The 57,674-nt window shown below is 46.9% G+C and overlaps 3 protein-coding genes across 4 annotated transcripts; all 3 read left to right on the top strand.

The window, feature by feature from the left end:
- The first annotated feature begins 20,129 nt into the window (after window positions 1-20,129).
- LOC135818786 (uncharacterized) lies at window positions 20,130-22,618 on the top strand. The gene has a single exon (XM_065332034.1). The coding sequence runs from the start codon at window positions 20,431-20,433 to the stop codon at window positions 21,397-21,399; it is 969 nt and encodes a 322-aa protein (XP_065188106.1). The 5' UTR covers window positions 20,130-20,430; the 3' UTR covers window positions 21,400-22,618.
- Window positions 22,619-38,276: 15,658 nt separating this feature from the next.
- On the top strand, window positions 38,277-40,712 carry LOC135819055 (uncharacterized). Its single transcript, XM_065332203.1, has 2 exons — window positions 38,277-39,700; window positions 40,694-40,712. The coding sequence occupies exons 1-2, from the start codon at window positions 38,277-38,279 to the stop codon at window positions 40,710-40,712; spliced, it is 1,443 nt and encodes a 480-aa protein (XP_065188275.1).
- Window positions 40,713-42,395: 1,683 nt separating this feature from the next.
- On the top strand, window positions 42,396-46,282 carry LOC135819124 (uncharacterized). Of its 2 annotated transcripts, none has more exons than XM_065332276.1 (2): window positions 42,396-43,977; window positions 44,749-45,268. In XM_065332276.1, coding segments are annotated over exons 1-2 (1,089 nt in total). In that variant the 5' UTR covers window positions 42,396-42,890; the 3' UTR covers window positions 44,751-45,268. The 2 variants fall into 2 exon arrangements, with proteins under 2 accessions (XP_065188348.1, XP_065188347.1); XM_065332275.1 differs by lacking the exon at window positions 44,749-45,268 and adding an exon at window positions 45,287-46,282 and having other exon boundaries at window positions 42,400-43,977.
- Window positions 46,283-57,674: the final 11,392 nt, after the last annotated feature.

The raw sequence follows: 57,674 nt of genomic DNA, 5'->3' as shown, positions 1-57,674 counted from the left end.
CCCGAGTCGAGTGCTTACTTTGAGAGGGAATTTGTAAAGGATAGCATGTCTCAGCGGAGAATACCAAAGTATGTGTGCAAGTGGATCTCTCCGATTTCGCTCAAAATTTGCAGGTAGGTTCCCTTTGGGTCGGCGATCGATTGTGCAAAACCCTTGAAAAAGTTTCTGAAGGGAATCTTGAAATTTGAATACCCCTCAAAAATGGCTGAAATATCACATTAGTTATGGGTCTAGACACGAGTCACGGCACAGCGTATACGAACAAGCTACGAACAAAACTCCATCAAGCCAACATTGCCTCACCTTAGAAGAGGTCCTCGAGCAGTACCGCTTAGCCAAGCCAGGATCCCAGAAGACGAGGTCCATCACCCCTTGACGCCACAAATGATCGTCTTGAAAATAGCCAATTTTCAAGCGCTGGCAAAACAGCCAGCTACGTCCTCAATTGGCCAGAACTATACACCGGCAGATAGTAGAACACCTCTTCTATCGCTGAGGATATGTACCCCATCTTTCGTTTGGGGTTTTCTTGAAATAAACGTTTTTGAATTTTTCCACTCGACCATGCTGAAATACGGCCAAAGTCATACCTGCGCAGGAAAGATCGCCCCTCCGCGACGTCTCCTCAGCACTTTCTACTCCCACACTACAGTCAACCTCGCTAATAACGACTGCGGATATTTTTTTATTTTTTATTTATTCAACATCTTATGGCTTCCGATGGCAGCCAAAACGGGAAGATGTGGGTGATGGCCAACCATGGTAAAAGAAGGAGAAGATTATATACATGAAAAGGAAACAGCCGAAAAGCTATATTGATTAGTTTTTACTTGCAAGTATTATTATTATGGTGCACTCAGTCATCAGCAGGCCCTCAGATTCACTTTAAATTCTTTCAATGATGCAGAAGTCTTCACTGATTCGGGAAGTTGTAGCCATGCACAGTAGCCCTGGAAGAATGGCGATCTTGTGAATTGCGTTGACTTGGCCTTGGGAAGAGACACTTTGTTTCTGGTTGAGCGGCCCGAGACAAACCAGTTATAAGGCTTTATATGTTCAGGAACACAACCCAAGAGAATTCGATGAACCAATATACAGAGGCAAGTTAGTCGGCGTTGCTCTAACGGAGTAGTCTGAGCTAATAAGTACAACTCATTGGAGGGAACGGAAGGTTTCTTCGAGAACAAAATTTTTAGAACTTTCTTATGATGAACTTCAATGGAATCGGATAAGACCTTAGCTAGGCCACACCAGGCTGTGGCAGCATATTCAAACAATGGAAGGAGATAAATTTTATATATAGCGGAACGGCACGGAATAGAGAGATGTTTACAATGACTTTTAATATAGCCAAGAGCACGGCTGACTTTATTACAAATGTAATCTACATGAGCCGACCAGGACATGGATGAATCGAACATTACCCCTAGGTGTTTGTGCTCCTTTACCGTCTGAATTTCTGTGGGTGAATTGGGAAAGGTGAACTTAAACATTGAGGCAGAATCTGTTAGAAACAGTACTCTGGTTTTTGAAACGTTTGCCTGAAGCCTCCAACTGGACATCCAGGTGACAATCATATTTATCGCGTCTTGCAACTCTGACTCAAGCTGTTTGACAGTTTTACTGTGGCGCAAAGCAGCTGTGTCGTCAGCAAACAATGACATTCCAGAAACATGACTTGGTAGATCATTAACATACAAAACAAAAAGCAATGGTCCAAGAATTGAGCCCTGAGGCACCCCCGACAGCACGGGTAGCTTTGGAGAGTCTGCTCCCGACACGGACACAAACTGGCTTCTCCCAGAAAGATAGCTCTCTATCCACTTCAACGGTGTGTCAGAGATATTAAATATGACTTGAAGCTTCCTCAAGAGACCTCTATGCCACACTGTGTCGAACGCCTTTGCAAGATCGAAGAAGCAAATGCCCGTGTACAACTTTTCTGCTCTTGCTCCGATAATGTCCTGTACAAGGCGAGTCAGCTGCAGTGAAGTCGAGTCTCCACGACGAAAGCCAGACTGAGCAGGGTGAATGGCAGGGGCAACATGGCTATACAACTGATCATAAAATATTCGTTCACATAATTTTGAAATGCATGATAAGAGAGAGATTGGCCTGTAATTTCCAGGAGTAGCTTTACTACCTTTGCCCTTAAATATCGGCGTTATTTTGGCCACTTTCCATGCCGATGGAAACTTCCCTTTTCTGAAAGACAAATTAAATAAAAGACATAAAGGATATGATAATGATGGTGCTAGAGCCTTAACAACTTCACTGGAAATGCCGTCCATACCAGGCGATTTGTTAAGCTTAAGCTTCGCAATAGCTTTGCGCACTCCAGCTGTGGTTATTATCGGAGCACGAAACGCATTCGGGAGGCAAGGGTGTTGGTCTAAGGACGGCAATGGTATGCGCGGGTCGTCAACAACCGCCACTGATGCAAATTGCTCGTTCAAAGCTGCAGCTTTAGCTGCAGGGTCTGCTGCCAACTTTCCATTTGATGCGAGGTCAGGTATTCCAGGGCTATTTCCCGAAGATCTCTGCATGCGAATGAATTGATGCAATGAAGGGTGATTACTGGTATCGCAAATCAGGACCTGCAGCTTTCGGATATACTCCCGGTGACATTTCCGGGACAGCGACCTCACAATATTTCGTTGCTTTTTAAACAGATATTTGTTGACAGGACTTGGGTACTTCCTACTCCGACTGTGAAGTTCCGCCTTGTGACGGATAGCACCTTTCAATTCCGCATTAATCCAGGGCGGAAGTTGTTTCGACAGGCGTGATCTCCCTGTATCCCTGATGGAGCAACGGTCGTAGTGCTGCACACTAATGTGCTGCGTAAAGATGCGGTCTAGAACAGTCTGAATATTTGCAAGTGATTCGTCCACATCTGACGTAACAACCGTATGCCAGGCAACTGCCGCTAGATCATCATTAATACCCGCCCATGTGGTAGGTGTCACTCTCTTAAAATTGTACTTACGGGCAGAAGATGACTGCACAAAATCCCTGGATGAAGCACAAGAGGGAAGCGGGTCCATGGGGATATCAAACTGGCATGAAACGAGGAGGTGATCCGATGCACCCAGAGCACAGGCTGTGTCTATGGACGACACTAGTTGGCTACGATTGCTGAAGATGAGGTCCAAGCATGCCTGGTTGCCTGAAGGTGCGGTGTGCGTGTTTGTGGCGACCAGTTGTTGAAGACCAAAGCAGCCAAACTCTCGTTGTATTGCAGCACCAGCAGGGCATGTATGGTCTGTTGAGCACCAGAGGCTGTTTTTTCCATTCAAATCTCCAGCAATGATGACGTGAGAGGACGATACAGGAATCATCCTGAGAGAATCACCAATCATGTCGCAGTAGCGAGTTATGTCCAAGCTCCTGGTTGAAGGCGGTCGATACGTACAGCAAACGACAATTGGTTCAGTACGGCTTGACCTGGGCGTGAGCTGGACCCATACAGCCTCACACATAGGACGGAGTAGATCCGGGCGATATCGTATGGATCTAAAACGGTGTTCCAGAACAAGGATTGCAACACCACCGTATGCCCGGGAGGTAGTGCCAGACTTGTTTTCACAAGGCGGTCTGTCTCGCCGATAGGTTAGGTATCCCGGAATACAGAAAGGTATAGTAGGCTCTAGCCAAGTTTCAGTTAAGCAAATCACATCAGGGTGGTGTTGTTCGACGATTACGGACAATTCAGCATGTTTATTGACAATTGAACGATATCATATTGAACGATATAACGACAATTCGCGAATAACGACAGCATTTCCATGCCCAGAGCAAATTCCCTCCCAACTGAAATACATAGAATGAGACTTCGGGTATAACGACACTTCGCGAATAAGAACACTTTTTGATGCCCCGCCGAATGTTGTTATAAGCGAAGTTGACTGTACTCCCATGGCCGCAGAACAAACTGTATTGTTGACTCTGACAAGGAAAAGCAGCGATGATCACTTGTCATTCCAAACGACAAGCTTCTCCTTGCGCCACCAATACTTTTTGTGCGATTCAAAGGAAACAAGAGTCACAACCGTCTAACAACTTCTGCTTCAAAATGGAGGGGAATTACTTCTAAAATCACATCCAGGCCATTTGTAACTGGTTGAACTGTTTGAGTGATCTATCATCTACCGTTTGGTTAGAAAAATGAACGCATAAACCAAGAGCAGAGGTTCAGAGAAGGCACGGGGGTACATCAGAAACGAACACAGCGTTAGAATTGAAACATTCTGCATTTTCCGTAATCTTCACTACCCTTGGTAACATATAAATTATTTTAGTGAATATATTCATTCCAGGAACACTACACCATAAATACTTTCTACCTTATTGATATATGATGTAAATAGTTCAGCGGAGTTCAAGTGGTGGAAAAATCCCCATCCCCCTCCTGTCCGTGCGATTGTCTTTTGGGCGATATTGTGCACATGGAAGAGAGGCCCCCAACCAACCACCATTGGCATTTCCTCTTAACAGTAGAGAGTGTGGGTGCGGATCGTAAACCTTCCGGCCTTTTGTTGTTCTGCAGTTAAGCTTGCAAAAAGAATCTCACCCACAAAATAATGCTCTGGGAACGAACGTTTTGTAAGGTATTTTTGCTTTCCAAACTCTTCCAGACTATGATATAAAGCCAGTAGCGTTCCGGTAATCTGTGCCTTCAGCTTGGCTTCAAGAATGATTCTATTCGCTGACAAGCTCAGGATGTTGAAACGATATCTGGCTGAGGTGAGAATACAGTGAATGCACCACTTTACTCAAAACAAATCACCTAAAGCGAGGTGTGCATGACAGAAACAAACTGATGCAGTATGGCTTTCGTTGTGGACAATTCCAATGCATAGATGCGATATGATTAGAATGACAACCTTTAGAGATTGTGAAGTATGCTCTTTACAACAACAATACCAATATTCCCAGTAAATGACGTTCGGTCGCTCAGAACTCCTTTACCAACAGTTTTCTCTCCATCAGTGTCATTGTCACGCCCGATGGGGGACTCTTGCTCTCCAGTCAGAAAACCTGCATGTCTTGTGGCTCTAATTTCACCTACAGACTAGTAACCCACAGGGTACATGAAAAGAGCACATTAAGTGAAGAAGGTCTCATCTCTGTTTTCTACCAACAGCCTAATCGCTGTCTACGTAGGATTACGTCATAATCATACAGGACATTCAAAAATGGAAAGAAGTCTCACCGCGCTAGAATGGAGCTAGAATTGCGGTAATATATTTTGGATAGGACGGAACATGAGGCCTCATAGGTTTGCAAGAGCGGCACGTGATGCCATCCTCGGATTATTTCTGCGCTTCTCTTAAGTGCAGTATTCATGTCTAACGTTCTAAGGGAGGGCTTGTTTCACGTTCTAAGGGAGGGCTTGTTTCACGTTCTAAGGGAGGGCTTGTTTCACGTTCTAAGGGAGGGCTTGTTTCACGTTCTAAGGGAGGGCTTGTTTCACGTTCTAAGGGAGGGCTTGTTTCACGTTCTAAGGGAGGGCTTGTTTCACGTTCTAAGGGAGGGCTTGTTTCACGTGCATTAAACTTAACCTATGTAGGGTTCCAATACTCTGGTTGAATAATGAATAGGTAGGAGATTTACCACCATCCTGAGCATTAGAAAAAAGGATTTTTCTTGATCGTTTCCACTCGACAGTACTTTGGTTACTTCTAGTTTTCATTTTCTTGCATATCACTTCAGATCAAATCATTCTGAACTCAGACAACCGTGTTCGAAGGGCAGCACAGTTTTTACTAATGTGAGAGAAGCGGATATTGAATTCTGTTCAGCATATTATTGTCCGTCTTGGGATCAACAGACAGTACCGTTTGGACACCCGTCTCGAGACGAAAAGACACTGAGGCTTCGGCACCCGCCTCAGGAGGAACAGGCAATGCCGCTTCCACATCCTTCTCAGGATCGACAGGACGTCCAATACCAGTCCATGGCTAAGGGTCAGAATTATGCTTCACATCAACCTACGCAACAGCCTCAACAGACATTGCAGCCTCAACTGACGTTCCAGAACTCGAGGTTCCATCACAATGAAACATTTCAGGCTTTATCTACGAACCAGGATAGGCTGACATTGCGGCTACAACATGCACCTCAGAATCAACAAACACCGCGGCTGCGACACCAGTCTCAGGAACAACTGGCACTGGCGCTTGAATATCCTTCTCAGCATCGACAGGAAGCCCAAGTCTCACCGATGTTTCAGAGTTTGTATTCTGAGTCATATTAGCCTACTCTACAGCCACAACAGACATTGCAGCGTGAACTGACGTTCCAGGACGCAAGGTCACATCATAAACAAACATTTCAGGGTTTACCTACGAACCAGGATCAACCGACATTACAGCTAAAACATCCGTCTTCGGATGAACGGACAGTGTCGCATAGACACCCATCTCCTGAGGAACAGACACTGCGGCTTCGACACCGGCCTCTGGAACAGGAGGCAATGCCGCTGTCTCAGGACCAACACCCAGTGTCACTTCAAGATCTGTCCCATGGTATACAAACAACGCCGCTTTGCTACCCGTTTCAGGATCAACAGGCATTGCAGTCTACACAGAGAGTCCAGCCCCTTGGCCAGACCGTGCAGCCTACCCAGACATTACAGCCTACCCCGAGCATTCATCCTGCCCTGACTGCACATCATCATCAAAATCATGAGTGTAAGTGGCGTTTGAACAATGGTGAGGGTTTAGTGTGTGCGGTGCACTGTCGGACTGCAGGAGACCAGTCACCTAGCAGATCACATCGAAAAGGAACACGTAGGATTCGGAAGACACTATCGTTATCCTTGCCCCTGGCAGGGATGTGAGTATACGGTAAGCGAGAGGTATCGCCTACTACTGCACATTGCCTATATCACATAAGACCCATCCAATGCACGTGTCCTGGCTGTGGTAACTCATATACTCGGCAATTTGATTTGGACAAACATAAACGTGACAAAGGACACACTGTTTAAAGTTCATATCCCTGATCTATCACCGGATGCAAGAAAGGATCAACAGTGCAACTAATTCATCGAATCCACACCTACACATGTACACCCACTTCGAATATGAACTAACCTCATTCAAGTGTATGACGTCTGGCTGCTCAGTACTCTTTTTTCCAAACTGGATTAAATCTTACACCACCCAATAATGATTTCAGGTCATGGCTGAGAAGGAACAGCATTTATAGAAGAGGCCGGAGACCTAAAATTTACATCTGGCTCAGTTCAAACACCTGCATGCAGGTCACCGAGATGAATGTCAAAATAATTGAAGTCACTTCACATTCCATACCTTGCCAGTTTCCACTCAGTCACAGTGGATGTAGATTTTCAGTTTGTAAAGGCCAGAATAATACACACCCCTGCAATTTACACCATAGGTGAAAACTAACTCGTGACTTGCTCACCATAATTATAATGTTCAAAGAGTCTCCTTGAATAGAAAAGAGTTTGCCTGTTGGCCTTTAGTTCTTAGAGACCGTCACTGCAAATTACCTTCTCCCTGAGTATTTCAATTTGTACAGCAGTCTTTGGCCATTGTCCTCCTCTCCTCCCCCGCACCTGTCTTTGGTCATTGCCCTGCTCTCCTCCCCTGCACCTGTCTCTCCTCTTATACATGTAAACCTTAAAGTCTTGTCTTTTATTTTAAGCGGGAAATTGGTTGTTGCATGAATATATTTCCTGGCTGGAATAAACTGTAAAGATTTAAAACTATTAGAAACCCATCTTACGCAGTTATATAATGTACGTCTCTCATCATAGTCATGTGATTATGTATGGTATTTGTTTTCTGTCTGATTGGTTGAAATTTATTGTTGTTATTGTTTTTGTAGGTGATGATTGCTTAGTCTGAATTCGTTTTTGTCTGTTGTTTGTACAGTAGACCCCATTTTAAAACCATAATAAAAGTGAGAGGTTGTGATTGACCTGAGGGAAATGAAGGGTGGGGAGAGGGGGGGGGGGCGAGGGGGGGGGGCAGGGGTTGGAATGCTTGAAAACAAGTCCATCAATAACGGTACTTGATAAATGCATATATTCAATACCCTCCATGTTTCTTTCATACACTCACAGAATGCCGATTATGTACTATGCATGAATGTTTTGTTTCCTTATCTATGTACGTGTATGTATGTACGTGTATACGCCTTTTGTGTGTATGTATATATATATTACCTTCAGCCTCGTGAATATGGGCGAATATTCACTAGTATACAAACCGAGGCGAATAACTAGTGACTATTCGCCCATATTCACGAGGCTGAAGGTAATAATAGATTTATACCTCTCAATATTCACCCTCTCGTCCCTGAAACCCAACAAACGAGTACTGTTGGTCATACATGTACATGTACGCAGAAGTCGTTGTTGCTTCAGTGTCGTAAACCGACTGGCGTGTTCTTTGCTTGAATTGGAGGGCGGCGTGTTCAGAATCTTGTTCAATCGATCGTGTACACATACTGGTGCATGTGGCATGAGAGGTGACGGCCTTGGAGAACGCGCTCGTGCCATTCACCATGAAGAACACGCTCGTGCAGCGTTGTGGCGGGAGCCAATCATTAGAGAGGTTTCATTTCGCGCGAAGATTTGGCCAATCCCAGAGAGGTTTCGTTTCACGGGAAGATTTGACCAATCCGCGATCATCGCGCTAATTCGCCCGTCGGTTTATAAACAGCGAGCCAAGCGGTTCTACCCTCACTTCTTTTCTTTTCAGGCAGCGCTTTGGAGCTGCTGTGTGCCCTACAGTCCATTTCAAAACTATAGATGCGTAGGGTTTTTGAAATATTTCAAATTTGGCTGGAACCTTTCGAGAATAGTTTTCGGAATATTGCTCAGGACCGCTCCACAATTACTTTCATATAGTTAGTTTCTAAACGATTGGATAACAGACGCCCAATTTGGAAAAAAATATGCACAAAGTGATCGCAGATTTTATAATTATGGTATAGATGCTGGCATAACGGTTTTTGCCTAGGTACGCGTTTATAGTTTTGAAATGGACTGTAGGAAAAGTCTTCGCTAACGTCTAACGTCCGAACAGGGCTGTTCTGAGTACAAACGAAATTCCTGGCTTGCCGGTTGATCCGCAATCATCGGGCCATTGACATGTTGAGCGTCAAAAACCTTGTTTGCTCGCTGAAATGCTCCGTCTGTGAAGATGCTCACTGTTGGCTGATGACTTGGCAGCACTCGGTCACATGCGGATCCAGCGGCAATGGCAAGCAAGGAATTTCGTTTCTACTCAGAAAAGTCCTGTTTACGGAAGTTAGCGCAGAAATTTTCTAGGGCACTCGGCAGCTCCGGTGCGCTGACTGAAGAGGAATCAAGCGCAGCAACGAGTACTGCTCTCTTTACACTTACAGTATGTATCGAATATAAGGTAAGTGGTGAATATGAGGTAAGTGGTGAATATGAGGTAAGTGGTGATTATGGGGTTATGTATTTTACCGGTTGTAAGTCGACCCCGGTTATAGGTCGACCCCCGTATCCTGAGGTCTCAATTCTACGTTTTAAAGTTTTCACCCAAAGAAGCACTACTAACCACTCCCTGCTACTTACACATCAACAAATCATGTAAACATTCCTTATTGGAGGGTATAACGTCCCAATCCTTGAAAAAGACCAATAAACTGGCAAAATGTGTACACATGGTGCACTCGTGCATGCAGTACAGGTCATTTTTTTGTAAGATACTGATAGTTCCCGGTTATAAGTCGAATCCCGGTTGTAAGTCCCACACTTTCTCCTTCTATTTTTAGTTGCAAAAGGTCGACTTACAACCGGAAAAATACGGTAAGTGGTGATTATGAGGTAAGTGGTGAATATGAGGTAAGTGGTGAATATAAGGTAAGTGGTGAATATGAGGTAAGTGGTGAATATGAGGTAAGTGGTGAATATAAGGTAAGTGGTGAATATGAGGTAAGTGGTGAATATGAGGTAAGTGGTAATATGAGGTAAGGGGTGAATATGAGGTAAGTGGTGATTATAAGATAAGTGGTGAATATAAGATAAATGTGGAAGAGAAAAAGACATATGGATACGAGTTAAGAGTAACTCTCCATCACTGTATCATGATACTATATACGGAGATGTGTTGAAGCAAGGTGTCAGGACGTCGAATGTTTCAGCACTCTGTCAGTTTTGTGCCTAGTTATTGCACTTTCTGACTGTATATAGTATCATGTTACAGTGATGGAGAGTTACTCTTAACTCGTATCCATATGTCTTTTTCTCTTCCAAATATAAGATAAGTGGTGAATATAAGATAAGTGTTGAATATAAGATAAGTGGTGAATATAAGCGGTGAATATTCAGCAATATTCACCACTTATGTAGATGGCCAATTGTATGTGGGTGAATATGGAATGAGGTATAAGTATGTATCTCCCACAACCACTGTGGTCGTAGGGGTGTCATGCGTGGCATAAGGCAGCAACATCAAAAGAACGGAAAACAAAAGGAAAAAAAGCCGGTTAGCCGTCCTTATCTAGACGGCAAAACGATCGTCGTGTGAATCTGGCGCTTGTTACTGCTGCCTATTGTCCGTATAAATTGTCATACCCTAGGTACAGTACTATTTAACTTATACGTTTTGTTTGTCATGGTTCATGTTCGCTTAGCTTCCTCTTCGTTTGATCTTTGCATCTTTTGTGCCACGCAAGTTGTGTGTTACATGTATGTTGCTAAGCATCTTTGAATCGTGGTTTGACCGCATTGTCTAATGCTATTGTCAGTCTCGTTATCGGCATACATGAACATTCGCCAACGTCCTTCACAGCTGAGACTTTCAGGTCGTACTTGTCTGGGTTGCGCTCACCTTCCCCTCGTACTTCGAAGTATGTTTATATAGAACTTAGAACATTCCAAGTTGGCAGGCTGTTGTAGTGCGCAACCCAAACGCGCTAGAGCGTATAGCCAGTCAGTTGCAGAACGTCAGTACTACCGGTCAATTTTGTGCAATGTTATCGCATGAGCTGATTGTCAAGTAACTGGTGGTGATAGTGGACATTATAGAGTAACTTTTTCTTCACTATAGAAGAGAAAACAGAATTGTGTGTCGCTCCCTACGTGGGACCTTGTGCTATTCCTGCCGACTTGAATTCTCACTTGACTGACTCACGACTGCCATCCAGAGCACGCGAGAAGTTCATTAAACCTAACCTTCCGCAAACCTGCGAGAAAGCTCAACTCCTGCTCAATACATAGTGTTCTGGGTAATTCACATCTCATCTCTTGAGCATGAGTAGGCTGAGGAAGGATGTGCCTGAAGAAAACCACTTATAATTATAGTGATCGCCTGACACAAATATCACCAAGGATAAAAAACGTACAGAGACGCTCCGTGGCCAGCGCGACAAATTCCTCGTGAACACCAGGTAGGAACGTGAGTTAGTGTTGCTCATGGAGGTGCTGAACAAACGCTGAGGACCGTTGGCCATTCACAACGTTGTTGCCTTCAAACTATCTAATTTGCAAGCCCGCGCTAGCGACAACAATTTGAAGAAGATGTTGGTGCGACAAAGGCGATACTTTAAGGAATTGTGTGTTGCTCCCTACGTGGCAGTTTGCGCTCTTTCTACCGACTTGAATTCTCGATTGTGGGACTCACGACCGCCGTTTAGATTACAGAAACAGAAAACGCATCCCTCTAACAACGTCTACTTCATAACTGAGTTGTATAACTTCTACGATCTGAACCAGGCCGGATTGGACAGGTTTACCACTTGTAGGATGTTGAATGTTCCGGTGAAACTCGGAGTAAGAGTGGTATTTAGTCACCTTCTCGGAGGTCTGTCTTCTTCCTACATGAAATTGTCACAGATTTTCTTTACTGCAGCAATTTATAAACACTTTATTCGACTTTAATTGAACTCGTTTACTTGTTACAATTACAGAACAACGGGTTTTACGATGTGAATTTCATCCACCGTCCGTGGAGGGCTCAATGTGCCGAAAGCAAGGGAGTACACAGACATGAGAATGAACAGTATCTCTGAGTTTCAGTAACTGAATGAATCATCAGACGAACAACAATCAAGGTGCTAACACCAGCAAGAGGTAGCAGGGAGGCGATGGCAGCCGAATACTGGTAACTTCCAAAGCTGGATCGAGGTTTCGCTTATCTCGGTATCAATATTTCGTAACGTAACAAACCTTGCAGGAAAGGGGGAAATTATCAAGTACAGCCTGCTTCTGTTGCCCGATGTCAAGGGAGGTCGTCAATAGAGCAAGTCAGCCAAAGTTTGGATTGCTAGAATTGGCGCTGGAAACTCGTTTTTCTATCACATTCTTCACTTACGTGGAGCTCACACTACGCATTGTGCGGTCAATGTGTTCGGTTATATGGAGATTTATCCCCGAGCCGACCTTTTCAAAATACCTTTTGCTTTGTTGTAGCTGCTCGAAGGACTTTGGACATTTATGTGACATTATTTTGACTGTTGACCCTCCATGAGGGATAGTCGTTATTGTAGACCAGGAATTGATGTTCGCTCAAAAATCCAGTATATCAATTTTATCGGCTGACATTACGGCTGAACAGAACTGTAACGCTCTTTTCAAAGCGATGCCAAGCTCATGCCACAATAGAGAAGTGTAACATTTGCACAACGGTTCTCCACCCTATTTTTAAGGGATGTCGTCATCCGAGGATTGGTCAGAATCGCCAGTCTGTAACACTGGGGCATCCGTGTCGCAAAAAGTCCAGATTGTCCAGCGTCTACAGACGCCGCAGCCATCCACAATCATCCAACCTAGCCAGATAGTTCAGCGTGCTCAGATCAATCAGCCTACCGAGACCGCACAGTTTATGCCTGCAATACAGCCTCCCCAGATCGTCCAGCCTGGCCAGATTGGTCTACATGCCCAGATCGTCCAGCCTGAGCAGATCGTCCAGCCTGAGCAGATCGTCCAGCCTGAGCAGATCGTCCAGCCTGAGCAGATCGTCCAGCCTGAGCAGATCGTCAAGCCTGAGCAGATCGTCCAGCCTGAGCAGATCGTCCAGCCTGAGCAGATCGTCCAGCCTGAGCAGATCGTCCAGCCTGAGCAGATCGTCCAGCCTGAGCAGATCGTCCAGCCTGGCCAGACCGCATTTCCAGCAAATCCAGCCCGGTCAGAGTACCCAGATCAGTCAGCCTGTTCCGGTGGGTCTCTTTCCCACTTCGGTGCCATATTTCCAGCTACCACAACCTGTTCAGACACTACAGCCTGCCCACACTGCACCTCATGTGCAGATCGTCCAGCCTTCCCAGACAGTCCAGCCTGCCCAGACCGTTCAGCCTGCTCCAATGCTCCAGCTTCCCCCTCGGGTCAGGTGTTTACAACCAGTGCAGCCTGACCACACCTCCCAGACTGCACAGCCTACCCAGACTCCACAGCCTACCCAGACTGCACAGCCTACCCAGACTGCAAAGCCTACCCAGACTGCACAGCCTACCCAGACTGCACAGCCTACCCAGACTGCACAGCCTACCCAGACGGCACAGCCTACCCATACTGCACAGCCTACCCAGACTGCACAGCCTACCCAGACTGCACAGCCTACCCAGACTGCACAGCCTACCCAGACTGCAAAGCTTACCCTGACTGCACAGCCTACCCAGACGGCACACCTTACCCAGACTGCAAAGCCTACCCTGACTGTACAGCCGACACGGACTGCGCTACCTACCCCGACCGTCCAGCCTACCCAGACCGTTCATCCGTACCCGACTGCACATCCCCATCAAAATCATAAGTGTAAGTGGCGTTTGAGCAATGGTGAGGGTTTAGTGTGTGGCATGCGCTGCCGGACTGCAGGAGACCTAAGAGATCACGTCAAAAGGGAACACGTAGGAACATCTGTAAGCAGCAACTATACGTGCTACTGGGACGGGTGTGATAGAAGGCAATACGTGACTAGATATGAGCTTTTACGGCACATTGGTTATCACACACTCCACTTCCAATGCAATTATCCTGGCTGTGGCAAAACATATAGTCGTCAATCCGATTTAGACTTCCATACAAGGAACAAAAGACACGCTTTCTAAAGTCCATATCCCTGATCTATCACCGGATGCGAGAAAGGCTCAACAATTCAACTAATTCATCGAATGCTCGCCTACACATGTACACTCACTTCAAATACGAACTAACCTCATTCAAGTGTATGACGTCTGGCTGCTCAGTACTCTTTTTTTCCAAACTGGATTAACTCTTACACCACAAATAACGATTTAAGGTCATGGCTGAGAAGGCCAATACTAGTATGCAGGTTGCTGATCAGTACTATGGCAAGAAGTAAATTAATAGAAGAGGCCGGAGACCTGATGTTTCCATCTGGCTCAGTTCAAACTCCTGCACGCAGGTCACCGAGATGAATGTCAAAATAATTGAAGTCACATCACATTCCATACCTTGCCAGTTTCCACTCAATCACAGTGGATGTAGATTTTCAGTTTGTAAAGGCCAGAAAAATACACACCCCTGCAATTTATACCATAAGTGAAAACTAACTCGTGACTTGCTCACCATAATTATAGTGTTCAAAGAGTCTCCTTGAATAGAAAAGAGTTTGCCTGTTGGCCTTTGGTTCTTGGAGAGCGTCACTGCAAATTACCTTCTCCCTGAGAATTTCAATTTGTCCAGCAGTCTTTGGTCATTGTCCTCCTCTCCTCCCCTGCACCTGTCTTTGGTCATTGTCCTCCTCTCCTCCCCTGCACCTGTTTCTCCTGTTATACATGCAAACCTTAAAGTAATACCGTCTTGTCTTGTATTTTAAGCGAGAAATTGGTTGCTGCATGAATATATTTCCTGGCTGGAATAAACTGTAAAGATTTAAAACTATTAGAAACCCATCTCACGCAGTTATATAAATAATGTACGTCTCTCATCATAGTCATGTGATTATGTATGGTATTTGTTTTCTGTCTGATTGGTTGAAATTTATTGTTGTTATTGTTTTTGGAGGTGATGATTGCTTAGTCTGAATTCGTTTTTGTCTGTTGTTTGTACAGTAGACCGCATTCTGAAACCACAATAAAAGTGAGAGGTTGTGATTGACCTGAGGGAAATGAAGGGTGGGGAGAGGGGGGGGGGGGGGGTAGCGGGGTGGGGGGGGGGGCAGGGTTGTTGGAATACTTGAAAACAAGTCCATCAATAACGGTACTTCCTCCGTATACAAAAACTTCGTGACTTTTTTTTGAAAGCTGCGCACAGCTCTGAAATAGGGCTTGAAAGTGATGACGTCAAAAACGGCCTGGGAGTAGTAAATTGACATCAGATTTCTATTTTGGATCCACTAAGGTGTGACTTTGCTATTGCCTCAGTATGTGGGTGCATAGCAACCCACTCATGCCGTATGCAGGTGCAACTTTTACTTCGCCACCAGTTGTCACCCCGCCCCCACTAGCCAAATCAGTCAGTTTCACTGGCAACATCACCTTGCTGTGAGTGAGACCGCTTGAAATGTGCTTGGATCCATACAAAAACTGGATCCAGGTGGATCCAGTTTTCGAATTTTTCAAATTGTTGCTATGCCATTGCTATGGAGTGACGTAGCACTTTCAAGCCCTATTGTTCCGTTTGACTCGGAATAACACTCGTGGCATTGTCTAACCTGTTTACAAGCTATATACAAAGAAAATGCAACTCAGACGAATGAGATTGAGTTTTTTCAGAGTCTTCGTCGCTCATGTCATTGTCACCTGACGACGCTGACTCCGCATCGCCAACAGACTCTGCTTCCGCTCGCATTTCGTTCAGATTCTTGTCACCTGCAGTGATGATCCGACGCTGGACTTTGGCTACGTCCTCTTCATCTCTAGAGCTGTGTACGAATCGGTGTCAACTATATTCAGTTGTTCCAACCCGCGACCTCCATTGTGCCGTGAAACGAGTCGTACAAGCACATCCACACGCTTCGCATTTTCTCGCCAGGATAATCCTCCCAAGCATTCTACAATGGCTTCGAGGAGGTCCCTGCGATTCCCCTTGGCGACAAAGGAGGCGTCTGACTGGAGAGAGGCGAAGAAAGCCAGGCCATCGACATTCTCATCCTAAGTCTGCGCTGGTTGCACGACGACTGAAATGTTTCATCTTGCCGTGCGAGCGAAACAAATCTATGTTCTCACGCTGCGTAGATATGGGGCCGCGCACCGCAAGTACGAGCCTCGCCAGTTTCACGGCAGCGAGTGCCGCGTGACTCCGTGTTCCAGCCACGAGCTACACTTCGTCACTGTGTCAGTTTCAAGCAAGTAAATGTTAGTTTTTTTTTCATTTGACTCTTGAGTTTCTGTCGGCAACGTCCTCACACGCATGGCGTACGTGGAGAATCTGTTCGGGATCAACCAAACTCATCTCGACATGGACGTGGGTTGTCGATGACAGCCTTTGGCGCCGTTCGTTGAGCAGGTTATTGCTCAAAAGCACCGTTCAAAAAAAGTCACGAAGTTTTTGTATACGGAGGAAGTACTTGATAAATGCATATATCCAATATTCTCCATGTTTCTTTCATACACCCACAGAATGCCGATTATGTACTATGCATGAATGTTTTGTTTCCATATCTATGTACGTGTATGTATGTACGTGTATACGCCTTTTGTGTGTATGTATATATATATATTACCTTCAGCCTCGTGAATATGGGCGAATATTCACTAGTATACAAACCGAGGCGAATACCTAGTGAATATTCGCCCATATTCACGAGGCTGAAGGTAATAATAGATTTATACCTCTCCATATTCACCCTCTCGTCCCTAAAACCCAACACACGAGTTCTTTTGGTCATACATGTACATGTACGCAGAAGTCGTTGTTGCTTCAGTGTCGTAAACCGACTGGCGTGTTCTTTGCTTGAATTGGAGGGCGGCGTGTTCAGAATCTTGTTCAATCGATCGTGTACACGTACTGGTGCAAGTGGCATGGGAGGTGACGACCTTGGAGAACACGCTCGTGCCAATCACCATGAAGAACACGCTCGTGCAGCGTTGTGGCGGGAGCCAATCATTAGAGAGGTTTCGTTTCGCGCGAAGATTTGGCCAATCCCAGAGAGGTTTCGTTTCACGCGAAGATTTGACCAATCCGCGATCATCGCGCTAATTCGCGAGTCGGTTTATATACAGCGAGCCAAGCGGTTCTACCCTCACTTCTTTTCTTTTCAGGCAGCGCTTCGGAGCTGCTGTGTGCCCTACAGTCCATCTCAAAACTATAGACGCGTAGGGTTTTTGAAATAATTATTTCAAATTTGGCTTGAACGTTTTGAGAATAGTTTTCGGAATATTGCTCAGGAACGCTCCACAATTACTCTCAAATAGTTTCCAAACGATTGGATAACAGACGCCCAAGTTGGAAAAAAATATGCACAAAGTGATCACAGATTTTATATGGTATAGATGCTGGCATAACGGTTTTTGCCTAGGTACGCGTTTATAGTTTGGAAATGGACTGTAGGAAAAGTCTACGCTAACGTCGAACATCCGAACACGCCTGTTCTGAGTACAAACGAAATTCCTGGCTTGCCAGTTGATCCGCAATCATCGGGCCATTGACATGTGGAGCGTCCAAAACCTTGTTTGCTCGCTGGAATGCTCCGTCTGTGAAGATGCTCACTGTTGGCTGATGACTTGTCCACACCTGGTCACATCATCAAGACTCACATGCGGATCCAGCGGCGATGGCAAGCAGGGAATTTCGTTTCTACTCAGAAAAGTCCTGTTTACGGAAGTTAGCGTAGAAATTTTCTAGGGCACTCGGCAGCTCCGGTGCGCTGACTGAAGAGGAATCAAGCGCAGCACCGAGTACTGCTCTCTTTACACTTACAGTATGTATCGAATATGAGGTAAGTGATGAATATAAGCGGTGAATATTCAGCAATATTCACCACTTATGTAGATGGACAATTGTATGTGGGTGAATATGGAATGAGGTATAAGTATGTATATATTTATCTCCCACAATCACTCTAGTTGTAGGGGTGTTATGTTTGGCATAGGGCAGCAGCATCAAAAGAACGGAAAACAAAAGAGAAAAAAGCCGGTTAGCCGTCCTTATCTAGACGGCAAAACGATCGTCGTGTGAATCTGGCGCTTGTTACTGTTGCCTATTGTCCGTATAAATTGCCATACCCGAGGTACAGTACTATTCAACTTATACGTTTTGTTTGTCATGGTTCATGTTCGCTTAGCTTCCTCTTCATTTGATCTTTGCATCTTTAGAGCCACGCAAGTTGTGCTACATGAATGTTGCTAAGCATCTTTGAATCGTGGTTTGACCGCATTGACTAATGGTCTTGCCAGTATCGTCATCGACATACATGAACATCCGCCAACGTCCTTCACAGCTGAGCCTTTAAGCTCCTACTTGTCGTGGTCGCGCTCACCTTCTCCTCCTATTTTTTTCATATAACTACAAGCTGTTGGAGTGCGCAACCCAAACGCAGTAGAGCTGATAGCTAGTTAGTTGTAGAACGTCCGTATTTCGGTCAGTTTGTGCAATGGTATCGCATGAGCTGATTGCCAAGTATCTGGTGGTGTTAGTGCCACTGGACATTATAGCTTACCTTGTAGTTCCTTGGTCCTTTTATTTTACTAAAATGGTCTTTGAGGAGAAATGGGAACTTGTGTGTTGCTCTATACGTGGGAGCTCGCGTTATTCCTGCCGACTTGAGTTCTCACTTCACTGACCCACGACTGCCTTCCAGAGCACACGAGAAGTCCATCGAACCTGCCACTCTGCAAACCTGGAAGAAAGCACCATTCCCTGCTCAATACGCAGTGTTTTTTAAACGGGGGGGGGGGGAATTCACCCCTGATCAGTTGATATTCAGTAGGCTGAGGAAGGATGTGTCTGAAGAGCACCACTTCTATAGTGATCGCCAGGCACAACCATCAGCAGGGATACAAACTTACAGAGACGCACCGTTGCCAGCGCGACAATCTCCTCGTGAAAACCATATCGTAGCGTGAGTCACTGTTGCTGGTGGAGGTGCTGAACAAATGCTGAAGACCTTTGGCCATTCACAACGTTGTTGCCTCCAAACTTTCTAATTTGAAAGCCCGCGCAGGGGACAACAATGTGAAGAAGAGGTTGGTGCGACTTCGGGGATAGTTGTCGAATTGTGTATTGTGCTTGTGCTATTCCTGTGGACTTGAATATTCACTTGTGGGACTCACGACTACCGTCCAGAGTTCCAAAACAGAAAACTCATCCCTCTAACAATGTCTACTTCATAATTGAGTTATATAACTTCTACCATCTGAACCAGGCCGGATTGGACGGTTTTACCACTTGTAGAATGTTAAATCTTCCACTGAACCTTGGAATCACTGTAAGGGTCGTATTGAGTCACTTTCTCGGACGTTTATAATCTTTCTACATGACATTGTCACAGGTTTTCTTTACTGCAGCAATTTCTTTATTTATTAAATACCACTTTTGGTTAGATTACTTGCAAATTGCTATTATTGACTGCCAGTTACTGTATTATCACTGTACGAGTATTATAACTCGAGTACGTAGGACACTTATTGTCAATACATCAATAAAATTATTACTTTTCGTTTTTGAAGAATCCCTTGAGTGATGTCAACACCAGAAATAATCACCAAAAACACGTTCTCGTTAACTCTAAGTCGACCTTAATGGAACTAGTTTACTTGGTACAATGACAGCCCAACATATTTTACCATGCGAAGTACATCAACTGTCCGTAGAGGGCTCTATTTGCCGAAAGCAAAGAGCGGAGTAGACAGACATAATAACGAACTCGTAACTCTGATTTTCAGTAACTGAATTAATAATCAGACGAAAACCATTTAAAAGGTGCTAAGACCAGCAAGAGATAGCAGGGACGCGATGGCAGCCGAATACTGGTAACTTACAAAGCTGGAGGTTTCGATTATCCCGCTATCACTATTTCCTAACGTAACAAACCTTGCAGGAAGTTGGGAAAATATCAAGTCGAGCCTGCTTCTCTTGCCCAATGTTGAGGCAAGTCGCCAATATGGAGCAAGGCTGGAACAGTTTGGATTGCTAGAATTGGCGCTGGAAACTCGTTTTCTTAACACATTCTTAACTTCCCTGGAGCTGACAGTAAGCATCGTACGGTCAATGCGTTCGTTTATGTGGAGAGTTATCCCAGAGGCGACCTGTTCAGAATAGTTTGTTTTTGCTTTGTTGTGGTTGCTCGACTGGACTTTGAAAATTTCTGTGACATTATTGTTGACCGTCCAGTTTGCTTGTCCTTATTGCAGACCAGGAATTGATGTTCGCTCAGCAATTCAGTGTATCGTTTTCTCTGGCTGACATTACGACTGGGCGAACCACTGAACTATTACGCTCAATTTAAAGCGATGCCAAGCTCATAACACGATAAAGGAAGGTAAACTTTGCTCTACGCTTCTCCATGAGATTTACCAGAGATGTCTGTATGGGAGTATTTGTCAGAATTGCGAGACAGTAACACTGATGCATCCGTGTCGCCCGAAGTCCAGAGTGTCCAGCCTCTACAGACAATCCAGCCTTGCCAGAACGTTCAGCCTGCCCAGACCGTTCAGCCTGCCCAGCAAGTCCAGCCTGGCAAAATTGTTCATACTTCACTGCCTACCCAGACTATACAGCCTACCAAAACGGCACAACCTATCCAGACTGCTCAGCCTACCCAGACGGTACAGCCTACCCAGACTCCACAGCCTACCCAGACTGCACAGCCTACCCAGACTGCAAAGCCTACCCTGACTGCACAGCCTACGAGGACTGCACAGCCTACCCAGGCGGCACAACCTACCCCGACTACACAGCCTACCCAGACTGCACAGCCTTCCCAGACTGCACAGCCTACCCAGACTACACAGCCTACCCAGACTGCACAGCCTACCCAGACTGCACAGCCTACCCAGATTGCACAACCTACCCAGTCTGCACAGCCTACCGAGGCTGCACAGCCTAACCAGACTGCACAGCCTACCCAGACCGCACAGCCTACCCAGACTTTACAGCCGACACGGACTGCACACCCTACCCAGACTGCACAGCCTAGCCCGATCGTTAATCCTTCCCCAACTGCACATCATCAGGCATTTGCTTTTCACACGTCTCTCAGAGACCACAAAGTAACGCACACAGACAAATATCTCAAATGTACTCCTAAGCCTGGTTGTTCCAAACAATATAAGCACGCGAGTTCAGTGAGGAGACATCTACAACGTCGTCATGCTAGCCATAACAATGCTGCAGTGGCCAATGTGGCAGATGATCATCATGACGATGAATCTGAAGGAAGTGACGAGGAAAATTATACTATACCTTCTCCAACCAGTTCTCTCGAAGTGAATCCAGGATCCCCAACGGGCGAAAGTGAGGGTTCACCATTCTCCATATCTGATCAGTGAGAGCCTGAGTTGTGTCCTAACTCTCCATCATCAGGTAGTGAGAGTGCATCGAAGACTGAGAACGAGTTTCTGGAACTTTCAACAGCCGTTACAGCAGAGACCTCACCAGTAGGAACACCTATCAAGGCCAAGGGACAAGCTTCAGAAGCAGATGGTGCATTCGCGCAACCACTAGAGCAGCATGTCCCAGCACCGTCAACACCACAGCATCAGCAGCAGCCACTTTCACGGACACCAAAATCCCAGCAATGCGCGCTTAACAAACGGCCTTACCCCCGCAACCACCATCATTAGACTGAGAAGCAGAATTATGATACAAAGCGATGTAAACTTTGCATCTGGCTTCACCACTGAGAAGATTTCCAAAACAAAAAAGCTACCTCTTCTGCGCGTGATCGTCGACTCCCTGAAGACTGATTGGCTGCAGCTTAGTCCCACCGTTCACATCCTAATCAATGCTCTGCCCTCCACTTAATACACACAGCTAGCACTCACAATAAATCAGCGTTATGACAAATAAGGTGATAAGTGAAATTTTAAATAGCTGGTTAGTTGCTACTGTTCTCTAGCCCATAATAATTAACGACCTTCAGTTTGCCCCACCGATAGGCATTCGGATGAAAAGATCAAAATTGACACACACATTGTATGACTGTCTTGCTCGTCCTATTCCTGTCTTTTCTTGAAGTGTGTCTCAGATCTATAATTTAAAGATTTGTTTCTGTTGTTAAACAGGCTAGATACTTTCACTAGCATAACACGTCAATGCGGAATTCGTTTTCATTATAATTATGGCGTCCGCTGAGTCTCCTGTAACCATGGTCACCTAACGGAATTTGGTAGCCTACATGTTTGCTGTGTCCCTCTTGTAGTCATAAGCATGTTATGTCTTATGTTTGTTTGTCATGATCCTGAAGAGCTGTGTTCGTAAACACAACGTCTTCATATTTTTAGTGGGAAGCTAATTGTCGGTGGGACTAGAGTTCCGACTCATCCCAGTTCCACAAATTGACAGTAGCTGGATTTCAAGGTGGTTAATTTGGCTGTTGCGTCATTAGGATGCGTGGCACGTTTTGCGGGCTTACTTCGTAGGGACGACTTTGTCAATATTTCCTGGAACTTGACCTGGACTGTTGTTGGGGAGATTAAAAGAATAATCACAAATTTTCTTTAAACAAACCGTCTACCTCTCCACACTGCGCTCTTGACCCACATTCACAACACCACGTATGCGAAATGAACTATGAATCGGCATTTAGGCTGCGTTTACACGACAACGCACGGCCAGTTTTCCGTTTTCAGTCTCGCATTTCTTTGCTAGTTTTCGTACGTGTACATGACCAAAGCTGATTCGGGCCGCGGCGCGGTCCCCGTTTGTATCGTTTTCGCGCATCTACGCAGGAGCCAAGGATCCACCAAAGCACGTCATGTGCCAAGTGTTATCGTGGAAGCACCAGTCACACTCAACGTATAGTTGAAATCAAATCACATCATAGCACTCCTCACATGATAAACATTTAAAAAATAATTGTTTTGATTGTCGGATACATCGGATCCGCGTGTACGGGCGAAAACTAAAGAAATATTTCCAGCAGAACATTTCCTTTTCCAAATTTTTCCCTTTGGCCAGCGTTTTGGTTTCCTTCCGGTTTGGGTGTACAACTTTTACGTTTTCCTCCGCGTACCGTGTGAATGAACCATCCATCCCAAAGGATGTTTTTGCGTTTTCGCCCCCAGCGGTGTCATGTAAACTCGGCCTTACCACCGTTGCTACCTATCTAAATGGTCAGTGACAATCCTGCGGTGTGGAGAACCGTGCAAAGAAAATGTTCTAGAGACTTTTGCTATGTGATAATTATACTGATGGCCGTGGTACTAATGTGGTCAACATTTTTCGAACTGCAATTAGAAGTGCTTACATTATCCTGAAAGGTGGGGAGTAACATATGGAAGGACAGGAATGGAAGGGGGGGGGGGGGTAAATTCGTTAAAGGTACTGGGGCATAAATTTGATTTCACGACAAGGAGGATGAGCTGAAGTGACATTGGTCTAATGTGACTTCAGCTCGTCCTCCTTGTTATGATTTTGACAGCGCTAGTTTCCATGCCATTGTACGAATTTAATGCTTTTTGAGCTTGAGGATATTGTGCTATACTACCACCGATGTATATGAGGGTATATCATTGAGCTTCCACTCCAAGGATATGTGGATGTATCTACTGATCGTCTATGTCTAAGGTTGCGCTGTGGTCCTCCTCTTCTCTACATTGCTATCTTTCTGTGTTCACAGTGCCACTTTTGGATGCATCGCTTATCTAGTGACGTTGATTACACGTGAGAAGGGAGGTCGCATCACAGCTTCCTCTATACTTTATGTGTGAATGTTACAGATTGTTCTAAAGGTTGTGGAGATGCCCCCTTAGGCACTTTATTTCTCACACAGTTCTACACCACTCTTCAAAACGGTCCCGACCTCTTCGTCATGGTGCCCGTCTCTAACCAACTTACTGCAGTTTCAGTCGTGCAATATAATCACCTACATGTTCGACACTACATTCATACTACAGAACTAAATATTGCGACAGAGTTTTCGGCCATATTTTCAATTCATTGCATTCCCAACTCATCACAACCACGCGCTCTTCAGCCGAACCATACAGACACCAGCAAGGACACTTCCGTTGAGAGATAATAACTATTGCTCCACGCCTCTAGACAGCTGTTTCGCTCCCTGTCGGAGCTCATCAGTAGAGGATGATAATGATGATAATGGAGGAATGATCATTCTTATATACCAGAAATGGCGCAAGTGCGCGCTTTCCACATATATCAATTGCATATGCAAGCTGCTAAAATGGTAAAGTGTGAGAACAGCGATAAATAATCATAGTACGCGCTCATTGGTGGAGAAACACACCACACAAGCGACGAAAATCTTACGCACTTTACCTTTACCATTTTAGCAGCTTGCATATGCTGATTGCTTTCGACCACAACCTAACCACAAGCTGTATTCTGCAAGAGCACCTCTCTCGTGCACCCATCGTTGGGAGCAGCACTACCTGCTTTCTTTTCGCCTAAAGAGAAATGGTGGATTCTACTGATTCTGAGCCGACGAATGCCTCTGCTGCCGCCACGATGAAGGAACAGGCCGACGATGGTGAAAACCAAAAACCAGCTGTAACGAACCATGTTTGTCAGGGGTGTGTGAGCAATGGTGAAGGAACTGTTTGCTATAAGAGCTTCGCAACTGTGGAAGAGCTTGCAGCTCACACCGTCAATGAACACCTGCACAGCAGGGAGCAGCAAGCCAAGCCTAAATGCCAATGGCTGGGGTGTGGAAGCAAGACATTCAAAGAAAAAATGAATCTTATTATGCACTTACGAAAGCACACAGGTGAACGCCCGTTTAAATGCAAGCATCACGGCTGTGGTAGAGCGTTCCGTCGTGCCCGACAATTGAAGGTAAATGAGGAAACGCAAACAGAGAGAAAATGTTTTGAATATCCTAAGCTCGACTGTTCAAAAAAATACCTTCCCAAGAGGTCACTCTGGAAACACCGGGTACGGCATCATCCCAGCGATAGCAATGTTGAAGTGGCCGAGGCGGTGCAGCACGTATTCTAGCCGTGGATATTGCAGGAGCATTCGACCGTGTGTCCCATACAGGCTTCCTCCAAAAAGTTCGCCATCTTGGCATTGGCGGCCCCCTGCATACCTGGCTCTCTTCCTACCTAGGTGGACGGTCCATTCAATGCTTGGTGGGCGGCCAAACCTCATCGCCGTACACCATATCATCAGGAGTTCCCCAAGGGTGCATACTCGGTCCCACACTCTTCCTGATTTACGTGAACGACGCCTCAGAGGCCCTCTCACCCGGAGCCCACCTGGAGGCGTACGCCGACGATACTACCTTGATAGCCTGATATCCCTCGACACATCTCCAGCCGACGCAGCATCAAACCTCCAGACTTCTGTTCGCTTGCATCAGTGGGGCCGCAGATGGCGCATTTCCTTCGAACCGTCGAAGTCCCAAGCCATGACAACCAATCTCCGCAGAACCCCATCAATTTGCCTCGCATTGTCTTCGGCGGCACTCCTGTCCTTGAGGAGAAGGCTCTCTCTTTACTTGGAGTGACCTATGACTCGAAGCTGTCATTCAGCACTCATCTCCGGAAGGTTGCCGCTCGAGCCAAGCAACGCCTGGGCTTCCAGCGCCGTACATCGCATATTCTCGCGCTACAGTATATAAGGCATTTGTTCAACCGGTTATGGAGTATGCCCCCCTCATCTGGATAGGTGCTCCGCCCAGCTACCTGCAACGCCTGGATCATATCCAACGCTGTGCTCTGCAAATCATCGGTCCAGGTGCACTATTACCTAGCCTGGCCATCCGTCGCACTGTTGCCTCGCTTGCCTGCCTATACAAGCTGCATTACCTGCCTGGCCCTCCGCAGCTGATCTCTGTTTTGCCACCGCGCCATTTTCCCTCATCCAGCCCCAGAACTCGCAGCGAGCATGGTAGTGTCATTGGCCATGACCACCAGCTCCAACACCAGCTGCTTGCATCTGTCCCGCTGGCATTGAAGCGCTCGTTCCCACACTGCAGTATTAGTGACTGGAACTCCCTCCCCACCGCTCTTCTGTCCCAGCCTCCCCACAGCAAGGGAATGCAAGCATTCGAAACCAACGTTTATCGCCATCTGCGAAGCACAAACTGGCTCTGGGCAGTCGACTCGCTATGATGATGCTCTCGTGCGTCTATCCCTATCTATGCACCACAACTGACTCGGACAATCGACTCGCCATGATCAGCCATGATGATGCTCCTCTCAGTTACAACCCTTGTAATGTGTTAAGAGTCTCACAGTTCAGGAAAAATTATATTATTTTCTTATGCTCATGATGGTGGTAAATCTGTCCCAGCAGCCTCTCTTTTTACGAGCAAACACAATTTGCAATTTATGGAAGAGTAGAACACAATTCAAGTATGGAAAACAATTTCATGAAAGGAAGAATGGGATAATTAAATTAGGACCCTACTCAAAGACAGCAAAATTCAATGAAACGAGAACTGTCGTAGAATGAAAATGCCATACACTCTCAGTAGTATGACAGAAATATAACCCGATCTGATTCATTACATCATGTACTTATCAATATCGAACTCCGGAACACCACAGGAAACGACTAAAACGTGCACTCGCCTATCGCCAAGGTGCGCAAGGCATTGGTAGGGCGATGATACGCAGAGCGCGCTCTTGTTACGAACATAGTGGCTGCGCAAAGCAGCGCAAAGGATAGCTGACATCGCAGGAATGCAATCACTTGACCATAGGGCTTTCCGACGGTCATGCTGCGCTAACAGGCCACACAAACCCTTCAGATGGTTGTAAATCTCCTACCTATTCCCCACAGTATTGGAACCCTACATATTATTATTATTATACGCATTCCCGCGTTGAAATGTAGCAGCAGTATGCTGCGTCCACAGCTTCGCTTATGCAGAATGGCTTGGGTGAGAGGAGAGGGGAGAGAAAGCAATAAGGCAACCAACATCTATGAAATTGGTCACAATAACATGAAGAGAACCAACCTACATATGCATGATTGCACAAGAATGGAGACGACCAAATTATAATGGCTATAATCATTGTGCCACAAAACCGGTACACAGGAGATCTGACGACAATGTAACGAAACATAAAACTCAGTTACTCAATACAGGTTCCTCTAAATTACAAGAGGACAACGTTAGAATTGCCGCTAAATTATCGCAAGTGTAGAGAACGAGTCCAATACAAATGAAAACCATGAACAGACTGTCCCGAAGTTATTTTGGGAACAAATTGTACTACATGACTGTACTTGCTGATACTGACGCTGACGGAACACGAACTTGAGTTGAATACTCACGAAGTCTTGTACATGCGCATCATTATGCGCCGGTGTTGTGGAGTAAGCAGGTACGTCAGTCACCAATCCAGCTTCAGCTCCACGCTCGCTTCAGCAGAATGTTGCCCGCGTTTGCTTTGCCTCCACACGGATAGACGACCAGCGCAGAGTCCCGCAGCTCCGTGGCCGTAACTAGGTCTTGATATTCGCCGTTAGCGCCGTCAAGTCTCAGTCCACCTGTTGTTGTTGTTGTTGTTGTTGTAGAAGTTTATTTAACGTCGCACCACAAACAGGCGATTTCGCCTCCTTTGATACATGTGGACGACAGAAGGAATGAGAGAGAGGGGGGGGGGACAGAAGTATGGAGAGAGGAAGGGTAGAAATAAATAAGCAATCAACCTCAGGGCTACACCAAAGCAAAAACGGAATGGGAACATACTATATACAAAATAGCTTCATACATATTATTGCAAAACACGTTTACTATTCTTCAGTCCGCTATACCACAGAAACACACTAGCCGAAAAGCATTTAAACGGAGCCATCATGCGCTTTTAGCAGGGCACAGAACTGAAGGTGGCTGGGCTCGGAACGGAGATCAGGCGGGAGCTGGTTCCACAGGACTGCGCCGATGAACTGCATGGTCGCTCGACCCGCAGGTCCGGGCCAAAATGGTACTCGAACGAGGTGATGTGCTGCTCCCCGAGTGCGGTCACCAGTAACTCTCACACCAAGCCGCCCTATAAAAATCTTTCTCTCTCCATTGGAGTGCTCCCCAGTTGCGCGAGGAGACTAGAGAAATTCCTCCGGTGAGCGAGGAAGAAGAGCGGAGTTACCCAACTCAACCTAACAAACCCTAGATAGGCTAAGTTAAAATGCACGTGACACAAGCGATAGCTTAGAAAACATATAAAAGTGAATGTGGCGCTTCGGAGAAAGTATAAGACGTAGAAATAATCACAAGAAGGCTTTCTCATTCCGCCCTAGCAAACCTACAAGACTTCATGTTCCGTGCTATCAAAAAATAATATTAAACGCCAATCCTAGGAGCCCAATGGGACTGGATTCCATTTCCGAATCGCCTGTATACATGATATAAGACGTTGGTAGAAAACAAAGATGAGACTTACATCAACCGTGTAACGTTAATTTTGGCCTTCACAAGAGTTCAGCGAGTTCCTGCATTTTTTCCTTTTCCTGACATACATGTTAAAAATCAATGATGTCATGGTTCATAGAAAGAGTTACATAACTGTACATAATTACAGATGGAGCGGACTCGCTCCCTTCTATTTACACTGCAACGTTCGAACACATTTTCGTAGTTAAAACAACGTTTCGGCATATAGCCCTCATCAGGTTTGCAATGATGTGCACTCTACAAAGGAGCAGCAAATATACTGTGCCGTGCTGTGTTTGCGCTAAATGTGTCAGCTACAAAGGTGGCGAAAGGGATTGGTGATATATTAATATCCAGATACGATATATTCACAGTAGTGCCCAGCCAGCATTAGTGTTTACTTGTGGCCGCAAGTTGCGGATTTCAACAGCTTCTCGCAGTTTTCTGCTTGCTCTGTCGCCTGCCCTTGCCAGGACTGACACAGCCGAGAACACACTATCCGCAGCAGCTATACTCTCGCCAGAATGTTTGTCGCGCACGTGGTCACCCCATGGCTTATCGAGAGTGCGACGGCGGGCCTCGCCATTGTGCTCCCGAATTCTTGTTTCCAAGGAGCGTTCCGTCTCCCCTACATACGTTTCCCGGCACCATTTGCATTGCAATTCGTAGACTACATTCTTTGTCATACATACTCGTTCGCCTCCAGACTGACAGGTAATGCAAGGCCCTAGTGGACGTCCTCTTCGTCTTTTTTCAGTAATGTTGGGCTCGTTTACGCACTTGGGTGGTAACAGCGCCGAACGGCACAGTTGACGCCTGAGGCTGCCCGAGTGCTCGTATACGACACGTACCGGCAACTTGTATTTCCGTATTGCTTTGTTCACATGGTGGTGTACTTCATCGGACTTGAACGGTAGTTTAAGGAAGGCAGAGCGGGGATTACCGCGTCGTCTACGCCGAGGTTTCCTGGCAGCTTCCCTTGCTTCCGATATGATACTGTCTGGGTAGTTATTTATGCGCAGTTGTTTGTGTATTTTTTGTTCGCTCTCGGCTTGCATCATGGGGTTAGACGATAGTCGCTGTGCCCTTAGGAATTGAGATTGAGCGACGGCTAACTTGATGTGGTGAGGAACTGCCGATGAATAATCCACCAGTAGGCCACTACTGCATGCCTTCTGGAACAATTTGAATGACAGCTCTCCGGTTTGCCCAACCGCGATCGTTACGTCCATGTAGTCTATGCAGCCACTGTCACAACTTAATTCATGCGTGAATTTGATACGTTCGTGGCTGGCGTTGAATCTTTCTATGAGCTCCAGAAGGCGCTGCCTACCATGTGTCCATAGGATGATGATATCGTCGATGTATCGTCTGAACAGAATAGGTTGGAAGGGTGAGTCCTGAAGAAGTCGTGTCTCAATGGTGTGCATAAACAGGATGGCAAATGGAGGTGCCAGGTTGTTCCCCATAGCAACCCCATCTAGCTGGTGGTAGATCTGTCTGCCAAATCTGAAGTAGTTATGACTCAGAACAAACTTCAGTAGTGTCCTGACTTGGGTCACGCTCAGCCCGAGCATATCAACTCTGTTACGGTGTTGCTCTAGCACGTCACTAACGGCATTCACGCCCTCTTCGATCGGTATGCTGGGATACAAACCCACCACATCCATCGTAGTCAGAATCGTTCCAGCAGGTGCTTTAAGGCCAGGGTATATGGTGCGGATATTGTCTAGCGCGCCTTTGGTGTTGATGAGGTGCGATGGGACAAATGCAAGCAGTTGATGCAATATGCGTTCGAGAACCACCGAAATTCCTGTGACTGGACTGTCACAAGCAGAGACAACAGGTCGGAGGGGCAAATTTTGCTTGTGGTCCTTTGGAAGACCGTATAGTTCCGGGAATCGTGTGTCATGAGGGAGTATTGCAGTCAGAAGATCAGGATCCATATTCGTGCATTGCTCTTCCAGTATGGATTTAACCTCTTTCTCATACGCAGTGATAGTTAGATCCACTTTTCTGTACATAGTGCTGTCAGACAGAAGTGCCTCTGCCTTCTCCAGGTAGAGTTCCTGTTTCATAGCTACTAGCTTCTTGCTCTTGTCGGATTGCTTTATCACTACACTGGGGTCATGACGAAGTTCTCTCAGTCCGTCGCGTTCCTCTTGCGTCATATTATGCTTGGGAGGTCTTTGTTTGCCATATGCTGCCAAAACTTCGTCCTTGAAGTTGGCCATCTTTCTTTCCCCATCCTGGCTCATTCTGGGCGGTTGCTTGAAGCCATGCTTCTTTAGCTTCCACAGCCTGCGATCACACTCGGTACCGGTATCGTGGTCGTCCTCTGGCTGGTCCACACCCTGAGGCCGCGCCTGCTGCCATCTCAAAGTGTAGGCCATCCGTTCTACGGAGGTGACCACTTCTGATTTCTCACGACTGGTTAACTTGCCCGTGGACGGTACAAAACCGGGTCCCAGTTCCAATACCCGTCTGGCATTGTCTGTTACACACGAGTCCATGACAAGCGTTCGCCGAGAATGCTCCATTCCCGTCCGGCCGGGACTACCCAGGGCTGTCCCACTCTGGTAGGACGACGCGGGCAAACATGCCTCATGCGCTTCCCTGGCATCTTCTTGGGCTTGAAGCCTAGACAGCTTCCATCGAAGCCTTGCATTGGTACGGATGCGCTCCTCCGTAACCACACAGCGCCGCAGGGCGCGAATACGCACGTAATCCTCCCTGGAAAACGACCAAAGCTGTTCGCAGAAGTACCGGCACTGTCTTGTACGGAAGTCCCTTTCTGCGCACTTGTCCTGTATTGCGTCGCTCAGAAGTCGGAGACAGTACTGGAAGCGTCTTTGCTGTCGAACACTCTTGTGCCTTGAGGCTCGAGGTGGCCGAACCGATTGCGTGATGAACCGTGGGATGATACGCTCCCGCCGGCATTGAAGAAGAAACGACAACTGGCACTGGCTCCTCTGGAGTTTGCACCCCCATTGCAAGTATCGCCATGGCGCCTCGCTCCTAGAAGAGGAGAACCAAGAGATTAGAAGCGGTGAGGCCTCCTGCAGTTTCATACAGAATTACAGATGGAGCGGACTCGCTCCCTTCTATTTACACTGCAACGTTCGAACACATTTTCGTAGTTAAAACAACGTTTCGGCATATAGCCCTCATCAGGTTTGCAATGATGTGCACTCTACAAAGGAGCAGCAAATATACTGTGCCGTGCTGTGTTTGCGCTAAATGTGTCAGCTACAAAGGTGGCGAAAGGGATTGGTGATATATTAATATCCAGATACGATATATTCACAGTAGTGCCCAGCCAGCATTAGTGTTTACTTGTGGCCGCAAGTTGCGGATTTCAACAGCTTCTCGCAGTTTTCTGCTTGCTCTGTCGCCTGCCCTTGCCAGGACTGACACAGCCGAGAACACACTATCCGCAGCAGCTATACTCTCGCCAGAATGTTTGTCGCGCACGTGGTCACCCCATGGCTTATCGAGAGTGCGACGGCGTGCCTCGCCATTGTGCTCCCGAATTCTTGTTTCCAAGGAGCGTTCCGTCTCCCCTACATACGTTTCCCGGCACCATTTGCATTGCAATTCGTAGACTACATTCTTTGTCATACATACTCGTTCGCCTCCAGACTGACAGGTAATGCAAGGCCCTAGTGGACGTCCTCTTCGTCTTTTTTCAGTAATGTTGGGCTCGTTTACGCACTTGGGTGGTAACAGCGCCGAACGGCACAGTTGACGCCTGAGGCTGCCCGAGTGCTCGTATACGACACGTACCGGCAACTTGTATTTCCGTATTGCTTTGTTCACATGGTGGTGTACTTCATCGGACTTGAACGGTAGTTTAAGGAAGGCAGAGCGGGGATTACCGCGTCGTCTACGCCGAGGTTTCCTGGCAGCTTCCCTTGCTTCCGATATGATACTGTCTGGGTAGTTATTTATGCGCAGTTGTTTGTGTATTTTTTGTTCGCTCTCGGCTTGCATCATGGGGTTAGACGATAGTCGCTGTGCCCTTAGGAATTGAGATTGAGCGACGGCTAACTTGATGTGGTGAGGAACTGCCGATGAATAATCCACCAGTAGGCCACTACTGCATGCCTTCTGGAACAATTTGAATGACAGCTCTCCGGTTTGCCCAACCGCGATCGTTACGTCCATGTAGTCTATGCAGCCACTGTCACAACTTAATTCATGCGTGAATTTGATACGTTCGTGGCTGGCGTTGAATCTTTCTATGAGCTCCAGAAGGCGCTGCCTACCATGTGTCCATAGGATGATGATATCGTCGATGTATCGTCTGAACAGAATAGGTTGGAAGGGTGAGTCCTGAAGAAGTCGTGTCTCAATGGTGTGCATAAACAGGATGGCAAATGGAGGTGCCAGGTTGTTCCCCATAGCAACCCCATCTAGCTGGTGGTAGATCTGTCTGCCAAATCTGAAGTAGTTATGACTCAGAACAAACTTCAGTAGTGTCCTGACTTGGGTCACGCTCAGCCCGAGCATATCAACTCTGTTACGGTGTTGCTCTAGCACGTCACTAACGGCATTCACGCCCTCTTCGATCGGTATGCTGGGATACAAACCCACCACATCCATCGTAGTCAGAATCGTTCCAGCAGGTGCTTTAAGGCCAGGGTATATGGTGCGGATATTGTCTAGCGCGCCTTTGGTGTTGATGAGGTGCGATGGGACAAATGCAAGCAGTTGATGCAATATGCGTTCGAGAACCACCGAAATTCCTGTGACTGGACTGTCACAAGCAGAGACAACAGGTCGGAGGGGCAAATTTTGCTTGTGGTCCTTTGGAAGACCGTATAGTTCCGGGAATCGTGTGTCATGAGGGAGTATTGCAGTCAGAAGATCAGGATCCATATTCGTGCATTGCTCTTCCAGTATGGATTTAACCTCTTTCTCATACGCAGTGATAGTTAGATCCACTTTTCTGTACATAGTGCTGTCAGACAGAAGTGCCTCTGCCTTCTCCAGGTAGAGTTCCTGTTTCATAGCTACTAGCTTCTTGCTCTTGTCGGATTGCTTTATCACTACACTGGGGTCATGACGAAGTTCTCTCAGTCCGTCGCGTTCCTCTTGCGTCATATTATGCTTGGGAGGTCTTTGTTTGCCATATGCTGCCAAAACTTCGTCCTTGAAGTTGGCCATCTTTCTTTCCCCATCCTGGCTCATTCTGGGCGGTTGCTTGAAGCCATGCTTCTTTAGCTTCCACAGCCTGCGATCACACTCGGTACCGGTATCGTGGTCGTCCTCTGGCTGGTCCACACCCTGAGGCCGCGCCTGCTGCCATCTCAAAGTGTAGGCCATCCGTTCTACGGAGGTGACCACTTCTGATTTCTCACGACTGGTTAACTTGCCCGTGGACGGTACAAAACCGGGTCCCAGTTCCAATACCCGTCTGGCATTGTCTGTTACACACGAGTCCATGACAAGCGTTCGCCGAGAATGCTCCATTCCCGTCCGGCCGGGACTACCCAGGGCTGTCCCACTCTGGTAGGACGACGCGGGCAAACATGCCTCATGCGCTTCCCTGGCATCTTCTTGGGCTTGAAGCCTAGACAGCTTCCATCGAAGCCTTGCATTGGTACGGATGCGCTCCTCCGTAACCACACAGCGCCGCAGGGCGCGAATACGCACGTAATCCTCCCTGGAAAACGACCAAAGCTGTTCGCAGAAGTACCGGCACTGTCTTGTACGGAAGTCCCTTTCTGCGCACTTGTCCTGTATTGCGTCGCTCAGAAGTCGGAGACAGTACTGGAAGCGTCTTTGCTGTCGAACACTCTTGTGCCTTGAGGCTCGAGGTGGCCGAACCGATTGCGTGGTGAACCGTGGGATGATACGCTCCCGCCGGCATTGAAGAAGAAACGACAACTGGCACTGGCTCCTCTGGAGTTTGCACCCCCATTGCAAGTATCGCCATGGCGCCTCGCTCCTAGAAGAGGAGAACCAAGAGATTAGAAGCGGTGAGGCCTCCTGCAGTTTCATACAGAATTACAGATGGAGCGGACTCGCTCCCTTCTATTTACACTGCAACGTTCGAACACATTTTCGTAGTTAAAACAACGTTTCGGCATATAGCCCTCATCAGGTTTGCAATGATGTGCACTCTACAAAGGAGCAGCAAATATACTGTGCCGTGCTGTGTTTGCGCTAAATGTGTCAGCTACAAAGGTGGCGAAAGGGATTGGTGATATATTAATATCCAGATACGATATATTCACAGTAGTGCCCAGCCAGCATTAGTGTTTACTTGTGGCCGCAAGTTGCGGATTTCAACAGCTTCTCGCAGTTTTCTGCTTGCTCTGTCGCCTGCCCTTGCCAGGACTGACACAGCCGAGAACACACTATCCGCAGCAGCTATACTCTCGCCAGAATGTTTGTCGCGCACGTGGTCACCCCATGGCTTATCGAGAGTGCGACGGCGTGCCTCGCCATTGTGCTCCCGAATTCTTGTTTCCAAGGAGCGTTCCGTCTCCCCTACATACGTTTCCCGGCACCATTTGCATTGCAATTCGTAGACTACATTCTTTGTCATACATACTCGTTCGCCTCCAGACTGACAGGTAATGCAAGGCCCTAGTGGACGTCCTCTTCGTCTTTTTTCAGTAATGTTGGGCTCGTTTACGCACTTGGGTGGTAACAGCGCCGAACGGCACAGTTGACGCCTGAGGCTGCCCGAGTGCTCGTATACGACACGTACCGGCAACTTGTATTTCCGTATTGCTTTGTTCACATGGTGGTGTACTTCATCGGACTTGAACGGTAGTTTAAGGAAGGCAGAGCGGGGATTACCGCGTCGTCTACGCCGAGGTTTCCTGGCAGCTTCCCTTGCTTCCGATATGATACTGTCTGGGTAGTTATTTATGCGCAGTTGTTTGTGTATTTTTTGTTCGCTCTCGGCTTGCATCATGGGGTTAGACGATAGTCGCTGTGCCCTTAGGAATTGAGATTGAGCGACGGCTAACTTGATGTGGTGAGGAACTGCCGATGAATAATCCACCAGTAGGCCACTACTGCATGCCTTCTGGAACAATTTGAATGACAGCTCTCCGGTTTGCCCAACCGCGATCGTTACGTCCATGTAGTCTATGCAGCCACTGTCACAACTTAATTCATGCGTGAATTTGATACGTTCGTGGCTGGCGTTGAATCTTTCTATGAGCTCCAGAAGGCGCTGCCTACCATGTGTCCATAGGATGATGATATCGTCGATGTATCGTCTGAACAGAATAGGTTGGAAGGGTGAGTCCTGAAGAAGTCGTGTCTCAATGGTGTGCATAAACAGGATGGCAAATGGAGGTGCCAGGTTGTTCCCCATAGCAACCCCATCTAGCTGGTGGTAGATCTGTCTGCCAAATCTGAAGTAGTTATGACTCAGAACAAACTTCAGTAGTGTCCTGACTTGGGTCACGCTCAGCCCGAGCATATCAACTCTGTTACGGTGTTGCTCTAGCACGTCACTAACGGCATTCACGCCCTCTTCGATCGGTATGCTGGGATACAAACCCACCACATCCATCGTAGCCAGAATCGTTCCAGCAGGTGCTTTAAGGCCAGGGTATATGGTGCGGATATTGTCTAGCGCGCCTTTGGTGTTGATGAGGTGCGATGGGACAAATGCAAGCAGTTGATGCAATATGCGTTCGAGAACCACCGAAATTCCTGTGACTGGACTGTCACAAGCAGAGACAACAGGTCGGAGGGGCAAATTTTGCTTGTGGTCCTTTGGAAGACCGTATAGTTCCGGGAATCGTGTGTCATGAGGGAGTATTGCAGTCAGAAGATCAGGATCCATATTCGTGCATTGCTCTTCCAGTATGGATTTAACCTCTTTCTCATACGCAGTGATAGTTAGATCCACTTTTCTGTACATAGTGCTGTCAGACAGAAGTGCCTCTGCCTTCTCCAGGTAGAGTTCCTGTTTCATAGCTACTAGCTTCTTGCTCTTGTCGGATTGCTTTATCACTACACTGGGGTCATGACGAAGTTCTCTCAGTCCGTCGCGTTCCTCTTGCGTCATATTATGCTTGGGAGGTCTTTGTTTGCCATATGCTGCCAAAACTTCGTCCTTGAAGTTGGCCATCTTTCTTTCCCCATCCTGGCTCATTCTGGGCGGTTGCTTGAAGCCATGCTTCTTTAGCTTCCACAGCCTGCGATCACACTCGGTACCGGTATCGTGGTCGTCCTCTGGCTGGTCCACACCCTGAGGCCGCGCCTGCTGCCATCTCAAAGTGTAGGCCATCCGTTCTACGGAGGTGACCACTTCTGATTTCTCACGACTGGTTAACTTGCCCGTGGACGGTACAAAACCGGGTCCCAGTTCCAATACCCGTCTGGCATTGTCTGTTACACACGAGTCCATGACAAGCGTTCGCCGAGAATGCTCCATTCCCGTCCGGCCGGGACTACCCAGGGCTGTCCCACTCTGGTAGGACGACGCGGGCAAACATGCCTCATGCGCTTCCCTGGCATCTTCTTGGGCTTGAAGCCTAGACAGCTTCCATCGAAGCCTTGCATTGGTACGGATGCGCTCCTCCGTAACCACACAGCGCCGCAGGGCGCGAATACGCACGTAATCCTCCCTGGAAAACGACCAAAGCTGTTCGCAGAAGTACCGGCACTGTCTTGTACGGAAGTCCCTTTCTGCGCACTTGTCCTGTATTGCGTCGCTCAGAAGTCGGAGACAGTACTGGAAGCGTCTTTGCTGTCGAACACTCTTGTGCCTTGAGGCTCGAGGTGGCCGAACCGATTGCGTGATGAACCGTGGGATGATACGCTCCCGCCGGCATTGAAGAAGAAACGACAACTGGCACTGGCTCCTCTGGAGTTTGCACCCCCATTGCAAGTATCGCCATGGCGCCTCGCTCCTAGAAGAGGAGAACCAAGAGATTAGAAGCGGTGAGGCCTCCTGCAGTTTCATACAGAATTACAGATGGAGCGGACTCGCTCCCTTCTATTTACACTGCAACGTTCGAACACATTTTCGTAGTTAAAACAACGTTTCGGCATATAGCCCTCATCAGGTTTGCAATGATGTGCACTCTACAAAGGAGCAGCAAATATACTGTGCCGTGCTGTGTTTGCGCTAAATGTGTCAGCTACAAAGGTGGCGAAAGGGATTGGTGATATATTAATATCCAGATACGATATATTCACAGTAGTGCCCAGCCAGCATTAGTGTTTACTTGTGGCCGCAAGTTGCGGATTTCAACAGCTTCTCGCAGTTTTCTGCTTGCTCTGTCGCCTGCCCTTGCCAGGACTGACACAGCCGAGAACACACTATCCGCAGCAGCTATACTCTCGCCAGAATGTTTGTCGCGCACGTGGTCACCCCATGGCTTATCGAGAGTGCGACGGCGTGCCTCGCCATTGTGCTCCCGATACTTGCAATGGGGGTGCAAACTCCAGAGGAGCCAGTGCCAGTTGTCGTTTCTTCTTCAATGCCGGCGGGAGCGTATCATCCCACGGTTCATCACGCAATCGGTTCGGCCACCTCGAGCCTCAAGGCACAAGAGTGTTCGACAGCAAAGACGCTTCCAGTACTGTCTCCGACTTCTGAGCGACGCAATACAGGACAAGTGCGCAGAAAGGGACTTCCGTACAAGACAGTGCCGGTACTTCTGCGAACAGCTTTGGTCGTTTTCCAGGGAGGATTACGTGCGTATTCGCGCCCTGCGGCGCTGTGTGGTTACGGAGGAGCGCATCCGTACCAATGCAAGGCTTCGATGGAAGCTGTCTAGGCTTCAAGCCCAAGAAGATGCCAGGGAAGCGCATGAGGCATGTTTGCCCGCGTCGTCCTACCAGAGTGGGACAGCCCTGGGTAGTCCCGGCCGGACGGGAATGGAGCATTCTCGGCGAACGCTTGTCATGGACTCGTGTGTAACAGACAATGCCAGACGGGTATTGGAACTGGGACCCGGTTTTGTACCGTCCACGGGCAAGTTAACCAGTCGTGAGAAATCAGAAGTGGTCACCTCCGTAGAACGGATGGCCTACACTTTGAGATGGCAGCAGGCGCGGCCTCAGGGTGTGGACCAGCCAGAGGACGACCACGATACCGGTACCGAGTGTGATCGCAGGCTGTGGAAGCTAAAGAAGCATGGCTTCAAGCAACCGCCCAGAATGAGCCAGGATGGGGAAAGAAAGATGGCCAACTTCAAGGACGAAGTTTTGGCAGCATATGGCAAACAAAGACCTCCCAAGCATAATATGACGCAAGAGGAACGCGACGGACTGAGAGAACTTCGTCATGACCCCAGTGTAGTGATAAAGCAATCCGACAAGAGCAAGAAGCTAGTAGCTATGAAACAGGAACTCTACCTGGAGAAGGCAGAGGCACTTCTGTCTGACAGCACTATGTACAGAAAAGTGGATCTAACTATCACTGCGTATGAGAAAGAGGTTAAATCCATACTGGAAGAGCAATGCACGAATATGGATCCTGATCTTCTGACTGCAATACTCCCTCATGACACACGATTCCCGGAACTATACGGTCTTCCAAAGGACCACAAGCAAAATTTGCCCCTCCGACCTGTTGTCTCTGCTTGTGACAGTCCAGTCACAGGAATTTCGGTGGTTCTCGAACGCATATTGCATCAACTGCTTGCATTTGTCCCATCGCACCTCATCAACACCAAAGGCGCGCTAGACAATATCCGCACCATATACCCTGGCCTTAAAGCACCTGCTGGAACGATTCTGGCTACGATGGATGTGGTGGGTTTGTATCCCAGCATACCGATCGAAGAGGGCGTGAATGCCGTTAGTGACGTGCTAGAGCAACACCGTAACAGAGTTGATATGCTCGGGCTGAGCGTGACCCAAGTCAGGACACTACTGAAGTTTGTTCTGAGTCATAACTACTTCAGATTTGGCAGACAGATCTACCACCAGCTAGATGGGGTTGCTATGGGGAACAACCTGGCACCTCCATTTGCCATCCTGTTTATGCACACCATTGAGACACGACTTCTTCAGGACTCACCCTTCCAACCTATTCTGTTCAGACGATACATCGACGATATCATCATCCTATGGACACATGGTAGGCAGCGCCTTCTGGAGCTCATAGAAAGATTCAACGCCAGCCACGAACGTATCAAATTCACGCATGAATTAAGTTGTGACAGTGGCTGCATAGACTACATGGACGTAACGATCGCGGTTGGGCAAACCGGAGAGCTGTCATTCAAATTGTTCCAGAAGGCATGCAGTAGTGGCCTACTGGTGGATTATTCATCGGCAGTTCCTCACCACATCAAGTTAGCCGTCGCTCAATCTCAATTCCTAAGGGCACAGCGACTATCGTCTAACCCCATGATGCAAGCCGAGAGCGAACAAAAAATACACAAACAACTGCGCATAAATAACTACCCAGACAGTATCATATCGGAAGCAAGGGAAGCTGCCAGGAAACCTCGGCGTAGACGACGCGGTAATCCCCGCTCTGCCTTCCTTAAACTACCGTTCAAGTCCGATGAAGTACACCACCATGTGAACAAAGCAATACGGAAATACAAGTTGCCGGTACGTGTCGTATACGAGCACTCGGGCAGCCTCAGGCGTCAACTGTGCCGTTCGGCGCTGTTACCACCCAAGTGCGTAAACGAGCCCAACATTACTGAAAAAAGACGAAGAGGACGTCCACTAGGGCCTTGCATTACCTGTCAGTCTGGAGGCGAACGAGTATGTATGACAAAGAATGTAGTCTACGAATTGCAATGCAAATGGTGCCGGGAAACGTATGTAGGGGAGACGGAACGCTCCTTGGAAACAAGAATTCGGGAGCACAATGGCGAGGCACGCCGTCGCACTCTCGATAAGCCATGGGGTGACCACGTGCGCGACAAACATTCTGGCGAGAGTATAGCTGCTGCGGATAGTGTGTTCTCGGCTGTGTCAGTCCTGGCAAGGGCAGGCGACAGAGCAAGCAGAAAACTGCGAGAAGCTGTTGAAATCCGCAACTTGCGGCCACAAGTAAACACTAATGCTGGCTGGGCACTACTGTGAATATATCGTATCTGGATATTAATATATCACCAATCCCTTGTAGCCACCTTTGTAGCTGACACATTTAGCGCAAACACAGCACGGCACAGTATATTTGCTGCTCCTTTGTAGAGTGCACATCATTGCAAACCTGATGAGGGCTATATGCCGAAACGTTGTTTTAACTACGAAAATGTGTTCGAACGTTGCAGTGTAAATAGAAGGGAGCGAGTCCGCTCCATCTGTAATTCTGTATGAAACTGCAGGAGGCCTCACCGCTTCTAATAACTGTACATGTTACGAGTTCACAGACTCCAGAATGGTAATGTTTTTAATAATATTGGGATGGAAACTGGTCACCTTTGACTGAGGCTTGATCGATCTTATAGCAAGTCGCAGGACGAGGAGATATTCCGTAGTGCTTCTTGGGAATATTGGCCAGAGAAACGCTCCCCACCTATGACGGTGGATACTACTGGCACAAAAATTGGTTGAGTTCGTTGGCACAATTTGTGTGCCAGTAGTATCAACCAAGTTCTATATCTAAATTCTATTGTAAAATGTTAACCGAGGTCTGTTTAAAATGCTATACTCTGCATTTAGTGACTCCCAATGTGGTTATTATTTCAAATGGTGAACGGTACTATTCGGCCAATAAAATGTAAATAACTCTTCCTCTCCTCTCCTCCATGCGCTCTCACAGCCGACCCACTGCTACCCTCGGTAGCCATTACACACACCAACCAAGGAAGGGTTGCAGGTAGATCTTGAAATTCCTCCTGAGAGCTGTTTCGCCTTCATAAGGGGCTCATCAGAGAAGGTGATATTGAATAGGATGATATCAGGTGGAGATGGTCAGATTTACACTACAAAACATGGGCGCAAGATTACGGGCAAAGTGTGAGAATGAAAAGTAACAATTCTCCAGCAACACAGTGCCAGGGGTTCCAAGAAAATGGCAGGTGAGAAATCCAATCACAAGCTGCTAACAGTAATGTTAGCAGCTTGTGATTGGAACATTAATGTTAGCAGCTTGTGATTGGATTTCTCACCTGCCATTTTCTTGGAACCCCTGGCACTGTGTTGCTGGAGAGGTTGGCAGCTTGTGATTGGATTGCTCACCTGCCATTTTCTTGGAACCTCTGGCACTGTGTTGCTGGAGAATTGTAACTTCTCATTCTCACACTTTGCCCGTAATCTTGCGCCCATGTTTTGTAGTATAAATCTGACCATCTCCACCTGATATCATCCTATTCAATATCACCTTCTCTGATGAGCCTTACGAAGGCGAAACAGCTGTCAGGAGGAATTTCAGTATCCACCTGCAACCCCTCCTTGGTTGGTGTGTGTGTAATGGCTACCGAGGGTAGCAGTGAGTCGGCTGTGAGAGCGCATGGAGGAGAGGAGAGGAAGAGTTGCCAATGTAGTTAGTGCAACTATATCAGTCTTCTGTCAGTGCTTTGTAGTTGCTAAATTGCAGGCCAATGTTAGACCTGGCAAACCAGTCATCATAAGCGGGCAAGCAACAGACAGGAGCCGATTTTAAAAGTCACAAAAGTCACACCTTCCCAATTACCTTTTCACCAGTGTTCCCAGCCGCTGGATTTCCATCTCTCAAGTTTCGCACCCAAAACAGTAATGTGTTATAATTTTACACCGTCATGAAGATTCCATGTACCCTTGCAGTGAGTGCTACCAGTTCACGACAGTTCAATGGCGAAGAGTACTAGTCGCATCCAATGCAGGGTGCCTCGCTTATCCCGCTACCACTATTCCGTAACCTGACACATCTTGCAGGAAATTAGTAAGATAACAAGTAGAGCCTGCTTCATTTTACCAATGTTAAGGGCAGGACGTCAACATTGAGCAATGCTCAAGCCGCCGTTCGCGTTGTTAAAAATTGGCGCTGGACACTCGCTTTCCCAGTGCAATCTTCACTTACTTTGGACTCACACTAGACATTGGCTGGTCAATCTATGAGAATATAATTATTGAGATTTATCCCGGAGGCGACCAGTTCAAAATAGTGTGTGCCTTGTCGCATTTGCTCGAAAGGACTTTGCAAATTTGGGAACTTCAGTGACGATATTTTGTCGGTTGTCTGTCCTGTTTGAATAGTACGTATTGCAGACCAGGAACACATATGTTCACTTGATCGCTTGCTCCGGTTCACACTACCGCTTACTGGACAAGGGAATTAGTTGCGCTCAACTCAACGTGTTGTCAAGCTCAGACTAGAGAAGAAGAAGGGGAAAGTTGCTCTACGGCCCGTCGTCAGATTTTCCAGATATATCTGGAGGGAAGGATTTTTCTGAATCGCCAGTCAGAAACACTTGGGCATCCGTGTCGCACATCGTACAAATAGACCAGCCTTTACAGGCGATCCAACCATCCCAGAACGTCCAGCCGGCCCGAATCGTTCAGCCCAGTCAGGCTGTTCAGCCCACCCTGACTGCACAGGTTATGCAGACAAAACAGCCTCCTCAGGTGGGACAGCCTGTTTCCACCGTTCTACAACCCCAGGTTGTCCAGACAGACCAGTCGCTACAGACAATCCAGCCATCCCAGGACGTCCAGCCTAACCAGATCGTTCAGCCTGCTCAGATCTATCAGCCTACCCAGACTGCACAGTTTATGCAGGCAATACAGCCTCCCCAGGTTGTCCAGCCTAGCCAGATCGCTCAGCCTGCTCAGATCAATCAGCCTACCCAGACTGCACAGTTTATGCAGGCAATACAGCCTCCCCAGGTCCTCCAGCCTGGCCAGATTGCTCTACAACCCCAGGTCGTCCAGCCTGAGCAGATCGTCCAGCCTAACCAGGTCGTCGAGCTTCCCACCCGTCTTCCGCATTACCAGCAAATCCAGCCTGGTCAGCCAGCCCAGATCATTCAGCCTGCTCCGATGGGTCACTTTCCCACTCCGGTGCCATACCTCCAGCAAGCACAGGCTGCCCAGACTGCACATCATGTGCAGATCGCCCAGTCTGCCCAGACCGTCCAGCCTGCTCAAATGGTCCGTTTTCTCCCTCCGGCCACGTGTTCACAGCAAGTCGAGCTTGTCCAGACCGCCCGGATTGCCCAGCCTCCACAGACATTACAATCTACCCAGATTGCACAGCCTCTACAGACATTACAGCCTACCCAGAGTGCACAGCCTACCCAGATCGTCCCGCCAACCCAGGCCGTCCAGCCCGATGGGGTCGCTCATCTTGCCCGGAATGCACAGCCTGTCCAGACTGCGCAGCCGCAGCAGAGTGTCCAGGTTACTCCTCTGATACCATATTTCCGTTTCGCCCATCCTATCCAGATACATCAGCATCAGCCACTGGTTCAGCGTCAACAACAAACCCAGCCTCGGAATCTAGACCAGCTTCAGCAACCAGTCCAGCACCAGCAACCATTCCAGCATCAGCAACCAGTCCAGCACCAGCAACCAGTCCAGCATCAGCAACCAGTCCAGCATCAGCAACCAGTCCAGCATCAGCAACCAGTCCAGCATCAGCTACCAGTCCAGTATCAGCAACTAGTCCAGCGTCCACTGCAAGGGATCTGTAAGTGATCAGGCTAGTGTCACTTGTTGCGAGTGTGTGGGTCTTTCATTACCTTTGGCTATACATGTATGTATGAATAAATCCGTTGATCAACGAGCTGCAGAGAGTGCTCAATGTCAGAGACAGAGCTTAGTACATAGCAGACTCAGCGGAGGACGTTCAGGTTGGTTGTAGGTTGGTTGGTTGTAAATCAGTTGTCTGATGATTGCCTAGCAGCATGAAACTCAGAGTTAAAACCAACCTGAACGTCCTCCGCTGAGTCTGCTATGTATATGAATATGTGTGTAACGGGAGAAAAATAGACAATTTCTGTGAAGGGATTTGTCATGGTAGGACATAAGTTTATAGGAAAGAAAAAGGACTAAGGAACTACAAGTTACGCTCTAATGTCCACTGACACCACCAGTTACTAATTAATCAGCTCGTGGGATAACATTGCATGCCACTGACCGACAGTACTGACGTTCTACATTTAACTGGCTATCAGGTCTAGCACATCTTGGATGGGTACTTCAACAGCCTTCCAAATTGGAAGGTTGTATGTTATATGATCGTCCTGTGAAACTGCTGCTTGTTACTCCTGCATATTGTCCATCAAAAGATTGGCAATAATTATTGTCACGTAACTTAGAACCTTCGACTTTGGAAGGCTGTTGTAGTGCCCATCATAATATGCTAAAGCTGATAGCCAGTTAGTTGTAGAACGTCAGCTATTTTATTCTTATTTATAACATGATTATTTTGATTTACCTTCTTACGATGGTTCTTCAGAATGGATCAATGATGTATTGATTACGTGAGGCATAACAGATTGAATCGTTGCTCAAACGTCTTGACGATGGTGTGGAAATGGTCATGGAACTTCAAACCATCACCGAGCTGTACTCCATGATGCTTAGCAGAACGTCCAAAGGCAATAGGAATGTGGACCAGTCAGGAATGTCATAATTGGAAAAGATTATTTTCTGGAGCACATTCCCGTGGATATTCTGATCCTAATGCTGGAAGATGGCAAGATCCTGCTGGAGGTGGGACATGTTCTCATCTAAGGATAGGGATACTTCATGAGAATTGAGAAGAGTAACATCATCTGCAAAGGGAAAGGGTGAGCTGTGGTAAACTATATCGAGAAGTGAAAAAAGAGAAAGTGGAGGAACAATGTGCAAACCCTTGGGGACATCACAGTTTAGCATATATGGAGAAGAGGATTAGAGAACCACACATTCAAAACTGCACTGATTTTTGTGCTCATTTGTGAACTGTCTAAATGTGGATTCACGTGCGCATGTCATGTCGCCAACTCGCCCAGTACCGCGGTGGTTCAATCGTGCCGAACGGCAGGAGACCCAGCAGATCATATGGAAAAAGAACACCTAGGATCATCTGCAAGCACCTCCAAGTACCTGCCAAATTTGCTACAAGACATACCCGGACAGATTACACTTTCACGGCACATAGGGCCTCACACACACCACTATATATGACCACATACTTGCTGGCACATGCCCATCCACTTCGAGGAGGAACTACCGTCGTACGACGTCTGCCTGTTCATTTACTCTTCTACAAACTGAATGAACTCTTAAAATACAAAAGGATTTCATGTCCTGGCTGAGGAGGCTGAGGACTGAGGACGCCCATTTGCAGGTTGCTTTTCAGTATTGTGGAAAGGAAAGAAGCCAGGAGGATGGTCACCTGATGTTTCCACCGGGCACAATTCCTGCAGCTGCATGTTGGCAACTGGGATGGCGGAAGAAGACGAGACACATCATGGTCAATTTTTTTGCAATTGGCCACTCAATCACAGTTGTATCTTTCTGAAGTTAAATCAATCCACAAGGGACATGTCATGTTCATATAAACTGTCAACCATATCGTAGCGCGTTAAAATATTCTCATCGAGCAAGCCTGTTGTTGCCAATGATCAGCTGAGCTGCTCTCCCTTGCATTGCTGAGGTGATGTTCCCCTCTTGCACTTATTTGTTGCAGTATGTGCTTTTCTTTCTAGCTAAGGCGTTACGTTTGTCAAGCGTTCTTTGCGCGTTGTCGGTTAATTCACCGGAATATGGGTGTGTGGTTATAGGACAGTTACTTTGCATCCAGTACAAGTTTGTCTCTTTCACAAGATGATGGCTGCTGCCACAAACATTCCTGAGCATCTCGGATGTTGTACTAAGTTTATGAACTGTTATTGGCTTTTTTGGTGCTAAACACTTGCGCTTCCCATTAAATATTGTGCTTATGTAACATTATTCGTTCCTGTGGTATTAGTTTTGTAACGTCTGTTGGTAATCATAGATATGGTGCCAAGTTTGAGTTTGGTTTTGTGTCTGCTTTAGTAGAGTAGATGAGCTCTTTACGGAAAAGAAAGGAGAAAAATGTAACAGAAGTAACAAGAAGGCAGCGTTTGTAGGGAAATAAATAAACGGAGAGCTTAAAAGCTCAGCCCCCACCCCCTCCATTCTTTTTTATCTAGATCGTCATGCATGTGCATGTACATATACATGTACATGTACATCCTTCAAAGCGGTGAACCCCTTGATAGGCGACAAGCCTCTGGGTCATCCTAATAAAGATATCATAATATTATTATATCATGCATGTTAATCGAGCTGATGGAAACGTTTTTGCAATACAATCATCGGCTACATCTCTTTGATTAATATGGCGGTACACACCTAGCAATATGGTGCTAGTCTAGATACACACCTGCCCGCACACGCTCTCTACGCTGCAACTTTACTCTGGCGCAGATCTCACAATCATCAGTTCGCACTTGGCGCCTAGTGGATGCATGGGTAGTGGTATCCGACATAGCAGGTGGTTACATCAGGTAGCGCATGGCACATAGTAGGTGACATATCTACAACATAGCCATGCCATGCTACCTGATGTATCAGCCTGCTATGCTGGATACCACTGACATCGACGAGGCACCAGACGTGACCGGATGGTGGTGGCCATGAGAAGTAGGGGTCTGTGCCAGAGTGCCTAGCCATGCCTGTGCAACGCAGAGAGCTGGCACAAGGAAGCGAACACGCACCCAACCGCTATCACTATTTCCGTGGTGGTAGAGCACGCAGTAGAGGCGGCTAGCATCGAGCAGCCAAAGCTGGGGCCTCTTCTTATCGCCTTCTAAACAAAACGGACTGTGCGTATCCTCGCATTGTAACATGCTGTCGAATTCGAAAACGTGTTATCAAGCAAGGTGCCTTTATATCACATTCTAAATTTGTCCTGGTCAACATAATATTCCCCAATATAATAAGATATCTTAACTCGTACGGTGCTTCAAAGTGTCTATAAGATGTGTGCTTCTCTCTTTCATCTCTATGATCCTTTCACCATCTTTTACTATCTGCCACGATATACCGTAGCATTTTTTACCAGGCGTGGGCCATCCCCTGATTTCACAGGTGCCAAACATTTTACGTTTTTCATTCACTAAAATAGGGAGGTTCAGTTCCCACGTAACGGAAACGTGTGGATCTACGTGGGTGATCCACGTAAAGTGGATGAAGGGCACCCACGTTGCCATGTTGTGTTTAGTCACACGGAACAAACAAAAGCATGAAGCGAAATGCCCAAACCTGGTCAAAGACGAAGCTACCCGGGCCTAAGAAGCTCATCCAATATTTTGATTTCGTGCTTCGGAAACTTCTTCAGCTGAGCACCCTCACAGCTGCCACAATGCGTTACAATCTGATTTTCACCCACGTTCTAGCGGAACGTGGGTGACCCTCCATACACCGCATGTCGTGAATCAGAAAACGTCTGTACGTGGGTCACTGAGCATCACGTGGTACACACATGTAAAGTACCCACGGATTACGTGGAACTATCCCTCCCTTAAATAAAAGCTGCTGCTCTTTCTCTCATACGATGTGTGCTACGGTACGTTTGTTATTCGAAAGGCAGTGTTGGGCCTTTTTTTTACGTTTCGTGTTCTTACCTCACATATTTAAGTTTAAAAAAAGTTTGATACTTTAACTGAAAAAAAACTGGTAGGCTGGGTTTACATGTGAGTTCAGCCCGGGTTGAAAGTCTGTACGATGGAAAAAATAGGTTGGTATTTACATGATCAATGAAGACAGTTGACTTGGGACAATTACTGATTTGAGACTGTTCAAACGTGTCGCAAATAGTGTCGCCATTGAGCGACACTTGCAAGCGCCATCTGGGGAGCAACTCCACTACAAGACTGCCTCCACAGACGACCAGGCTCGACTTGATGTTGCGGCAAATAATGTTTGAGGAAGTCGATTTGAGAGAGCCTTTTTCGCGATATTTCTCGGTATTCGGGTTTTCAACCCCTTTGCTCCCTCAAATCAATCCTCTTCCTTCACCGGTTGCTTCCAGCGTCATGAACGAGAAAAACGAAGGCGATATGAGCTGCGCGTCAAGGAGGTCAAGCGCGGAACCTCATCTCTGTGGTTTTAGCAGCAACCAGTGGCACTGGTCGAGCTTCCGCCGCTCTCCTCTAGGGATTACCTGCAATGGTCTCCGACAAATCTGGTGAGCCATACTCTGCAGTGATTGCTTGGATCAGCTGCACGGCGACTCTCGAGGTGGCGGGTTCTCTCTTATCTCATCTTCTACCCTCTGTGTAGACCCTCCTATCGACGCCGTCTGCTCAGAGCTTCAACACTGTCACCCTTGTCAGTTTGCTTTTCCTCATAGCCCTTTGTCGATGATCTTAGCATTGTATTTATGCAACAACCGTGCTCATTAAAACACTGCAAACTAACAGTTCCTTACTTTCCCGGCCTATTAGTGACACATCCCCAAACATTTGAACGATCATGCGACATCATCCTAGGCCTTTTAAAGTCAAACCGTCACCATTACGACACTGCCATCTAAAACATGCTGATTATTCCACGCCCAATGCGACACAGTCGTACAAAGTCGTAGCAAATTGGCTTCTTTCTTTTTCTTCTACTAAACTTCTTCTACTACTACGCTGCCGCGGGAATGCGTATAATAATAATAATAATAAACTTCTTCAGCACTCGGTCAATGGTCGGAGATTGGCACCCAAGGGGCTATCACCCAGAAGCCAAAGCTGGTGCCTTACTCCCCTGAATCTCCTTCTTAACGAAACCTACGCACATATTCATTCACACCGGTTACTCGCAGTTATTAGTATCCTATTTTTTTACTATGTGCTTCCATAGCCACTTCTAGGCTTAGCCTTCGCCGTCATTTTATTGGGTCGTCATCCCGTTGGAATGTGCGAAGTGAATTGAAAACCAACCAACCAACACTACAATCCCCATCTTCTCCCCGACATATATATTTATTATGTTGCTCTAGATGCTCTATCTAGGTCTATAATAATAATAACTTTATTAGGATGACCCAAAGGCTGACCACCTATCGCAGGGTCCGTCGCATTGAAGTATGATGGTACAAGAGAGTACAGAGAGAGCGTCGCATTGAAGGATGATGGTACACAAGAGTACAGATTGGGAAGGGGGGGGGAGTAGAGATTGGGACTATGCTCACAGACACTGTTATCTCCTTTTCTTCCTGTTGTGCTATTTCTATCCAGCCTGTTGTTACCACCGCTATTTCCTGCTGCATGTTTACCACCGATGACGATGACAATAGGAGTCCCAAATAATTAGATCTATGCTACCGTAGGCTCCATAGGAGAACTGGCAAACAAAAGCCTTAGAAAGCAAAATTGATGTATGGCACCGCCGTAAACTCAGATACATACTTGGAATCATCTTTCCCAATAAAATTTCGAATAATGCTCTTTATGCTAAAACTGCTCAATGCCCAATAAGTGCAGTCTGTAGACGCCGGCGCTTATTATGGTTTGGACATGTCATTCGTGAAGGGAAGGACGCTGTGTCGTACAAAGCCCTTCACATGGCAATGAATATAACAGATATAAAGAAGCCCAGAGGTCGCCCAGTGACCAGATGGGTAGACAACATTAGGAATGACCTTTTACTTCTCAATATGTCTCTTTTGGAAGCGGAGCAACTTGCCTCAGACAGAACGCACTGGCTCGACGTTGTCGACAGATGCATGACCCTCATTTGATTTTTCATATGAGCTATATGCGTGCCGTTTTCTCGGATGACAATCTGAAGCTGAACGTGGCAAAAACTCAATATTTCACTGTGACCAAGGAAGATGATTCCTGGAAATCGGTGAAGCTGCTGGGGAGTATGCTAGGCACAGCAGAAGACATAGCAGCTAGAGTGTCTGCTGCAAATCGGGCATTTGCAGGCATTCCATGGAAACGCCACAACCTGAATTCCAGGCTGTGTATGTTTTCCTGCCTGATATTGCCTGTCTTGCTGTATAATTGTGCGCTTTGGACCTTATCGCAAACATTAACCGACGTCGTCAATGTATGGCACCGGAAGAAACTACGTACCATCATTGGTATCACGTACCCACAACGAATCTCGAACACAGCGCTGTATGCCAGAACCGAGCAGACCCCACTATCCCAAGTCTGCAGGCAACGGAGACTGCTGTGGTTCGGCCATGTAGTGAGGGAAGGCGAAGAATCGTCCTCTTTCCAAGCCCTCCTAATGTCGATCAACACAACAGACATACGACGACCCCGAGGACGGCCACGTCTGAGATGGATCGACGTTGTCAAGAAAGACTTACAATGCATTAATCTGTCGCTTCTGGATGCTGTGCAATCTGCTTCTGATAGAGCTGCTTGGCTCGAAATTGTTAACAGATGCGTTGACCTCATGCAATGAGTGAAATGCGAACTGTCATTATTATTATTATTATTATTATATGCGTGCTGTACTATTATTATTATATGCGTGCTGTACTATTATTATTATTACCGTAGGCTCTACATACTCATTTGTGCGGTACGGGACACATACAGTAGGCCTTGACGGATTATGCTTATATTTTCGTGAAATTATGCTTTTCGCATTGCTGAAAAAATTGCAGAATTATGCTATTTTATGCTAATTAAATTATTATCGTGTCCGTTCCCGAAGGGAACTCACGACGGCCGCTAACACCCGATAAACCCTAGCGGCAGATGCAGCGCCTAACGGTGGGGGTGAGTGGATAAGTCTCACAACCACTGGCACAAGTGCCGAAAACGACCCCATTAGCTGCATCCATGTACCCCTTGTGCCTGGCCACAAGTTCCCAGTTGACTGTGGGTAGCAGCACGGCTGGAAAAACCGCTCCCAGGCAGGCCTTGAACCAGGTACCTCTCGTATCTCAATCATGGTCTTTGACTAACCCCAAAAGTTATCATATTATGCCGCATTATGCTCCCATATGCTGCTAATGCATAATGGTTCAGTGCAAAATATTCAACAGGGGGATTTTTGTAGAGGGCGTTGTACTGTAGTAGCTAAAGTTCAACGGGGTCAACGCACCGTCCGACCTAGCTACGACCATCACTGATTGTAGTGGACTGGACATGTTATCAAGGGAGTCGTAAACCTATAACTAACTAGTGCATCTACTTGTACTTGTACTTGTAGAACATGTACAACTGTATGGAATTTGATGCGAACAGGCGGATTATTCCAATTTTATGCGCTTCGTATGTAATTTGCCTCAAATTATGCGATTATTCGATTTTGGTAGGAATTATGCGAAAAATTATGCTAGCATAATCCGTCAAGGCCTAACATACAGGATAGTGCACTAACTATTACGCGTCATGCGAGGGCCCTATTACACAAACACACATACACACAGACCATTCACTACGAGTTAATCGGTGCAGATTAGTAGAGAGGTTAATATGCACGTTATTTCTGACGTGACGCGAAAGTTCAGCTCGCGTCGTTTGGCTCGCACGTCGAAAAACAACGCGAGTGACCAGCAGCTCACGTCGAAATAATAGAGTTAAAGCCAAATTTGACGTGAACTTGCGCGTCACGCCGGAAATAATAATATGCATCTTAACCTTTTATTGTAGACCCCAACCTGCTCGTAATCAAACCATTCCCTGAATCTTGGTGGACTGACGAACTGGACAGTATCATTGGACGAAACCTGATCCCGGCCCTCACTGGTCGTCGAAGTCTGTCATATGGCCCAGAATCTGCGAAAACCAGGCTTAGGGTGAAATTTCACAAAATGACTTTTTCCTATTTTCAGCTTCTACTGGGCATGGGAGGTCAGGAGACAAAATATTACAGGTGTGGGTCCACTCATAGTGGTATTAAAAGTATCTCAAACACACCAGGGTATTGTGTTAAAAAATCCAAAAAAAAACACAAAATTGGTATCACAGGAAAGAAATGAAGAGAGATCCACCAGAGTGAAGGAAGAGACATGGATGATTTTTGTTTAGGTGACATGACAAGGTAGGCATGTGGGGGCAGGCTTGTTGTGGCTGGCCCCTTGGTGCTGCAGGCTGTAGTGGCCATGCACAGTTCTGCATGAATTTTGTTTGCTCCTCACTCAGCACATTCTGGGGCTGCATACATGTACTGGCATGCTCTGGCGCTACACACCACAAGGAAACCCGACTCCAGTTGAGATGGCACCTTTTGAAGGGTGAATCTAGTACAACTATTCAAAAACAAGAAAGAACACAGCCTTTCAAACTGTGCCACTGTTCGTAGTATGCGCATAGTGATAGTGTGCTGGCGTGCTGCAGTGTCTGCTTGGTGCTGACCAGCAAGTGAAATCTCGGCACGCCGTACAATCCCTTGCAGCTAGCTGTCCAGCGAGGAAAGTCTCGAGTGGAGGCCTCTCGATCTGCTCGCTCATTCGCCTGGCATTCAGTAGCACTTCATCGCCAAGGACTTCAATTCAAAACAGTTTTCACACTGCGCTTCTAGCCTTTTTCCTCGTGAACTTGCTGCAAACGTATGAGCTCTGCTGCGCGTGTTCCCTTTGCGTGAGGCCGAGAAACAGCTAGTATCTCCATACTTCGATTGGCTGGGTCGATGCCGTCCAGGTTCTCCTCGCTATTGCCATCACGACTCTAACTGGAGACGATTTCTTCACCATTTTCCGCAAGCAGCAGCTAGCGCAGAAATTTCGCCATCCCTGAGTGAAGGAGATGGAATCCGTTCGATCAGCTCAAAAACTCTTCGTTGTGACTAGAGGAGTAGCAGGGAATATTCTACCGGAAGCCCTTTGACTTCCCTGACTGCTGAAACCCTTCCTGCCATGACTGCTACTTCTTCAAACAAGCGAGATTCTCTTTGGTTCCACTTCATTGCACTCGAGCGTCCACGCGACACAACCTTTTTACAAAACATCATTTTTCTCAAAAAAATGATTTTCACCCTAAGCCTGGTTTTCGCAGAAGTTGGGCCATATATGGAACGCAAACGTTTGGGACTGCCTGTCAGTTTCGGTGGCCTCGCCCTCCAAAGTATGGCCCAGTAGTAGAGTAGTGGTAGATTGTATTATTTGACTAGGGGATTCCCAACAGGCGTTGCCTTGTTATTGGGAACCCTAGGTGAATTTACAAGGACTCCAGTGACCAGTGAAGAGCGAGTCTGAGGGCAACACGGCCCATTGTGGACATGACACATTGCAAATCTGATGCTGCTCCACCGGCCGTCGCTATTGCTCTGGCAGGGGCAACTGCGATCACCTGCGAAGAACCATGTGTTTAAGTGGCGTGTGAACTACGATGAGGGTGTGAGAAGCGCTGCAAAACTGTTGACGGGCTTACAGTTCACATCGAGAAAGAACTCCTGAGAGCAAGATCACCCCGCAGCATGCAGCAGAAAAACAGCCATAAATGCCAAAGTTAGGAGTGAATTGGTGAGCACACATGCTCATTCCCTGGGCTATGCAAATTCACAATTCATTTCATTTCACAGAATCATTTTCAACGTTTAGTAGTGTTTGACAAAAAGAATACATGCAGCTGGTTCCAGCACATCCATCATCGCCATAGCATCAAGTCTGTCCACGTCTACCATCATCGCCACAGCATCAAGTCCCAGCACCACCATCACTGCAGTACCTACACCCAGCAATCCCACCACCATCACAGTAGCTGCCGTCAACGCTACAGTCACTGACAGCAACATCGCAGCAATCACCGCCTGGGAAGCAGCACCACAACAATCTCCATTAGCATTAGCAGCTACAAAAGACATAACATCGATGGCAAAGTAAACGTTGAGTTCAGCTTCACCACCGGCAAGGATTCGAAAACATCTCTTTTTTCTACATCCTGCCCCTGAAAGCGGACGGGAACAACTCAACACCCCGCCCCCCATTCAACTTTTGTTCACAGTGCCTTTTGCTGCACCAGGAGAAAGTGCCTTTCTACATTATCAGAGTTCAGTAACGCCTTGCTTTAGACCCAAATTTTAATCCATATTCACTATAAGTTAGTCTATACTTGCTCCTTCTTTCTTCCATTACTTTTCTTTTGGACCTTTTACTCTTTTCATTGTGAGCCATGGTTGGCTATACACACTCTGCAATTGCAACGCAAAGACGTCATTTGATTCCCCAGCCATGTATTGCTTGGAATGAAACTAAAATTCAAAAACATAAACTTAGTTACAGCGCTCACGGCCTGATTATTGCTTTTCCTTCATTGCCTTCGCACAACTAGCTGTCACAAGGCCATCAATATTCATATGGACTGAATTTATATATTAATTACTTTTCAAACCGGACCGATTATTGTTGTTGTTCTGGTTTTGCTGTTTATTTAATTTTGGCTTTGACTGTGGTAACATGTTGACGGGTTTTTATCCATGTTTGAGAGAGGTTTATTTTAACGCTTTTTAGTGGTTCTATTTCATATTTTGCCGTGTGTGAGACTTCATTCCTTTTTCTCTTTTTCTTCTTCTTTTTAGGAGCTGCGTAAGCCTTGCATACCTTGATTTGATGTTGAGTTATGCCTTGTTTTTGATGGTTGCTGTTGCTTATTGGGATTGAAATAAATGCGATTCGCCCAGCTCTCACAAGACATTCAGTGAAAGGAAGCTGATAAGTTTATGTATAAAATATGGAATAGCTGTCTAGCTGCTTCTGTTCGCCAGGCCACAGTCGCAATATTCATTTAAAAAGTCCTCTTTTTGCCAATATTTCATGTCCAAGATCTCCAGTATCCCTCATTCGTTTCGGTTCATTTGCCGTGCGTGACATGCATTCCAAATCAAAGAAAAACGCACAGCACATCGTACACTTCCTGACACTGCCGGTATCCGTTGGGGAAACTATTTAATTTTACTGAACATACTGTCCACATGTATAGACTAATTACACACCTACACAAAGTATTACCACTTTTGTAGATATGCTCACTGGAGATTTTTTGTTTTGTTTTATACTGAAATACACAGTCCATCAGAGAATGGAATGGGAAGACAAAACCAAAAGGGAAACATTACAAAGAGCATAATTATATCCCCTTCAAAACGTAAAGGTTCAAGGCGGCTGCTAACTGTGCTCAGTGCCGACGGGCGAAGTTAGTTCCAACATGGCTAAAATAGAAGGAAACGAGTTTTATGCGCTGAGCTTTTTTGTTCTGATTTGCAGTAAGCCATTTGCTTTAGTCTCCTTGTTGGTACTATTGCATACTTATTGAGACGTCGCGCAGTCGATGCACCCTGTAAGAAGACCTTAGGGTTAACTGGGAATAATAATACTAATAATTATAATAATACCACAGCACGCGTAATAATATAATTATGTGGGTCTAATTATACGTTGCGCTTCTGTCCTATCTCCTATGATCAAATTCCGTTATCAAGATTAATTTAAGTGGCACTATGCCTTCAGAAGGTCAAAAATGAAAATCTCTCACAAAGCGTCGAAAACTATCTCAAACGATAGCTCTTGTGCTGAAGCACGACTCCTGAAGATTTGAGGGGATTCGCTCAAAGGACTTCAGAGATAGAGCATTTCAAAGATCGAGATAGATCTGCAAATTTCACAATTTTGATTTTGCAATTGGTTCTTTTCGTTTTAGAACGCAATCAATCGTGTTATGATAAAACCTTCCTTGATATAGTTCAAATTTTGTGGAAATCTCAGGAGCAGTGCGCGGAGTGATTTGGCTACCTCTGCGCATGGGTTTGGTTACCATGACAGCCGTCAGAGTGATTGCGCATGCGCAAATTCAAATTTGATTCAAATAATTATTGTTTGATGGAAACGTCTTTGTTGTTTCGTTCTGTACGCTGTGACAATTGTACAAGCTTGCAGGCGTTGTTTTTCTATTGCGATGGGGAAGAAGCGAGCTCAAGGCCGACCAGGCAGACCCAGAAAGAGAAAATTTCATGGAAATCAACCGCTGAGAGCCGAATCGGAAGATGAAGCTGCAGCATGTGCGCCAGAAAATCTTGACGATTCTCTGCCAAATTTCAACGATTATTTGCCTTCTAGTTCTGATGATGCTGAGATTTCTTCCGAGGATGACCTGAGCACAAGCGATTCGAGTTCAGGATCCAGTTCAGACTCGGACGATGAGAATGATGCAGAACTACCTCATGGATTCAGGCTCGTCGACTTGGTGTGCCTTCAAACTCTTTTGTTGGCTTCTGTGTGTTGCAAAATTTGTCATGGACCGGTCACTCTGAGTGAGCCGAAGAGGCAAGGGTTTGCATCCTGCCTGGAGCTGACCTGTCAAACCTGTGAAGCTCACACATCGCAGTATATGTCAGACAAACATAAGCGTGTTTGGGATGTAAACCGACGAGCTGTGTTTCGCATGCGCTGGATCGGTCGCGGGCACGGAGCAATGCTGAAGTTGGGAGCTGCTTTGAATATGCCTGTGCCCATGACCTTCTCCGCATACCAAGGACATGCCAAGGCTCTACACAAATCGGCCAAGGTTGTTGCTGAGCATAGCATGAATGCGGCAGCAACACAAGTCTTGGACAATGCACCTGGAGATGTCGTTATTGCCGACACTGCCGTTACGTATGACGGAACCTGGATGCGCAGAGGCTATGCATCGCTGTATGGTGTTTTTGTGGCCATGGCATGGGGCACAGGCAAAGTCCTTGACGTTGAAGTTCTATCCCGATTCTGCCACCAGTGCGCCCACTTCAAGAACCAGCATGCAAAGAAAGAGTTGACAAATGCTGAACTGCAGGACAGGCTGGACAACCATGAATGCCGTGCCAACACCCAGAGCTCAGCACCCGCAATGGAATGTGAAGCTACCCTGAAGATATGGAGGAGATCCAGAGAAACGAGGAAGCTTCGGTACAGTGTCTTTATAGGGGACGGAGATACAAAGAGTTTCAAGGCAGTGCATGACTCATATCCATACGGCGAAGACGTGGAGATCACGAAGGAAGAATGCGTGGGCCATGTTCAAAAACGCGTTGGACATCGGTTGCGGAAGCTGAAGAAGGACCTCTCTGGGAAGAAGTTGGCTGATGGTGGCAGGATCAGTGGTCGTGGTCGTCTCACAGACCAACTTATAGACAAACTACAAGCCTACTATGGTATGGCAGTGCGCAGCAACAAGGGCGACCTACAGTCCATGGCCAAAGCCATATGGGCTTCGGTGATGCACCGAGTGTCAACTGATGAGAAGCCCCAACATCTGCACTGCCCACCGGGACTGGAGAGCTGGTGCAAGTGGCAGCAACAGCAAGCTGGTGGACCGCCTTACGAGCACCACAACGTTATACCTGAAGCAATCTTCTCTGTAATCAAGCCGATCTTCATGGACCTGTCCGCACGCCCACTACTCGAGCGCTGTATGCGTGGCGCCACACAAAACCAGAACGAAT

This window comes from Sycon ciliatum, chromosome 6 (assembly GCF_964019385.1).
Source record: "Sycon ciliatum chromosome 6, ocSycCili1.1, whole genome shotgun sequence".
Lineage (NCBI taxonomy): Eukaryota > Metazoa > Porifera > Calcarea > Leucosolenida > Sycettidae > Sycon > Sycon ciliatum.
Note: the sequence above shows the minus strand (reverse complement) of the source record. Positions and strands in the feature narration are given on the sequence as shown.

Excerpts from the sequence above, each read along its gene's own strand:
- LOC135818786 (XM_065332034.1), top strand. The coding sequence starts at position 20,431 with ATGTCTGTATGGGAGTATTTGTCAGAATTGCGAGACAGTAACACTGAT.
- LOC135819055 (XM_065332203.1), top strand. The coding sequence starts at position 38,277 with ATGGAGCATTCTCGGCGAACGCTTGTCATGGACTCGTGTGTAACAGAC.
- LOC135819124 (XM_065332275.1), top strand. The coding sequence starts at position 42,891 with ATGCAGACAAAACAGCCTCCTCAGGTGGGACAGCCTGTTTCCACCGTT. Across the intron at positions 43,978-45,286 it reads GCGTCCACTGCAAGGGATCT|TACCGCGGTGGTTCAATCGT; the intron begins GTAAGTGATCAG and ends CAACTCGCCCAG.